General features: G+C 43.3%; 5 protein-coding genes and 1 long non-coding RNA gene across 7 annotated transcripts; 4 read left to right on the top strand and 2 right to left on the bottom strand.

Annotated features, from left to right (window-relative positions):
- Nucleotides 1-21,731: 21,731 nt before the first annotated feature.
- Nucleotides 21,732-25,478, top strand: LOC110509677 (proteinase-activated receptor 1). Its single transcript, XM_021590700.2, has 3 exons — nt 21,732-21,965; nt 22,699-23,592; nt 23,807-25,478. The coding sequence occupies exons 1-3, from the start codon at nt 21,875-21,877 to the stop codon at nt 24,202-24,204; spliced, it is 1,383 nt and encodes a 460-aa protein (XP_021446375.1). The 5' UTR covers nt 21,732-21,874; the 3' UTR covers nt 24,205-25,478.
- A 1,587-nt stretch (nt 25,479-27,065) lies between these two features.
- LOC110509675 (proteinase-activated receptor 2) lies at nt 27,066-31,518 on the top strand. 2 transcript variants are annotated; one of them, XM_021590699.2, is made up of 2 exons: nt 27,066-27,953; nt 30,015-31,518. In XM_021590699.2, exon 2 carries the CDS (start codon nt 30,093-30,095, stop codon nt 31,086-31,088), a length of 996 nt encoding a protein of 331 aa, XP_021446374.1. In that variant the 5' UTR covers nt 27,066-27,953; nt 30,015-30,092; the 3' UTR covers nt 31,089-31,518. The 2 variants fall into 2 exon arrangements, with proteins under 2 accessions (XP_021446374.1, XP_021446373.1); XM_021590698.2 differs by having other exon boundaries at nt 27,427-27,953; nt 30,010-31,518.
- A 275-nt stretch (nt 31,519-31,793) lies between these two features.
- Nucleotides 31,794-33,840, bottom strand: LOC110509676. The gene is made up of 3 exons (XR_005040354.1): nt 33,558-33,840; nt 33,189-33,276; nt 31,794-33,087 (listed from the first exon to the last, which is right to left on the bottom strand). It is a non-coding gene; the product is annotated as an uncharacterized LOC110509676 (long non-coding RNA).
- Nucleotides 33,841-33,928: 88 nt separating this feature from the next.
- On the top strand, nt 33,929-36,716 carry f2rl1.2 (coagulation factor II (thrombin) receptor-like 1, tandem duplicate 2). The gene is made up of 2 exons (XM_021590697.2): nt 33,929-34,233; nt 34,712-36,716. Exons 1-2 carry the CDS (start codon nt 34,164-34,166, stop codon nt 35,800-35,802), a joined length of 1,161 nt encoding a protein of 386 aa, XP_021446372.2. The 5' UTR covers nt 33,929-34,163; the 3' UTR covers nt 35,803-36,716.
- Nucleotides 36,717-48,141: 11,425 nt separating this feature from the next.
- On the bottom strand, nt 48,142-50,441 carry LOC110509673 (cholesterol 25-hydroxylase-like protein 2). The gene has a single exon (XM_021590696.2). It carries the CDS (start codon nt 50,321-50,323, stop codon nt 49,370-49,372), a length of 954 nt encoding a protein of 317 aa, XP_021446371.1. The 5' UTR covers nt 50,324-50,441; the 3' UTR covers nt 48,142-49,369.
- Nucleotides 50,442-51,915: 1,474 nt separating this feature from the next.
- LOC118945261 (protein S100-A1-like) lies at nt 51,916-57,001 on the top strand. The gene is made up of 3 exons (XM_036967239.1): nt 51,916-51,978; nt 53,857-54,006; nt 56,843-57,001. Exons 1-3 carry the CDS (start codon nt 51,916-51,918, stop codon nt 56,999-57,001), a joined length of 372 nt encoding a protein of 123 aa, XP_036823134.1.
- The last annotated feature ends 14,618 nt before the right edge of the window (nt 57,002-71,619 follow it).

Below are 71,619 nucleotides of genomic sequence, written 5' to 3'. Positions count from 1 at the left end.
AAATATAATGTATTTTTAGATTCTTCAAAGTAGCCACCCTTTGCCTTGATGACAGCTTTGCACACGCTTGACATTCTCTCAACCAGCTTCACCTGGAATTATTTTCCAACAGTCTTAAAGGAATTTCTACATATACTGAGAACTTGTTCGCTGCTTTTCCTTCACCCTGCGGTCCAACTCATCCCAAACCATCTCAATTGGGTTGAGGTTGGATGATTGTGGAGGCCAGGTCATCTGATGCAGCACTCCATCACTCTCCTTCTTGGTCAAATAGCCCTTACCCAGCCTGGAGGTGTGTTGGGCCATTGTCCTGTTGAAAAACAAAAGATAGTCTTAATAAGCGCAAACCAGATGGGATGGCGTATCGCTGCAGAATGATGTGGTAGCCATGCTGGTTAAGTGTGCCTTGAATTCTAAATAAATCACAGACAGTGTCACCAGCAAAGCACTCCCACACATCACACCTCCTCCTCCATGCTTCACAGTGTGAACCACACATGCGGAAATCATTCGTTCACCTACTCTGCGTCTCACAAAGACACAGCGATTGGAAGCAGAAATGTCAAATTTGTACTCATCACACCAAAGTACAGATTTCCACCGGTCTAATGTCCATTGCTCTTGTTTCTTGGCACAAGCAAGTCTCTTCTTCTTATTGGTGTCCTTTAGTAGTGGTTTCTTTGCAGCAATTTGACAATGAATGCCCGATTCAGTCTCCTCTGAACAGTTGATGTTGAGATCTGTCTTTTACTTGAACTCTGTGAAGCGTTTATTTGGGCTGCAATTTCTGAGGCTGGTAACTCTAATGAACAAGGCAAATGGTGGCGACGTTGAAGAATCTCAAATATAAAATAGATTTTGATCTGTTTGACACTTTTTTGGTTACTTCATGATTCCATATGTGTTATTTCATAGATTTGATGTCTTCACTATTATTCTACAATGTAGAAAATTGTAAAAAAATTAAGATAAACCCTTGAATGAGTAGGTGTGTCCAAACTTTTGACTGGCACTGTACTTTCGTTGCAGTAGAGTACTTCAAATATCTTTGGGCTATCAAGTTCATGCTACTGCTGCCAGCCTAATTTTCGGCTGCTGAATAACTGGTCTCGCAACGTCCACTATAAGCAAACACCACCCTTTAGTGGTAACCAGTCAATCCCTGTCATGTGTCCTTTAGAAAACATTATTTTGCCTGGAGTTGTGCCAACCCCTCAGTGAAGCTTTATTGATGGGAATGGCGTTTACACCTGCTAAAGGAGCAGAACTATGACACTTTTTTTTAATAGATCAGATAATAAAAAATAAAAAAAGGTCATTAAGAGAACTACTCTATTGGCGTACTGATCAAGTCACTTGAGCTATTTAGTCAAACAGGGGGTAACACTCTAGTAAACTTCCGTTTGATGTATGGTCTTACCTTAGTAACACTACTCCTAATACTGAATCATATACAGTGAAATATATGACGAGGTAAAATGACACACATTTCTGTCCATGTTTCCTGTGTGTCAGTGAGGCCCTTCAGTGACTTTTTCAGCCAGCACATGTGACTGCAGAGCGAGGAAGGAAATGCCTGTCTGAAGCTGATAAGCCAGTCTGAACAAGAGCTGTTCTGCTCATATTTTTACATATCTTTACACGTCATCTTCACATATCTTCTGAGGGAACTGTTGCGTTTAGCCAACAAAAAGCCCCCTGCTCTAACTATAGGAGGCAATTAGACAAAAACAATCATGTTTTTACAGATCACCAAAATAGAAGTCTAGAATAAGCCCGCTGATCTAGAATGTTGTATTTATTATTTTCTTTTGCATTTTTGTTATTTCTCTGTGAGTTTCCATCAGGCCCCAGCAGCTCGCAGGTGTGACCTTGTGGCACGTCTTGTTGTTCCTGTGCCTCTGACCCGCAGGATGCTAGCTGACAGGAAAGAGATGAGTCTATTCTAGTCATGTCTGAATGACCCTACCAGAGAGACCCAAACACCACTGTCCTGTAGACATTTCTGAGACAAATGATTCTCACATGTTTACAGACAGTGAATAAATACAGTATTTTGGGTGAATACTGTAGGACATGGTGGTGTAATTGATATATGACTGGATTGGGTGAATACTGTAGGACATGGTGGTGTAATTGATATATGACTGGATTGGGTGAATACTGTAGGACATGGTGGTGTAATTGATATATGACTGGATTGGGTGAATACTGTAGGACATGGTGGTGTAATTGATATATGACTGGATTGGGTGAATACTGTAGGACATGGTGGTGTAATTGATATATGACTGGATTGGGTGAATACTGTAGGACATGGTGGTGTAATTGATATATGACTGGATTGGGTGAATACTGTAGGACATGGTGGTGTAATTGATATATGACTGGATTGGGTGAATACTGTAGGACATGGTGGTGTAATTGATATATGACTGGATTGGGTGAATACTGTAGGACATGGTGGTGTAATTGATATATGACTGGATTGGGTGAATACTGTACAACATGGTGGTGTAATTGATATATGACTGGATTGGGTGAATACTGTAGGACATGGTGTAATTGATATATGACTGGATTGGGTGAATACTGTAGGACATGGTGGTGTAATTGATATATGACTGGATTGGGTGAATACTGTACAACATGGTGGTGTAATTGATATATGACTGGATTGGGTGAATACTGTACACATGGTGGTGTAATTGATATATGACTGGATTGGGTGAATACTGTACACATGGTGGTGTAATTGATATATGACTGGATTGGGTGAATACTGTACAACATGGTGGTGTAATTGATATATGACTGGATTGGGTGAATACTGTACACATGGTGGTGTAATTGATATATGACTGGATTGGGTGAATACTGTACACATGGTGGTGTAATTGATATATGACTGGATTGGGTGAATACTGTAGGACATGGTGGTGTAATTGATATATGACTGGATTGGGTGAATACTGTAGGACATGGTGGTGTAATTGATATATGACTGGATTGGGTGAATACTGTAGGACATGGTGGTGTAATTGATATATGACTGGATTGGGTGAATACTGTAGGACATGGTGGTGTAATTGATATATGACTGGATTGGGTGAATACTGTAGGACATGGTGGTGTAATTGATATATGACTGGATTGGGTGAATACTGTAGGACATGGTGGTGTAATTGATATATGACTGGATTGGGTGAATACTGTAGGACATGGTGGTGTAATTGATATATGACTGGATTGGGTGAATACTGTACACATGGTGGTGTAATTGATATATGACTGGATTGGGTGAATACTGTAGGACATGGTGGTGTAATTGATATATGACTGGATTGGGTGAATACTGTAGGACATGGTGGTGTAATTGATATATGACTGGATTGGGTGAATACTGTAGGACATGGTGGTGTAATTGATATATGACTGGATTGGGTGAATACTGTAGGACATGGTGTAATTGATATATGACTGGATTGGGTGAATACTGTAGGACATGGTGTAATTGATATATGACTGGATTGGGTGAATACTGTAGGACATGGTGGTGTAATTGATATATGACTGGATTGGGTGAATACTGTAGGACATGGTGTAATTGATATATGACTGGATTGGGTGAATACTGTAGGACATGGTGGTGTAATTGATATATGACTGGATTGGGTGAATACTGTATAACATGGTGGTGTAATTGATATATGACTGGATTGGGTGAATACTGTAGGACATGGTGGAGTAATTGATATATGACTGGATTGGGTGAATACTGTAGGACATGGTGGTGTAATTGATATATGACTGGATTGGGTGAATACTGTAGGACATGGTGGTGTAATTGATATATGACTGGATTGGGTGAATACTGTAGGACATGGTGGTGTAATTGATATATGACTGGATTGGGTGAATACTGTAGGACATGGTGGTGTAATTGATATATGACTGGATTGGGTGAATACTGTAGGACATGGTGGTGTAATTGATATATGACTGGATTGGGTGAATACTGTAGGACATGGTGGTGTAATTGATATATGACTGGATTGGGTGAATACTGTAGGACATGGTGGTGTAATTGATATATGACTGGATTGGGTGAATACTGTAGGACATGGTGGAGTAATTGATATATGACTGGATTGGGTGAATACTGTAGGACATGGTGGTGTAATTGATATATGACTGGATTGGGTGAATACTGTAGGACATGGTGGTGTAATTGATATATGACTGGATTGGGTGAATACTGTAGGACATGGTGGTGTAATTGATATATGACTGGATTGGGTGAATACTGTAGGACATGGTGGTGTAATTGATATATGACTGGATTGGGTGAATACTGTAGGACATGGTGGTGTAATTGATATATGACTGGATTGGGTGAATACTGTAGGACATGGTGGAGTAATTGATATATGACTGGATTGGGTGAATACTGTAGGACAAGGTGGTGTAATTGATATATGACTGGATTTGGTGAATACTGTAGGACATGGTGGTGTAATTGATATATGACTGGATTGGGTGAATACTGTAGGACATGGTGGTGTAATTGATATATGACTGGATTGGGTGAATACTGTAGGACATGGTGGTGTAATTGATATATGACTGGATTGGGTGAATACTGTAGGACATGGTGGTGTAATTGATATATGACTGGATTGGGTGAATACTGTAGGACATGGTGGTGTAATTGATATATGACTGGATTGGGTGAATACTGTACAACATGGTGGTGTAATTGATATATGACTGGATTGGGTGAATACTGTAGGACATGGTGTAATTGATATATGACTGGATTGGGTGAATACTGTAGGACATGGTGGTGTAATTGATATATGACTGGATTGGGTGAATACTGTAGGACATGGTGGTGTAATTGATATATGACTGGATTGGGTGAATACTGTAGGACATGGTGGTGTAATTGATATATGACTGGATTGGGTGAATACTGTAGGACATGGTGGTGTAATTGATATATGACTGGATTGGGTGAATACTGTAGGACATGGTGGTGTAATTGATATATGACTGGATTGGGTGAATACTGTAGGACATGGTGGTGTAATTGATATATGACTGGATTGGGTGAATACTGTAGGACATGGTGGTGTAATTGATATATGACTGGATTTGGTGAATACTGTAGGACATGGTGGTGTAATTGATATATGACTGGATTGGGTGAATACTGTACAACATGGTGGTGTAATTGATATATGACTGGATTGGGTGAATACTGTACAACATGGTGGCGTAATTGATATATGACTGGATTGGGTGAATACTGTAGGACATGGTGGTGTAATTGATATATGACTGGATTGGGTGAATACTGTAGGACATGGTGGTGTAATTGATATATGACTGGATTGGGTGAATACTGTAGGACAAGGTGGTGTAATTGATATATGACTGGATTGGGTGAATACTGTACACATGGTGGTGTAATTGATATATGACTGGATTGGGTGAATACTGTCGGACATGGTGGTGTAATTGATATATGACTGGATTGGGTGAATACTGTAGGACATGGTGGTGTAATTGATATATGACTGGATTGGGTGAATACTGTAGGACATGGTGGTGTAATTGATATATGACTGGATTGGGTGAATACTGTAGGACAAGGTGGTGTAATTGATATATGACTGGATTGGGTGAATACTGTCGGACATGGTGGTGTAATTGATATATGACTGGATTGGGTGAATACTGTAGGACATGGTGGTGTAATTGATATATGACTGGATTGGGTGAATACTGTAGGACATGGTGGTGTAATTGATATATGACTGGATTGGGTGAATACTGTAGGACATGGTGGTGTAATTGATATATGACTGGATTGGGTGAATACTGTAGGACAAGGTGGTGTAATTGATATATGACTGGATTGGGTGAATACTGTAGGACATGGTGGTGTAATTGATATATGACTGGATTGGGTGAATACTGTAGGACATGGTGGTGTAATTGATATATGACTGGATTGGGTGAATACTGTAGGACATGGTGGTGTAATTGATATATGACTGGATTGGGTGAATACTGTAGGACATGGTGGTGTAATTGATATATGACTGGATTGGGTGAATACTGTAGGACATGGTGGTGTAATTGATATATGACTGGATTGGGTGAATACTGTAGGACATGGTGGTGTAATTGATATATGACTGGATTGGGTGAATACTGTAGGACATGGTGGTGTAATTGATATATGACTGGATTGGGTGAATACTGTAGGACATGGTGTAATTGATATATGACTGGATTGGGTGAATACTGTAGGACATGGTGGTGTAATTGATATATGACTGGATTGGGTGAATACTGTAGGACATGGTGGTGTAATTGATATATGACTGGATTGGGTGAATACTGTAGGACATGGTGGTGTAATTGATATATGACTGGATTGGGTGAATACTGTATAACATGGTGGTGTAATTGATATATGACTGGATTGGGTGAATACTGTAGGACATGGTGGTGTAATTGATATATGACTGGATTGGGTGAATACTGTAGGACATGGTGGTGTAATTGATATATGACTGGATTGGGTGAATACTGTATAACATGGTGGTGTAATTGATATATGACTGGATTGGGTGAATACTGTACAACATGGTGGTGTAATTGATATACTGTCTAATTAGAGGACTACAGCGACACTTGGCGTTTCCCTGACAATAGAGGGTGTAGGTAGTGAGTCTCAAAGACCCTCCCCGTTATTGATTAAGGTTCATATGTTCTGCTGCAGATATTGTCTGATTGCTGATATCACCAATAAGCCAAGGATTGACAAGGAACAAGGAACCTACCCCGACAAGGGCTAGTCATTAAAACGCACATGTTTGTAACACCCATGATATTACTATTGACCGGGGAGTTTCGCTATTTACCACTTCGTCAGTTATCTGATGTTGATTTTGGTTTTATTATATTATTACACAACATGGCATGGATTATGTAGATCTTGATTATGTAAATCTTTATATTAATTGGACTGCGTTTCCGTAGAGATATGACTGGGTTTGGCCTGGCTTGATTTTAAGGACACAGCTAAGTATCTCCAACAGAGGGCAGTGTTGCCCAATTGGCTTTTTATTAAGGCTGGCTACAAACTGATAGCTGTTTCAATGATGCGCCATCCATGTTGGTCACCACTGTGTCTCTTTCAGTGGCAGACATAATTGGTCAATTTGGATGTTTTCCCAGTGCTACCCAATTCCTGGTAGTCTAGCTGGTCATTATGTGCCTGTTATATAAACGTATTTAGATCTGGGCTGCGTCTCAAGACAGGAGAGTTATCCCCCAACTAAAGTATGCCAGGGAGCTAAGCCCTCTGGCATACGTGACAGCGTTAGTGCAGGAACAGGTTCTATCACAGCTGTCCAAGTGTCTGAGCTCTGTAGAGGGCAGTGAACAAGGACAGAACCCGAGGGAACTATCTATAGGGAACAGCTTTCTGGAATGGAACGCAACACTGGCCTCGTGCCATAGAGTTAACCCCTGTGCTCTGTGTTGTCGTGGTCAGTTTCCTGCCTTCTCCCTTAGCAAGAATGAGCTGGTGTTAGTGTGGAATCCGTTAGTGGCCTTCTGAGCAATGTGACCCAAACACAGGGTACTGTTTTAAAGTTCTATCTGCACCTTCAGTAGAAAGAACAGAATATGACGTAACACACACATGCAAGCGCCACACACAAACTAAAAACCCATGAACTGAATACATAACATTACTGTGATAAATGCAACACATTTTGGGGACAGTTCCACCTCAATGAAAACCCTAAAGTTTCCCTAATAAGTAAAGCATGAGGCGGTCGAAAGTGAGAGAGTGTGCATTGCTACTGTAGTGTTAATGTGAGTGAGTGTGTGTATGTGTGTGTTCTTGTTTGAACCCGGGGTGTGTGGTTCTGTGTTTTCACTGCCTTCTCACTGTCCCAGGGTAAATGATCCATGCTTTCCCTCTCCCTCCCACACACACTCCTATTCCATCACCCCACACACACACACACACACACACACACACACACACACACACACACACACACATAACCTTTCCCTCAGCCCTCACACAGCACCCCTGAATAGTCCCCCATACAGCCAGGCCTAGCTCAACATGATCTGATAGATGAGGATTACAGGTGCAGGAAACTGCTTCAGCATGTCTCTGTTATTTCAGTTTTTTTAGGAGTTTGTAAAGTGTTAATATTTCAATAATTTCACTGTAAATTGTACAAGGGTTTCTTGAACATACGTCTTTCGAAGAGGGCACAAGGCGAGACCCAGATGCAGACACAGGAGGCAGATGGTTGGAGTCTTAGATGTTTATTCATCCAAAAAGGGGTAGGCAGGAGAATGGTTGTGTACAGGCAAAAAGTCCAAACCAGTTTTGAGTCCAGTAAGTACCGAAGGGCAGGCAGGCAGAAAAGTCAGGCAGGCGGGAATGGAGTCCAGAAAACAGGCAAGGGTCAAAACCTGGGTGGACTGGCAAAAGAGAATAGAAAAAGGAGTACAGGAATAACAAAAAACACGCTGGTTGACTTGATAAACATACAAGACGAACTGCCACAGAGAGACAGGAAACACAGGGATTCATTTCACGGGGGAAAATAAGCGACACCTGGAGGGGGTGGAGACAATAACAAGGACAGGTGAGAGAGATCAGGTTGTGACATTTTCTCTCTCTCTAATTCTGGATAGCCATCTTTGTGAACATCTGCCTTCCTCTATCATTAGAGGAGTGTTCAGGTCAGATTGCTGTAAACCACTCAGGCCCGATGTGGCCCAGGCCCAGTGCAGACAGTAGCTGTTCAGTACTGTAACTTCAGCAAAATGTTAGGATTGGTTGAACTGGCCTTTACACCTAATGTCCTGTCTCTAGCTGAAAAATGTCATGTGATCTCCGGGAAATAGAGGAAACCCAAACCCATGAAACAAAGACACCACCCTAAACGCACGCACGCACGCACGCACGCACGCACGCACACACGCACACACGCACACACACACACACACACACACACACACACACACACACACACACACAGAGAGAAGACAGGCTGTCTGTGCAGAAAGCTCTGTCTGGCCACAATAGCATCATAGTTAATCTGCCTCTCTAGACAGGAAGGACATTAACAGATAACACCAGATGGACCCGGGTGCTGCTGTAGGTCAAAGTTTGACTATCCAGCCTCTTCCGTCAAGAACCATGTTTTTCTTACATGTTTACTTTGTAACTGTCTGTCGCCTAGTAACTTTTCCCAGCAGTAGTGGCAGTTATCATGAAAATGTCCGATCTGAGAATCCTTAACCAAACTGGAAGGCAGAACCCACCTACTGTTACTCAACTATAAGCCATCCCTATGAGTTAATTGCGAACCAGATTCCCGGTAGTGTGTCTAGGGTCACAGTTACATTCTGGTACAGTGACTTTATTGCAAATACTGATAAATAAAATTAAAATAGGACAACTATTTTGTGTATGCCACAGATAATGACTATAAGAAGTCAAATATTTCAACATTGTTGTGCATTTCTGGCCAGTTGCCCTCCTACGGCATTTTTGTCATTTCCTTACTACGCTGAGAAATAATCATTTGCTTACATTCTGTTCAATCCGTCAGACTGAAGTTGAGACTTTCAGTAACTCCACAGCGAAAATAAGATTAGCACGACTTTGTCACACTGAGACAACATGAGACATTCTTATCCAGAGTGCGCACACTGTTATACTGGTCCCCCATGGAAATACGAACCCACAACTCTGGAGTTGCTAGCGCCCTGCTCTACCAACTAAGCCACACGGGAGCCATATGAGACATCTTTGTATATTACGTACAGAAAGGCCAAGGTTAAGGCTTAGCCTTACACAGCTACTTCAGTAGTGGACTCAATCCTTCACGGTCAGACTGTTACGGCAACTTTCCAAATAAAGAAATTAGAAGGAAGGCGAAAGAGAGAGTTGTGGTACTTTGTAATCAAAGGCTTCGTTCCAATGTACTGTACTAGCATACCACTTTAAGGCACCCCCAGTACATCGCTCCATTTTAAGAGCCAGTAGGTCTACTATGGATATTGGAAAATAGCCTTGCCACGCCTCCAAAGCCAAATAGACTTCTGCAAACAACAACAGGGTAACCACTAACCAGTGTCTAAGTAAAAGTCACACAAGCGACTTAGTCACTTATTAACTTTGATGTAATCAATGAAGTCATCTGTGGATGTGGATTAGATGGACTGGATGGAGGGTGGACTCTGACCTGTGGATAGAGCGGAGGCTTATGTTACCCTACAAGGAGAATTTAGTCATATCCAGTGCAGGCTGTGCTGCAGTGCAGTCAGATACAGCATCTCACATAAAAATGTATTCGTCACATACACAGTTTACAGCAGCAGGTAGGCGAGGAAATGCTCTAGCTCCCTCAACAACGCAGTAACAATAATAACCATAACATTGATAAAAAGAGCAAAACATAGCGAGTAATAAGAGCGGTAGTATGCATAATAATGGACTGTATTAGGCAACACTGTATTTACAATATGAAGTGAGAAGTGACCTTGGTCACGCAGTTGAATAAATGGTATATCATAGAACAGCAGCATTCACTGTCTGTGTGTATGTTGTGAAGAATCAACAACAAGTGGGACACAATCATGAAGTGGAACGACATTTATTGGATATTTCAAACTTTTTTAACAAATCAAAAACTGAAAAATTGGGCGTGCAAAATTATTCAGCCCCTTTACTTTCAGTGCAGCAAACTCTCTCCAGAAATTCAGTGAGGATCTCTGAATGATCCAATGTTGACCTAAATGACTAATGATGATAAATACAATCCACCTGTGTGTAATCAAGTCTCCGTATAAATGCACCTGCACTGTGATAGTCTCAGAGGTCCGCTAAAAGCGCAGAGAGCATCATGAAGAACAAGGAACACACCAGGCAGGTCCGAGATACTGTTGTGAAGAAGTTTAAAGCCGGATTTGGATACAAAAAGATTTCCCAAGCTTTAAACATCCCAAGGAGCACTGTGCAAGCGATAATATTGAAATGGAAGGAGTATCAGACCACTGAAAATCTACCAAGACCTGGCCGTCCCTCTAAACTTTCAGCTCATACAAGGAGAAGACTGATCAGAGATGCAGCCAAGAGGCCCATGATCACTCTGGATGAACTGCAGAGATCTACAGCTGAGGTGGGAGACTCTGTCCATAGGACAACAATCAGTCGTATATTGCACAAATCTGGCCTTTATGGAAGAGTGGCAAGAAGAAAGCCATTTCTTAAAGATATCCATAAAAAGTGTTGTTTAAAGTTTGCCGCAAGCCACCTGGGAGACACACCAAACATGTGGAAGAAGGTGCTCTGGTCAGATGAAACCAAAATTGAACTTTTTGGCAACAATGCAAAACGTTATGTTTGGCGTAAAAGCAACACAGCTCATCACCCTGAACACACCATCCCCACTGTCAAACATGGTGGTGGCAGCATCATGGTTTGGGCCTGCTTTTCTTCAGCAGGGACAGGGAAGATGGTTAAAATTGTTGGGAAGATGGATGGAGCCAAATACAGGACCATTCTGGAAGAAAACCTGATGGAGTGTGCAAAAGACCTGAGACTGGGACGGAGATTTGTCTTCCAACAAGACAATGATCCAAAACATAAAGCAAAATCTACAATGGAATGGTTCAAAAATAAACATATCCAGGTGTTAGAATGGCCAAGTCAAAGTCCAGACCTGAATCCAATCGAGAATCTGTGGAAAGAACTGAAAACTGCTGTTCACAAATGCTCTCCATCCAACCTCACTGAGCTTGAGCTGTTTTGCAAGGAGGAATGGGATAAAATTTCAGTCTCTCGATGTGCAAAACTGATAGAGACATACCCCAAGCGATTTACAGCTATAATTGCAGTAAAAGGTGGTGCTACAAAGTATTAACTTAAGGGGGCTGAATAATCTTGCACGGCCAATTTTTCAGTTTTTGATTTGTTAAAAAAGTTTGAAATATCCAATAAATGTCGTTCCACTTCATGATTGTGTCCCACTTGTTGTTGATTCTTCACAAAAAAATACAGTTTTATATCTTTATGTTTGAAGCCTGAAATGTGGCAAAAGGTCGCAAAGTTCAATGGGGCCGAATACTTTCGCAAGGCACTGTAGGTAGAGTTAAAGTGACAATGCATAGATAATAAACAGAGTAGCAGCAGCGTAAAAGAGGGGTCTGGGTAGCCCTTTGATTAGATGTTCAGGAGTCTTACGGCTTGGGGGTAGAATCTGTTAAGAAGCCTTTTGGACCTAGACTTGGTGCTCCAGTACCGCTTGTCGTGCAGTAGCAGAGAGAACAGTCTATGACTAGGTCTTTGAAAATGTTTAGGGCCTTCCTCTGACACCGCCTGGTATACAGGTCCTGGATGGCATGAAGCTTGGCCCCAGTGATGTACTGGGCCGTACGCACTACCCTCTGTAGTGCCTTGTGGTCGGACACCGAGCAGTTTCCATACCAGGCATTGATGCAACCAGTCAGGATGCTCTCGATGGTGCGGCTGTATAACCTTTTGAGGATCTGAGGACCCATGCCAAATATTTTCAGTCTCCTGAGGGGGAATAGGCTTTGTCCTGCCCTCTTCATGACTGTCTTAGGGTGTTTGGACCATGATAGTTTGTTGGTGATGTGGACACCAAGGAACTTGAAGCTCTCCACCTGCTCCACTGCAGCCCCATCGATGAGAATGGGGGCATGCTCGGTTCTCTTTTTCCTGTAGTCCACAATCATCTCCATTGTCTCGATCACCGCTGTTGGTGATGAGACCTACCACTGTTGTGTCATCAGCAAACTTGATGATGGTGTTGTAGTCATGCCTGGCCATGCAGTCATGAGTGAACAAGGAGTACAGGAGGGGACTGAGCACGCACCACTGAGGGGCCCCCTTGTTGAGGTTCAGTGTGGCGGATGTGCTGTTACCTACAGTACTCTTACCACCTGGGGGCGGCCAGTCAGGAAGTCCAGGATCCAGTTGCAGAGGGAGATGTTTAGTCCCAGGGTCCTTAGCTTAGTGATGAGCTTTGAGGGCACTATGGTGTTGAACGCTGAGCTGTAGTCAATGAATAACATTCTCACATAGGCGGTATTGAAATTGGAGTGGGTCTAGGGTTTCTAGGATAATGGTATTGATGTGAGCCATGACCAGCCTTTCAAAGCATTTCATGGCTACATGAAACGTGAGTACGTGAGTGCTACCGGTCAGGAGTCATTTAAGCAGGTTACCTTCTTAGGCACACTATGGTGGTCTGCTTGAAACATGTTGGTATTACAGACTATTACAGACTCAGTCAGGGACAGGTTGAACATGTCAGTGAAGACATTTGCCAGTTGGTCAGCGCATGCTCGGAATACACGCCCCGGTAATCCGTCTGGCACTGCGGCCTTGTGAATGTTGACCTGTTTAAAGGTCTTACTCACATCGGCTATGGAGAGCATGATCACACAGTCTTCCGGAACAGCTGATGCTCTCATGCATGCTTCAATGTTACTTGCCTTCAATGTTACTTGCCTCGTAGTGAGTATAGATGTATAGATGTAATTTAGCTCATCTGGTAGGCTCATGTCACTGGGCAGCTCGTGGCTGTGCTCCCCATTGTAGTCTGTAAAAGTTTGCAAGCCCTGCCACATCTGATGAGCGTCGGAGCCGGTGTAGTACGATTCAATCTTAGTCCTGTATTGATGCTTTTCCTGTTTGATGGTTCGTCGGAGGTCATAGCGGGATTTCTTATTTATTTCTTTCTCTGCTCCTTGAAAGCGGCAGCTCTACCCTTTAGCTCAGTGCAGATGTTACCTGTAATCCATGGCTTCTGGTTGGGGTATGTATGTACGGTCACTGTGGGGACGATGTCATCGATGCACTTACTGATGAAGCCAGTGACTGGTGTGGTGTACTCCTCAATGCTTTCGGAAGAATTCCGGAACATATTCCGATCTGTGCTAGCAAAACAGTCCTGTAGCTTAGTATGTGCTTCATCTGACCACTTTGTTATTGACTGAGTCACTGGTGCTTCCTGCTTAAGTTTTTGCTTGTAAGCAGGAATCAGGAGGATAGAATTATGATCAGATTTGCCAAATGGGAGGCGAGGGAGAGATTTGTACGCATTTCTGTGTGGAGTAAAGTTGGTCTAGAGTTTTTCCCCCTCTTTGTTGCATATTTAACATGTTGGTAGAAATGAGGTAAAAAGGATTTGAGTTTCCCTGCATTAAAGTCCCCGGTCACTAGGAGCGCCGCCTCTGGATGAGCGTTTTCCTGTTTGCTTATGGCCATATACAGCTCATTGAATGCGGTCTTAGTGCCAGCATCGATTTGTGGTGGTAAATAGACAATTACGAAAAATACAGATGAAAACTTTCTAAGTAAATAGTTTTATCTACAGTGAGATACTCTACTTCAGGCGAGCAAAACCTTGAGACTTCCTTAGATTTCATGCACCAGCTGTTGTTTACAAATATACATAGACCATCACCCCTTGTCTTGCCAGAGGCCGCTGTTCTATCCTGCCGAAAAGCTTAAAACCTGCCAGCTGTATGTTATTCATGTCGTCGTTCAGCCACGACTCAGTGAAACATAAGATATTCCCGGTTTTAATGTCCCGTTGGTAGGATATAGGTGATCGTAGTTCGTCTATTTTATTATCGATTGTTTGTACATTGGCTAATAGGACCGATGGTAAAGGTAGATTACCCTCTCTGCGACAGATCCTTACAAGGCACCCGGACCGTCGTCCACGATACCTCCGTCTCTTTCTCCTGTGAATGACGGGGATGAGGGCCTTGTCGGGTGTCTGAAGTAAATCCTTCCCGTCCGTCTCGTTGAAGAAAAAGTATTCCTCCAGGTGAGTAATCACTGTCCTGATATTTAGAAGCTCTTTTTGGTCATAAGACACGGTGCCAGAAACATTATGTACAAAATAAGTTACAAATAAAGCGAGAAAACATACACAATAGCACAATTGGTTACAGGATCGTGAAACGGCAGCCATTTCCTTCTTTATACAGTGAGTATACGAAACATTAAGACCACCTTCTCTATGATATAGACTGACCAGGCGAATCCATGTGAAAGATATGATCCCTTATTGATGCCACTTGTTATATCCACTTCAATCAGTGTAGATGGAGGGGAGGAGACAGGTTAAACAAGGACTTTTAAGCCTTGAGACAGTTGAGACATGGATTGTGTATGTGTGCCATTCAGAGGGTGAATGGGCAAAACAAAATATTCAATTGCCTTTGAACAGGGTACAGTAGTAGGTGCCAGGTGCCACGCTGCTGGGTTTTTCACACTCAACAGTTTCACGTGTGTATCAAGAATGGTACACCACCCAAAGGACAACATGGGCCAACATCCCTGTGGAAAGCTTTCGACGCCTTGTAAAGTCTATGACCCGAAAAAATTGAGGCTGTTCTAAGGGCAAAAGCGGGGAGGGTAAAAGGGGTAAAAGGGGAGTGGGGGAGAAACTAAATATTAAGAGAGTGTTCCTAATGTTTGGTATACTCAGTGTATATCAACTGAAAACTCAATTTCCCCATTTATTTACGAATATCCTATAGCTTTTTGTTGCCTGTTGACTGTCACACCTGTATGGAATTTATCAGCTAACAAACAAGCAACCAACAGGTGTTGCCCCTACCCTGGGGATCCACTCAACCTACTTCCAGTCAAGTCAATGACAACGCAGACATTGGAAAACTAGATTTTAGGAAGTGTAAATGGTATTCATCAAGCTAGCCCACTAGTAAATCATACAAAAAGCAATGTAAAATGATAAACGAAATGTAGCCTCTTTGTCCCATTGACGTAACATGCATGGGTTGCGGTTAGCATGCTAATCGATAAGAATATGCACCACAGTGGATATTTTTGGCAGCTTAACGTGACAAACTGAACACAGTATGTATGTATTAACATATCATTATATAATATAGTAGTGGAGAAACATATGAGACAGGAATGGCCAACATTTCACTCCAACATGGGAGTTGATTTTCTCTTGCTTCAGGTTGCCATGTTTTTCCAAATATGTTGGAACTGCAGCCTGTTCACATGACCAATATCTGTGCTCTGATTGGAGGATTCCTACAAATTTCCCACTAGGTGAAGCTGCCGATCAATATTCCCCAGATAATAAAAAGTTGCTCATTTTGAATAAACGCAACATGTAGTGCTGAATTAAAAGATCCCAGAATTGTTCCATACACACAAAATGCTTATTTCTCTCAAAATGTGTGCACAAATTTGTTTACATCCCTGTTAGTGAAAATTTTTCATTTGCCAAAATAATCCATCCACCTGACAGGAGTGGCATATCAAGAAGCTGATTAAACAGCATTATCATTACACAGGTGCACCTTGTGCTGGGGTCAATAAAAGGTCACTCTAAAATGTGCAGTTTTGTACACTGTAATAAAGCCTTTTTCTAGGGAAAAACTCATTCTGATTGACTGGGCCTAACTCCCCAGTGGGTGGGCCTATGCCCTCCCAGACCCACTCATGGCTGCGCTTCTGCCCAGTCATGTGATATGAATAGATTCTGGCCTAATGAATTTATATCAATTGATGGATTTCTTTATATGAACTGTAACTCAATAAATTATTGAAATTGTTGCATGTTGCGTTAATATTTTTGTTCAGTATAGTAGATAGTCTCTGAGGCCCTATTCCCACTACGAGAGATGAAGGAGAGTCTGAGGAGCGGAGTGCCGAAAGAGATTTCTACTTTTCAATTCACATTAAATCCTTAACTTTTGTTATGGCTGGCAAAGCAACATTCTTGGTCTGCAGCTCAAATTGATGATAACTTTTACAGTAGACCCTACTAGCCAGTAAGCACAAACTATTTAACGATCCAATAAACTTTTATTCTAAAACATATTACAATAATGCAACTTTTTTCTCATCAATTTACATTCAATTAGCTGACAATACACAGCTCCTTAGCTAGCTAGCTAGCTAACAGACAACATGCATCATGATCAAGTGATGTTAGCATATCAATAATTACATTGACCCCTCCCATTCGAATATAAAAGTACAATAATGTTATCATACATTTCCATTCATATTATAATATAGCTAGGCTACACAGCTAACATGATTGGATTTTTCAGTATTAACCCTTCTCTTTTCAACACAAACTGAAGAGAGGAATTCAGAAAATTATTGTAAAGATGAAATAGAAATTCAATTGGACTTCAATTAAAAATATACATGTTCTTAAATCCTTAGGCCTTCTCTGAAGTGTAGTAAGTGTGAAGACTCTAAGGTGCAGGTCTGTGCAGGGAGACAGCTAGGGTTAGCTGTTCAGCAGTCTGATCACATGGGCGGTATTAGCTGTCTCGGATCCTTTTGGAGGAAGCAGAGCATGCAACCCTGGGTGGCCACTGTGTTGAGGATCAGGATGGCAGAGGTGTTTCTGCTTACTGTAAGCTGAGGAGGAGTTTTACACATTAATCACAGATCAAAAGTGCAGAAAATTCCAATCTTGCTTTGTCGTTCAATTTTACACCATGTTTTTCACTAGTTCAATCATCTAGAAACAGTGTTAATCACGAGTGATTGAATCTGAACACGTCCTGAAGCTGGACGGGTAGACAGAACATTCAGGGGACTGTTTCTAAACAGCAAGGTCAGTTTACTTTCCCAGGGAAAAGCAGCCTCTGGGAATAGACAGGAAAACCGAGAGGTTTTTAAATGCTTGAGCGAGGTCAACATCAGTACAAATGCATTCCTCTTACAGGATTCACACCAAGCCGATATCAGACCTCTGGATAAGACCCAGATGCAGACAGTTCAAAGTAACAAAAGTGTATTACAAAAACAGGTGGCAGGCAAATGACAGGTCAAGGACAGGCAGAGGTCAGTATTGAGAGCAGAGTCCGAAAGGTACAGAACGCCAGGCAGAACAGTCAAAACCAGGAAGACTAGCGTAAAAAACAGGAGTACGGTGAAAACTGCTCTGGTAGGCTTGACAAGACAAACAGAAAACACTGGCATAAATGCACAGGGGATAATGGGGAAAACGGGCAACACCTGGAGGGGGGTGGAGAGAAGCACAAGACAGGTGAAACATCAGGGTGTGACAGCCGAGACATTTTGATTGGTAAAAAGTATAGCCGATTATAAATTCCATTATGCAGTACATTATATAATAATGTGTTGTCACACAGTGATTTATTCAGTGTTATACAACGGGTGGGTGAATGCTGATTGGTTAAGACTGCATTCCAGTCCGGGTTTATTCCACAAGTTAACACTGGCTAAATCTTTGACGTTAAAATGCCTATTTACTCTGTTCCATTTGACTGCGCAATCCACTGTCTCATCAGCCCAGCCAGGCAATTTATAAACTTGATATCCACTATAAAAAGCATCTAGACATTATCTCACATTTCTTTTAGACTTACATGTTGTTTTCAACAGTTGAGATTTGTCTAAACCTTGCTCTCTGTATCTCTTACATTTGCAACATTGTTCCGATTTTCAAATTCAATCTCCAGCTGTCCCATCGTAATGAAGATGTCGGGATGAGACAGACAGGCAGTCAACTTTTCTCAGCCAGTCGAAATCATGAGTCAGCATAATGTTTGGGATATATACAAAGAACTATCAATAGAAATAAGGTCAAACGAAACAAGTGCAGCTAGTTTGCTGTCTTTCTAGCTTCAGTTGGAAGTGATTGTGTTAGTTGTGTTGTTGGCTAGCTCCTCTGAATAACAGTGTCCTGACGAGAGAGTTGTTACACTCTCAAACACATAGATCCCCTGAACGCAGCTCACTCTCCAGATCCTAATCATCTGAATTCTCATCACCTGTTCACACACATGTAAGTCATTATCACACCCTATTTAGTTCAGTTCTTTGCACTACCATCACTGTGAGATATTGTTTGTTTTGTGACACACTTATATTCGGAGTGCTGGGTTTCCTGGAATTTGCCCATGGAGCCAGTTACCGATGTGGTCCTTTACAATAAACACCTGATGTGCCCTGAGTTTCAAACCAGCTCTCTGTCTCCCTCTAAGAATAAATTAATCAAAATAATGTTTTTAATTAAAATGTCAATCATTATTTGAGTGTGTTGGTAACCCATTGTATAAAAGTGATCACCACTTTTGATTACCACGGTCCCTCGAAGCCGGTGTTTGGGGCCTAACAACACCCATGCCAATATATCCTCCAAACACCGGCTTCTCTGGCGTTATCACTTAATTATAAATGTGCTCTGTTGTACCACAGAGACTCAGCTGCAACTGTTGTATCTGCTCTTACAGAAAGAGATTCCTTGCCATTCTTACACATCCTCTCTTGCTCACTCTCCCTCTTGACAAATTGGGCAATTCCTGGAAATTCTGATGCCGACCATTATCAAAATCAGATCTGCACAATATAGAGGAAATGCATCTTACAGGGGCACAACTTTCACTGGGGGAAATTGCATTTTTGTCCCCCCCCCAGTTTTATCATTGGAATGTGATACAAACAAGGAAACGGTGTGCTTTAAGACCATGCGGATGCCTCCAAGCAGTCAGGTAGACTGTTTGGAGTGTTTATCTGACATAAATAAATAAATAAATAAACATATATATATATATATATATATAGAAAATAGTAAAATAAAGATAAACCATTGAATGAGTAGGTGAGTCCAAAAATTTGACTGGTACTGTATATATATACTGTATATTACTGTATATTACACATATATATATATATATATATATATATATATATATACAGTACCAGTCAAAATTTTGGACTCACCTACTCATTCAAGGGTTTATCTTTATTTTACTAATTTCTGCATTGTAGAATAATAGTGAAGACATCAACAATATTAAATAACACATATGGAATCATGTAACCAAAAAAGTGTTAAACAGATCAAAATATACTTTATATTTGAGATTCTTCAAAGTATCAACCATTTGCCTTGACAGCTTTGCACACTCTTGGCATTCTCTCAACCAGCTTCATGAAGTAGTCACCTGGAATGCATTTCAATTCACAGGTGTGCCTTGTTAAAAGTTAATTTGTTGAATGTCTTTCCTTAATGCATTTGAGCCAATAATTTGTGTTGTGACAAGGTATACAGAAGATAGGAACTTGGTATTCTACCAAATAGGGCTATTATGGCAAGAACATCTCAAATAAGCAAAGAGAAACAACAGTCCATCATTACTTTAAGACATGAAGGTCAGTCAATCCGGAAAATTTTAAGAACTTTTCAAGTTTCTTTAAGTGGAGTCGAAAAAAACATCAAGTGCTATAATGAAACTGGCTCTCATGAGGACTACCACAGGAAAGGAAGACGCAGAGTTACCTCTGCTGCAGAGGATAAGTGCATTAGAGATACCAGCCTCAGAAATGAACTGCACCTCAGATTGTGCTTCGCAGAGTTCAAGTAACAGACACATCTCAACATCAACTGTTCAGAGGAGACTGCGTGAATCAGGCCTTCGTGGTTAAATCGCTGTAAAGAAACCACTACTAAAGGATACCAATAATAAGAAGAGACTTGCTTGGGCCAGGAAACAAGAGCAATGGACAGTAGAACGGTGGAAATCTGTCCTTTGATGAGTCCAAATTTTAGATTTTTGGTTCCAACCAGCATGTCTTTGTGAGATGCAGAGTAGGTGAATAGATGGCTACCACAGCATTCTGCAGAAATACGCCATCAAATCTGGTTTGCGCTTAGTGGGACTATCATTTGTTTTTCAAAACACACCTCCAGGCTGTGTAAGGGCTATTTGACCAAGAAGAAGAGTGATGGGGTGCTGCATCAGATGACCTGGCCTCTACAATCACCCGACCTCAACCCAATAGAGATGGTTTGGGATGAGTTGGACCGCAGAGTGAAGGAAAAGCAGCCAACAAGTGCTCCGCATATGTGGGAAATCATTCAAGACTGTTGGAAAAGCATTCCAGGTGACTGACTACCTCATGAAGCTGGTTGAGAGAATGCAAAGCTGTCATCAAGGCAAAGGGTGGCTACTTTTAAGAATATAAAATATATTTTGATTTGTTTAACACTTTTTCGGTTACTAGATGATTCCACATGTGTTATTTCATAGTTTTGATGTCTTCATTATTATTCTACAATGTAGAAAATAGTCAAAATAAAAAATACCCCACAGTAGGTGTGTCCAAACTTTTGACTGGTACTGTATGTCCCTCGACTTCTAAATCCAAAGTTCAGCCCCTGCAGCTTTATATTATCAAAAACAAGCACATACATACTGAACTAAAACACATCAAACTGACAAAATAGCCATCTTCACATATGACCTCAGTGTTTGAAATTAATTAAGTTGTTGAAAAATGTTCTTGTCTGCTCTCGTCAAACTTTATGTTGTGGGTCTAGGAAGAAATAACTGGGACTATCAGTGTCAAAAAAGTAACTTTTGTTTTCCAAAAATCCATAGGCTAGGTCTATTTAATAACAATTATCATAACAAGAAAACAGCATCGATCTCCATTCAGTCAAAAATGTCATTTAACATTAAATATCGACCAACGTGAAATGTTTGACATGCAGCTGCATTATTCTTCCGTTCCGATCATTGATCCCAACTGATGACATCAGAAGAAATGAACGCGCGTCCTGCTGAAAAAAAAAGCTATAATATGCGTCATGGTGGGACAGGCGACTATGAACTATCTGAAAGCGACAGTTTAGTACAGTTTTGTACAGCAACAGTGAGGAGACAGACGAAACATATAGATTAAAAAACGTTTCCAGATCTAGCAGAAGCGCTGTAGGCTTTATTAGTAAACCTGTTCATCTTTATGGGACTTAATTGCAGTTCTGGGAGGATGTTGTATAAAACTGTTCTTATCCTGGCAGCCGTGCATGCGGCTTCGTCCGCGGTTTATAACGGTGAGTAGAATTCCCCTTATGTGTGATGAAATGTTTGTTTCCTCATAAAGTGTGTCACTTTTACTTAAAAGTATTTCATACAAACAACGTGTAGGCGACACTTTGTAGACCCTCTTGATACTGTATATAGCCACACATATTATTTTCCAAATGTTCACTCATTCTTCTAGGCTATAACAGGTCGGTGTGGAAGGTGACTTCATTTTTATGCACTGAATTATCACAACATAGGCTTAGATGTAGCCAACAAATTCATGCACGTTTTTTGTTGTTGTAAATCGTCTCCAAACATTTATAGACAGTCAGACATACATATTCCTAAATATAAATGACCAAGTCATGGTATATTTTGAATAGGCCTATAGACTATTGTAACCAAAAAAAAGAAAGGATTATATTCATTCTCTCACACATTGTGTACTTTACTGATATACTTTTCATTCATAGGCTGTGATGGATCAAAACAGCTTGAAATGAATTGCCATGGTCAGGACCCCAAAAGTGTTATTTTTGAACACATTTAAGTAGTTGGCCATTTTATTAACATTGTATCCCCTCATATCAAGACATGCCTCATCCCATTTCAAGGAGATCCTATAAAGAAATCCAAACAGTCTGTTTGAGGCTCTCCACGCCACTGAGTTCTATGACTGTATTACAATGTAGAGTGCAGTGCTCCACACCTATCCTCATGTGTGGCTGACTCACGTCTCTATGTTGTTTTTCTGCTCAGGCAGCGCCATCGTTAGGACCTTTGCCAGGCGATTAGTCACGGAATGGCCCCTGGTCACAGACGAGCCTATAGATCTGGACCTGCTGGACTACTACCCAAACGAAGACAGAAATGGGCCCGGAGGCAGACTCAACCATGGATCCGCACCGGGACAGAGAGTTGGGTTTATTAACGGGTCCAGACTGGGACAGGTGGAACTGGGCTCGGTCAGGAATGTTACAGGAGTCTGGTCTTACGCTATCTCTGTTACGGCCAACGACTTCCTGACAGGCCGTCTGTCCACCATCTTCATCCCGACGCTTTACACCGTCGTCTTCCTCATCAGCGTGCCCCTCAACACTGTCGCCATGGTGACCTTTGCCCGACAGATCCGTCCCATGAAGCCGGCGGTGATCTACATGCTGAACCTGGCGGCCGCTGACCTCCTGTTCGCCCTATTGCTGCCCTTCAAGATCGCCTACCACTACAGTGGCAACGACTGGGGCTTCGGCGAGGGGATGTGCCGCCTGGTCACCGCCGCCTTCTACTGCAACATGTACTCCTCCGTCCTCCTTATGACCTGTATCAGCGTGGACCGCCTGCTGGCCGTGGCCTACCCCATCAACTCCCTGGCCTGGAGGAGTCCACGTAACGCAGCCCTGGCCTGCAGCTCCATGTGGGTCCTGGCTGTGGGCGGCTCGCTGCCCCTGGTCCTCTCACAGCAGACGGTCTACTACGACCCACTGGGCATAACCACCTGCCATGACATCCAGGACCTGAAGCTGTTAGAGGGGCGCTACCTCTTCTTCTTCCCCATTCTTTCCTGCACCCTCTACTTCCTGCCGCTGTTCATCACGGTGACCTGCTACACCCGGGTGGTGCAGGTGCTCAACAGGGCTCCACACGGCGTCATAGGTAAATAGAAACCAGACTTATGCACTTCACAAATTATATGCAGCACAGTGACCACCCACTGTCATCATGCAGTTTTACTAATAGGAGCGGTTTCACAGACCAAGTTTTTGGTCTAAAAAGTTGGCTATTTGTATTGATTCTCTTTTCCATGTCTTCTGCACAACAACCTTCCCCATAAGAGGATAACAACATTTTCTATTGGAATTTGATCTAGGTCGTTCAAGGCAGAAGGCACGGGCAGTGGTGATGGTGGTCATCGTGCTGGTGGTGTTTGTGATCTGTTTCACGCCCACCAACGCCATCCTTCTGGCTCACTACCTCCAGATTGGTGGGCGGGTGACGGGGGAGCCGGACGCCACTCACGTGGCCTACCTGGTGTCTCTGTGTGTGGGGAGCATAAGCTGCTGCCTGGACCCCCTGGTCTACTACTTTGGCTCGTCCCGGTGCCAGAGGCAGCTTGCGGCGGCTCTGGGGTGCCGGGCGGCCACAGAGGGAGGAAAGAATCTGGCCTCATCCTCTGGTTCTTCCAGCACCAGCACCAGCACCAGGATAAGTAAGGTGGATGCCTTCCAGGCCAGCCTCAGCAGCCAGTACAAGAAACTCCTGGTCTGATGGATGGAGACACAGAGAGCTGTTTCTGATTAATTTACTAAAGTGAAGAATATATATTTCATTGACTGAAGTGAAGATTATATATTTAGTATGTACACTGAGTATACCAAACATTCGGGAACACCTTCCTAATATTGAGTTGCAATCCCACCCTCTTGCATTTAGAACAGCCTTAATTCATAGGTTGTCGACTCCAATGCTTCCCACAGTTGTGTCAAGTTGGCTGGATGTCCTTTGGGTGGCGGACCATTCTTGATACACACAGGAAACGGCATGAACAAATATAGCAGCATTGCAGTTGCTAACACAAACCGGTGCGCCTGGCACCTACTACCATACCCTGTTCAAAGGCACTTCAATCGTTTGTCTTGCCCATTCCTCTGAAAGGCACACATACACCATCCATCTTTTAATTGTCTCAAGGCTTTGCCTGTCTCCTCCCCTTCAACTACACTGATCAGTCAATGTCATGGAAAGAGCAGGGGTTCTTAATGTTTTGTACACTCAGTGTATTTCCCCTTTTTCAGACAGTGTATATATGGTCTTAAAGATAGCCATGGAGCAAGCTAGGTTTTTTTCTGAGGAGATGGAATGGATTTGGGTTCGTACGTTGAATTCAGTCAGACGTTCATCTGTAGCCTGTGACTCCTGGGCCTGGTTTAGCTATGCCCAACTATATGAAGAAGATACATTTTTTTAACCGTTTATTTAACTAGGCAAGTCAGTTGAGAACAAATTCTTATTTACAAGGATGGTCTACACTGGCCCAACCAGTGCAAGAAGCTGCTGGTCTGATTGATATGGATCAAAGCTGTTTCTGACCTGAACCCAACCACCAAGAAGGTACATTAGGGTGAGAGAAAAATGAACATTTCCATGTATAAAAATGTAATGCATGATAATGTATACCATCTTTAAATTTGTATCTTAAATATATTTCCCGTTGAAGTTGCTATTCTTGAAGTAGGTTTATGGTCCCCAAAGCAGTGTCTACGAAGTTTGATTGTTTGTGGTAACGGAATTACAAAGGGGTCTTTGTTCAATCGTGTATTGTACCATTTCTTAAAAGAACACTGTGGACAATACAAGGAAATGCTTTTATACGCAGGTTTAGTGAGCTCACGTCCATGCCTGTAGTGTAGGATCTGTTTCTGTTAACATTTACCATTTTTTCTATGTACAAATATTTACTCGGCAATGTGAAATGTATAGCCTATTGTCAGTGTTGCATAGAAATACCATTGCACATATATTAAATTGCTACAATAACTTTAGCTTAGACTCATTATTGCAGTAAATTTCTAATTGTGTGAATATTTAGTGTGTTTGCAGAAATGGGAAAGCTTTGAGGCAACTCCAATACACAGCCTAGGAGGGCTAAGGTAGCGTAAGTAGTGCTGTGAGGCCCCCTATTGGTCTAAATCATACTTACGTCAAGTCAATTTTATTTCACATTACATCCAGCGGGTGGTGCTTCGTAGCTACTTATACTGCACAAAAATCTAAACGTAACATGTAGTTTTGGTCCCAAGTTTCATGAGCTGAAATAAGATCCCAGAAATGTTCCATACGCACAAAAAGCTTATTTCCTTAGAATGTTGTGCACAAATCCCTGTTAGTGAGCATTTCTCCTTTGCCAAGATAATCCATCCATTTGCCAGGTGTGGCATATCAAGAAGCTGATTAAACAGCATGATCATTAAACAGGTGCACCTTGTGCTGGGGACAATAAAAGGCCACTCTAAAAATGTGCCATTTTGTCACAGATGTCAGATGTTTTGAGGGAGCATGCAATTGGCGTGCTGACTGCAGGAATGTCCACCAGAGCTATTGCCAGATAATTGAATGTTAATTTCTATACCATATGCCGCCTCCAACGTCATCTCACAACCACAGACCACGTGTAATCACACCAGCCCAGGATCTCCACATCCGGCTTCTTCACCTGAGGGATTGTCTGAGACCAGCCACCCGGACAACTGATGAAACTGAGGAGTATTTCTGTCTGTAATAAAGCCCTTTTTTGGGGGGAAAAACTCATTCTGATTGGCTGGGCCTGGCTCCCCAGTGGGTGGGCCTATGCCCGTTCATGTGAAATCCATAGATTAGGACCTAATTTATTTATTTCAATTGACTGATTTCCTTATAAGAACCTTAACTCAGTAACATTTTTGAAATTGTTGCATGATGCATATTTTTGTTCAGTATATAGTTCAAACAAGTACTCGGCTTGCTAATAGAACAAATTTGGTTTGAATAAATTAAACATTGCTGAATTTTAATGGTCTTAGGTGCCATAAAGACATTACAAAAAAGCAATGGTAAATATTTATAATAAAGCATCCTTTCAGTTTTAAAAAATGTTTATTAGGATGAAGGATTTCAAATAATGGACGCATTGTGATTTGCTGAAATATTGAGTAATACATTTTAACGCACACACACACACATATACACACACTCAAACATGTCGATAATTTCAGGTAGTTGACCAAATGAGTTCTACAATAAACAATACTTTTTTTTCTATTATGATCTTAAGACAAAAGGTCAGATAACATTGCTACTTCCCGTTCTCTTCTCTGTCCTCACATACCATCCCTCGTCACCACCAATCCTATCCATTCCATTCCTCCTTTCCACCTGAAGAAAGACAAACAGAGCAGGAGAAAAGCACCTGAGAGTCCTCAAGCAACTAGCCTTCTGCATTAAAGGACACATTTTATTGGCCAAACAGAGATGCTAGTGACTAAGTCAAACAAAAATACCAAACCTTTGGAACTTCCACTGCCCTGCCCTGAGGACACTGAACCTTATGCAACACACACCCCTCTCTCTCTCATTCACCTCATAAACCTTTGTTATGTGTTGCAACTGGGAACATAAAGAAGGAGAAGAAAATGGCAGAGGATAATCTATTTCTTATTATTTAACCTTGAGGAAATATTCTTGATGCACTTTTCTTTTCCACTGGAAGGTTAACCCACTATTTACTAGCCTACCTACTAATCTACTGCCGTGCTGTGCTGAGATGTAATTTTCTTTAGGCCTATGCAGGTGGTATTGAAGTTGCCCCTTCGCACAGCTCTAGGATCAGTTTATGCCAAGGTTCCCCAGCTAGTGGCCAGCTGGACAAATTTGGCCCACAGGTGGTTTTATTTGGCCCCCATGTTTTCTGAGCAAAAAATAAAATATTAATTGGCGGACATATTTGTTTATACAAACACCAGAAAATCAGCTCTAAAGTTGTTTTAATTTGAGAATCTGTTACCAAGTATTTCCACGCACAATTGAGAGACGTGGTCTTATACAAACGTCAGCAAGGTTTGAAATTATGTTTTAGTCAAATCTGTTTGGGTTTGGTTAATTTGCAGTCTACAAATTAGTTGTAATTATTTTCCAGCCCCCGACCATCCGCTCAACTTGAAGCCTTTGTGTAAAAACACAAAACTGACCTTAGATCAGTGTCTGAGGGCGAGATCCTACCAGAGCCAGTCAGCCTGAGGAGACAGGTTTTTTTTCTTCCCACCTGTTATGTGATGTGGTACTTCCTCTTTAGTTCACTTTAACGTCGTGCGGACAGAAGGAATCCACAAACAAACGCGCCGTCGGCATTCAACACTCTTCAGACATCACAGATAGATTGCTGCTGGATCCTTTTGTGGAAGTTAACATGAGTTTTAAGCCACATTGTTTGAAACTGATATTTTTATTGGCCTGTGCCGAGCACTGTCTGTCTCAGGAAACTGGTAAGAGCCCTTTCCCCTCGTCTAGTTATTGGTGTGTGTTTTTGTTCGTTGTGATATTCTTTAATGTGTTTATGGTAAAAGTATTGAGTCGGATCCCCTCTCTGATTCCTAAATGAATACGTTTGTGAAATACTCCTTGTTTTAAGGTTTGTAAGAACAACGACATTGATTGCAGGTGATTGCATTCGTTTTGGAACCGGTGTTGTGCCGAAAACGTAATACTTCCAGATGAACTGTAATGTCAATACCATTCTAAAGCACAATTTCTCCCCTTTCCAACAGAATCAATTATATGACCTAAACGCTGCCCGTTTCTGCACGATTCAAGAAGGCAATGAGCCTCGTCGGGTCTTTTTAAAAATGGCGGGTGGGGAAGCGAAACTAATGCGTGATAGTGAGAAGGAGAGATGTCATGTGGGAAAACTGCTTTTTTTTCACTTGATCTGTCCAACTTATCACATTGCCTTAAATGTAAATAAAACACTATAAAGAGTTTATATAATGTGTCATTACATACCTATTTGAAGGTTTGTGTTGAATTTGAATCAGGTTTTTAGGGTGGTGCTAAAGTGATCTTAGAAGTAAACAGCGGCTTTGAGAATGATGTTCGCATGCAATAATGACGCAAAAAATGACTAGGTATCCCCCGTCACTGTCCATTTCTTGTTTTTAAAGGATGAGAGAAGTCCTACACCTGGTGGAGAGAGATTGTAAGACAGAAATAGTTGCTTTATGCGTGCTGTACGTTACGACATGACACGTCAAGATGTAACAGAGGGTCGGTTTTTTTCAACTTTTCTCCAATACTATAGAGCCATTACCATGTCGATCAACGCTTGAATAGAAACCTAGTTCACACCCCCGATTTTGACGTCAACACAGTCGCTACAGTCCCATTAGTTTTCTTTGTAGCCTCATTTGAATGTTGCGGTTGCGCGCATTTGTATGGAATGGGGTGAGTTTACTTTAAAATGTTGGAAAGCAATAAACATTTCAGAACAACTATGGCTGAATTATCCTTACCCTTTCAAAAATACTAGTCGAATAAGACATGCGAATAAGACACGCTCTGTCTAGCGGCGAAGTCGGCTCCAAACAAAAGTGACTTAGGGCCTAATTAAGGAAGGGCGTAGTAACCTAATTTGTAAGATTCTGTTTCCCTATGCAAAAGTGAACGCTTTCTCTGCCTTCCCAATGACAACTAATTAGAAAATTCTAACATTTTATTGAATGGTGAAGAGATGTTGTATCACAGAACAATGAGATATATTTCACTGGATGTAACTTTCACTGTGACTTCTGATTGGCGTTTCCACTCACTACCAAATATGGTGATGAACGGGGTAGCCAGTAGTGGGAGCAGATGGATTTTTTGCTCTGACAACTGCCTTGGAATCCTACTTTTTAAATTTGAGAAGGGCGCTCCTCCCTCCCTGCTTTCGCCCAATGACATGACTGGCCTTTGTCCAGTGTAAAATAAGTCCCTCATCAATTAGTATGGTCACATGGTGCTTTCAAGACAACTGGGAACTTGGGGGGAAAAAACGTGGTCAAAGATGACGTCAGTGATCTTCAAGTCGGAGCTCTAGAAAGATGCCCAAATTTCCCAGTTTCCCAGTTATTTTGAGCGGGGCGGCATTCCCCTGCTCAGACGTTGCATGCGTCAAACAATGGTTGCGTGCCACGTCATCGACTGACATTATAGCCATCTGTATGTGGTTAGCTGATATGTAAAATACTTATCCAGGCGTTGTAAGATCTGGCAAGGGTGAGCAACACCTGGGCAGAGGAACGTGCCCAAAATGTCATCCCACATACTAATGACAGACTTTTGACAGTCAAGATTTAAGAGGAAATGACCACGTCTTATTAGTTGACTTCATATAATTTGTCTTTATGTTGGCTCTATATAATTTCAAGTAATAGTTGAAGCATGAACCTGACGGAGAATTAAATCACATGTCTATTGTATTGAAATGGCATACTTTTTAACCCCATTGTCAGAATTCCTTAATAGCCCTGTTCCTACTCGCCTTGTTCCTCTTCTCTTTCTCAGAGCAGATCGATGCTGATGTTATAAACCGAGGCTTCACGGGGACCGAGTCACCGGAAGGAGTGTGGGTCTCCCAGACGGCCCACATGGTCCTGGACAGTCGTCTGACCACGGTGTTCCTCCCCATCGTCTACATCGTGGTGTTTGCTGTGGGGCTCCCCACCAACGCCATGGCCATCTGGGTCTTCCTGTTCAGGACCAAGAAGAAGCACCCTGCCGCCATCTACATGGCCAACCTGGCTCTGTCCGACCTGCTCTTTGTCATCTGGACTCCCCTGAAGATCGCCTACCACTTCAACGGTAACGACTGGATCTATGGTGAGGGGTTGTGTAAAGTCCTGGTGGGCTTCTTCTACGGGAACATGTACTGCTCCATCCTCTTCATCACCTGTCTGAGTGTCCAGCGCTACTGGGCCATCGTCAAACCACTCTCCCAGAATAGGAGAAACAACGAGGTAGCCATCGGCGTCTCTGTCGCAGTCTGGGTGGGGGTCTGGCTGATGACCACCCCTCTCTACCTCTATAACCAGACGGTCATAGTGACCAACCTCAACATCATCACATGCCACGACGTCACCCGACCCAGCCAGAATAGCATGGCCGCAGGCTACTTCCTGACCATGGGAATCCTGGGATTTGTAGTTCCCACCGTGGTGTGCGTGGTGGCCTACATTCTGATGCTCAAGTCCCTGAGGAACTCCATGACAGATGCCAGCATCACTAAGAATCGGCGCAAGGCGGTGGTGCTAATCATCACGGTGTTGGTCATGTTCCTGGTCTGTTTCACCCCCAGTAACATCATGCTGCTGGTGCACTACTCCCTCCTGCTGGCCGGAGGCGTGAACAACGGCTACGGCTTCTACATCTCTACCCTGTGTCTGGCCGCCCTCAACAGCTGCGTGGATCCTTTCATTTACTACTTCATCTCAGAGGAGTTCAGGCAGCATGTGAAAAACACACTGAGATGCCGCAGTGAGAGGACGGTGGAGAGAATGAGGGTCTCGTTCAACGCTCTGAAGTACTCCAAAAAGAGTAGCACCTACACTTCCGACTCTGGGAAAACACAGAGCAGCTCCTGTTAAGGGGGGGGGGGGGGGTTGTCATGTGGAGAGGTTTCTTTCACCTGACATCTGTTATCATCAGTATCAATGGAGACGAAGCCATTTTAAATGGAGATGCAAACCTAGACTACTTCATATATTATGTTCTTATTACATTGCCTTCTCTCTCCTCATACATTTTTTTTGGTTTTGTGCAGATTTTGTTGGTTTTATGTAGAGGACAAAATTGCTAAGTGTGAAGTGGCATTGTTTTTATTCTGTGTTTCTGATCCATTCCCCACATTTAAATAGTCTGATGTCCATTAAGTTTGTTCCAGCACAGCAGCTCACTGAAACTGTAAACTTAGTTCTCAGTGCCCAATAGCACTGACCCTTCACTTCTGGTAATGTGCACTGTTCTTTATTAAATGAGCCATACTTGACCTAAATCATGAATCAATGATCTTTGTAGCACCTGTGCATCCTTGTAAATGCACATCTGATTGACTCAGGTGACATGTATAAATTGTTTTATTTATTGTTCTTTAAAAAAAATATATATATATAGTGTATACGTTTTCTTTTTCTGCATGTTGCGATGAAGTATGTCATGTCTTTATTTTTTTATTAAAAAATTAAATTCTATGGCCTTGGTTTTCAGTCAGCCGAGTGGCATTTAGCATTGGTTCCTTCTGTGGTGAGATTGCTTGCATGAACAGATAGAAAGGGGAAGTTCTGATCATTATCTTGAATGCACAGCATAGCTGCGAGAAGTGGGATGGGGGGGGTGCTGCGATTTCAATTTTCTTGGAAGGGAGTAGTTTGGGGGTGGGAACTATGTTGCCTGCGTTGCAGACAGCTCTATTGGTCTGTTTAATAAAGGACTTAAAGGTCCAGTGCATTTTTTTTGTGTGATTTTTATTTTTTATTTTTATGATTTGCTGCAGAACCCTCATACCCCTACATCCTGCGGCTATGATGCACGGTATAGTTTTGTCAGTGACTTTAGCCTACACACTAAGATATGACTTTAGCCTACACACTGAGATATGACTTTAGCCTACACACTGAGATATGTTGCAGAAATGGCACTCTTCAACTTGGTTGACTCAAATCCCATTTAATCAGAATAAAGAAATGGTGGAAGGGGTTTACTTCAATGTGGAAAAATTACACATCTAAAAATAATTGCCTCAAGTGACATAGTCCAGGCATACATGAAATAGTGAATACTTAGTTTATGCAGCAATGCCCAAGAGACCCAATACCAGATTAGCATAGTTCTGATTTATATAGAAATGGGTAAGGGAGACCAGGGATGGTTGTAACCCTTCCCTGTTTCTCAGCGATTGTTTATGGGAGTGTATTCAGAACTTGATACAAACAACCAACATCTGTCCTTTACAAATTGGTATGGTCATATATGTAAATCAAACTGCCAATGCATGGTGTCTTAAATACAAGGAGTGAAATGTTACAACTAAACCAGACCATGGGGTGAATTGTAACAGAATTAAAAAGTGCATATCATGACATGCAACTAATTATTGAATGCTTTTGAGACCATGAGAGCAACGTTGCCAAGTTTACCTTTTGTTTGGCAGAAATAATATGTATTATTTCACTCTCCTAAATGGTTCTCAACCAAACAGCAAGACTAAATTAAACACCTGAACGTGTGTGTTTGCGTGCGTGGCTGTGTGTGACAATGTTGGACATGTTCACTTAATCAAGAGTCACAGTTGTGACAGTGGTATGTATGGCTGTCCCGGGGTACAGGCTTGGTGGGCCCATAATTTGATTTCCCAGCAACACCCAGACCTCCTTGGACTCGTGCACAAAATGCAGAAGTGTTCTTCATTGGAAGAATCTGAATTTTCTGGTTCAATCTGCTTTGTTTTGGCTTTTTTCTTAGGCAGGACAGTTTTTTAAATGTGTTTCAGTGTGGTTTGTCTTGGCTTGCTTCTTTCCAGCAGTTTTCCACCATCAAAAGTCACAGTTTTTCTCCTCTTCCTACCCCTTGTTGCAATTTTCTTGGGCCCTGCTTTTGAGAAGGGGTGTAAGATCAACTGGGTTGAAATCAAAATAGTAATCTTTGCAGAATCTGTACAGTAACATATGCTCTACAATTTTGCAACTGACCTGAATGGCCTCCCCCCCCCCACTCTGCTTTTGACGCTTTGTCCAAAGTGTGGAGAGGTCTGTCTTTCTTTTCCATTATCCAGGAATGCTGAAAGTAAAATAAAACATGTACCAAAAACATTCCGTTTTCTCACAAGTTGTTACAACTAACCCTGACCCTTGCAGCCATTAGATAGCTTAATTTTTTTAGCTAAATGTTAACTTTAGCATTGCTAATTTGAATCAAATATCTCTACACAGACTGGTTATAAACCTGATATAAGTTTGGTTAACAGAACTACAAAGCAGTTTATATGCCATCACGAAAACACATTTAGCTCGAAATCAGATTTCTGTCAATACAAACTGCAGTTTATCACAGAGACTTACTTTTTCACATGAGGCGTCAATACTAAACAGCATGTGAACAGTAGGATTCTACCTCGCTCCCGCTTGGAGTAATTGCAAGTGTTACAACCATCCCCGGTCTCCCCTATACATCCCTATTAGATTTACATTGAATAAACTGCGATTAGTCTGCGATCCTTAGATATGACCAAACAGGTAAGAGCCGTGTAAAGTATCGGTCTACTCAGCTACGTGATTACCTTCCCTGTTTAGACTCGAGATGTTGTAAACGCCAAAGGAAACTACTTGTATGCTTAGTGAAGGACTATAGATATGTAAGCAGTATACAAATATGGTGTTTCATACATTGTAATCTTTCCTATTGGTTTATTGATTCCTAATAAAAGCACTATGCTCGAGGCAGGTGGAAACTCACAGACACTCGAAACCATGTGACGTGCGTGCAGAGAGGGGGCGCACGGTGTTTGATTCCGTCAGTCTCTGGTGGTTATTAGGGTGTGTCCTGTTTAGGGCAGAGAGAGAGAGCGAAAGAAAGGTATATTGGACATCGGAGTGAAGTTAACAACCAGTTCGATCGCGGTAGGACTAGATACACAGACCATTCATTCTGTACAAAGTTCACGGAGAATGGCCTCCTCTCGAATACTTTCCTGCTTATTGTTGCTCGGTTGCGCGTGTGCAACAAATCCGTCTCAAGGTAAGATTTACCTTTTGTAAAGTATCTATCTCATGCCTTTTTCAGTAGACCTGTAAAGACCTTGTGTTGAGCTTAGCGTACTCGTCGGTTCCAACCTGTGGTTAACCTCCTTTTTCAGAGTATCATCAGTTCTTTATTCAAATGTTTTCTCGTGTGCCAGGAATCTGTATTGTTTGTTTTTACCCATTTAGTATGGTTCGCCTAGAGATGGAACGACCCTATATATTTGAGATCTTAAGAAGACTGCGAAAATCGACTTATTACCTTATCCTGTTTGACCTTTTTTAAGTATTTTTTTTGTTTGTTGACAATATAGAATCTCTGTCATTCAAATCATTGCGTAACTTAATGATTTGTGTATGTTGTTTAGCCATGTTGTTTTTTCTTACAGTAATGTATGGTATGTTGGGGCTCACCAAAACCGTTCAACATTATAGGTCTTTGTCAGTGATGTTTCTCTCCTGTGCTTCATCAAAAGGTAAAGGACGAGGGTTCATCGGGGTGGTTGACCCTCAGGATGCCGACCTTGTTACAGTGTCCAAGGCGACCGCAGACACGCTACGGAGCAGTCTGACCACGGTGTTTCTCCCCATCGTCTACATCGTGGTGTTTGCTGTGGGGCTCCCCACCAACGCCATGGCCATCTGGGTCTTCCTGTTCAGGACCAAGAAGAAGCACCCTTCCGCCATCTACATGGCCAACCTGGCTCTGTCCGACCTGCTCTTTGTCATCTGGACTCCCCTGAAGATCGCCTACCACCTCAACGGCAACGACTGGATCTATGGAGAGGGGTTGTGTAAAGTCCTGGTGGGCTTCTTCTACGGGAACATGTACTGCTCCATCCTCTTCATCACCTGTCTGAGTGTGCAACGCTACTGGGGTGTGGCCCATCCTCTATCTCAGCAGAGGAAGAACAACAAAGTGGCGGTCGCTGTCTCCGTCTCTATCTGGGCCTTCATCTGGCTCACCACCACCCCTCTGTACCTGTACAACCACACGGCCAAGCTCAAGGACCCGAACATCACCACCTGCCATGACGTCAACATCATCCATGATCTGGAGGACCCCTTCCCTGACGTAGCGCTCCCCTACTTCTACTTCGTCCTCATGGCCGGCATCGTGTTCCTGGTCCCCTCGCTGGTCATCATCCTGGCCTACATCCTCCTCCTGAGTGCTCTCGGGAACGCCATGACGGACGGGAGCGCCGGGAAGAACCGCCGGAAAGCCGTGGTGCTGATCGTGACCGTGCTGGTCACCTTCCTGGTGTGTTTCATCCCCAGTAACATCATGCTGGTCGTCCACTACTCCCTCCTCAAAGACGGGGTGGTCAACAACGGCTACGGCTTCTACATCACCACTCTGTGTCTGGCCAGCCTCAACAGCTGTCTGGATCCCTTTATCTACTACTTTGTGTCGGAGGACTTCAGGGACCATGTGAAGAACACTCTGCTTTGTAGGAGCAGCAGGACGGTGGAGAGGATGAGGGTCTCCTTCAGCTCCATGAAGTACTCCAGGAAGAGCAAGGCCTACGTGTCTGAGTCTGGGAACACACAGAGCAGTACCTGCTAGTAATGGATGACTTGGGACAGACACTGGCAGAGGGTCGTTGAAAAGACGATTCCTCTCTTGTATGAATGTGGACTGTGATGCACTGGAACTGACTGTACGCGCCTTGTAAAAATGTAGAGACCTAAAAAGGGTCTCTCCTGTAACTGTTGTGAAATAGAGTAATTTACAAGAAAGGGATCATGATGGTGTGTTATTGTGTGGGACAGACGCACAACCTGACTTCTCACAGGACCAGGACATGGAGTCCAGAAGAGGAGAAAATGGGTCTCGTCACAGTAAGCGAACCACCGAAAAGAGGAACTATATTACTTATCCGTCTAACAGTGTGTCTGGAGGAGTTTTAGTAAGTTTTAAGTTAGGACTTTGGCCAACGCTGAGTCACCTTACAGACTACTAGTGAAAATGGCTGAATATATGCATATATAGCCTGGACTTGTTACTCCTTTTGTGATTTTCATATGAATGACGTTAGAGGGCAAATGTGAAATATGTAAATATCTAGTTAGATATTGTCTTAATGTGACGATCAAGAGGTCAAACAACGATGCATATCGGACATGTTATTGCCTAGCACATGGGGAAACAACATGTCTAATGAAATCCCCAGTTAGAGACTTTTACATTGTGCTAAAGTTAAATGTCAAATGTCATGCAGTTAGGTGTAAAGTATTGAGTACTATGGTGGTAAGGTACCCATATTTTAGAGGGGCAGTGGTGGGGCCAAACTGGCTTTAAGTCTATAATCTACATGTCTTCTGTGTTCTATGCCTTTTATACTGTGTATTTGCCTCAATGAGATCATATAGGCTGTAGGCCAGACATATTAACACGGTGCATTTTTACTTTTGTGCCATTGTTTTAAGCCATTCAAAGTTGTTTTAAGTTTCTTAAATAAACGTATGACCTACATTAAACTTATGGTGTTAGCTGGTTTCTATAGTTCTTGTTCTTTTAATGTGTAACTTTGCCTCTGTTGCGTAATCCTTACCACATTCCATTGCCCTGGTGCTCATGAAAGTAGGTAGACTGACTCACTCCTCTCACATGGTGGAAAATGACTTTACAACGAGTCATTGTCTGTGATTCTGGTCTTCTTCATTCACAGGTTGGAATTTGTGAAATGTGTCCTGGTGACTTTGTCTGACTATTTGAGGACAGATGTTTCTGCGGACCAGTTAACAGCCCCCCCCCCCTCCCCCCATGAAGGTCAATGTATCAGCACAACTGTGAAACTACAGGGATTTTTCAGGTTCTCATCTATTACAAAGACTTTCTGTCTCAGTCATTCAGAGGTTGTCTAGGCTGGGGAGGGTTTCAGAGCGAGATGGGACATGCTTCCATGGTGTCAGCGATTTTATTTATTTATTTTTTCCCACAGATAACTGGTCTCGAGGAGCCTCTTGAGAGCAGGCAGGAACAACCTCTGATTACTGGTTCCTCACTTCCCCTTAATAGGTAGATATATTTTCTGAGTGTTGGAGAGAGAGAGGAGCATTTTGATGGAGGATGTTTCAATATAGAGTAAGCTGTGCAACGTTGCGCTGTGGAAACCGGTCTTGCACTGTAGAGTTTGCATAAAACTAAATGTAGTTGACTGGAAAGTATAAGGAGCCAGGGAGATTACCATGTTCAGCCCACCCAGTTCACTCCCTAGCTCTGTGTTTATACAGACACCCTAATCTGTCCTGGTATAACTAGACACTACAATATACACTCTTCATAGCTTAAATTCTTTAGGGATCTGTGTGTCAGAATGCTGCGTGATATTGCGGACTACGAGGAGCAGAAGGTACAGAATTGGCACTTCCCCCACGAGCATGCTGGAATGGTGAACACCAGCCCAGCCGTAATCCTAAAGGGCCGCTAGTGTGGCGATCAACCAACTCCCTCACATCTGACTCCAGTGACCAATCCGGAGCCGGAGCGTCTTGTCATGTCCACCCTCCCACCCTGCATCCCGAAGGAAATGCAGGAGAGGACTACGTAGGAAGACGGCAACACCCGAAGTCCCCGCAACATACGCGGAGCAAGAATCGGTAATTAACTTGTCCACTGCCACATGTGCATCTGCCCTAGGTAAGGGACTATCATTTGTCTGAACATCACAGGCCAATGACTTTGATACAGTTGTAGACGTTTAAAAGTTTTCCCACCGTTTTTGAGATTGACCTAGTTTTTTTGTAATGGGGTTTCTCCCTATGCACCTGCCAATGTTAATCCATTGCACTATAAAAGTAACCAGACAGGATATAGTGCTAATGTTTTTCCCATTGATAAGCTGAATGACAAAATGTGACTCTCGCCCTGAGGACATGGCAAGGGAAAAGACCCACCTTAAGAGGAAAAGCAGATTTTTACCAAAAAGAACAAGGTATTCTACAATATGTCCAAAGCAGAGAATGAATCTCTTGTGGAACTCATAAATGACCAGTATCATTATCAAACCTGCCGACGAAGGAGGTGCGGTGGGGATACAAAATGCAGCAGACCATGAAAAGGTCATTCTGAGACAACTCAGTGATGATGAATTTGACTAAAGACTCTCTAAGGACCCTACGAATCAATTCAAGTCTCTGATCCATGGTCAATTGTCTGCATTTTTTGGGGAATGAAGTGGAAACGACAAAGACAGAATATGAAAGTTGACTGCCCAACCACACCTGTCATATACGCTCTCTCCAAAATTCACAACAGCATGACACCACCTATACCAGGCAGGCCCATTGTGAGTAGTAACGGATCTCTGACAGACAATATCTCTACCTTTTGTAGACCATCTTGTGAAACCCTGGGGCCATCTCCCTCCCCACGTATACTAGAGACTTGATTTGATTCATCTTTTGAAATCTGTGGACCGTATAGCTGAAAATTATATTCTGTGTACTTTTGATGTTACCGGTCTATATACTAACATCGCCCATCAGGGCGGCCTAGAGGCCCTCATGTTCTACCTCATTGAACGTCCCCTAATGCTCATCCCAGCACCAACTGTATTGTGGACTTGGGTGAACTGGTACTAACCTCCAACTAGTTTCTCTTCAGAGGAGACTTCTTCCTCCAGACAAAAGGGACAGCGATGGGGAGCACTATGGCTCCTAATTATGCTAACCTATATCTAGGAATTTTTGAAAAACAAGCCGTGCTGAATCTAGACCTTAACCCTTTTCTCTCCAATATTCTCCTAATTCTGAGATATTTGGATGCCATTTTCGTGTTCTATACAGGGACCCAGGGAGAACTTTTGGAATTCCATGCCTATCTAAACACTAGGAATGAACACCTTTGTTTCACCATTAACTATGACCTATCACAAAACAGTTGTCTTGATGTGATGGTTATGGAGGATAAAACCTCCCTCTCTTACAGATCTCTATCGGAAACCTACGGACAGGAATACCCTCCTTAGAGGTGACAGCTTTCATCCACGTCCACTTATTAAAAGTTTCTAAGTCAATTCAGTTGCATCAGAAGAATATGCAGCTCTGATGCTTCTTACCAAGTGCAACAGCTTCAACGTGTAAATCAGCTAGGAAGATGTCGGCATCGAGTAATTGTCTCTGGTCTCACAACTCAATCGCTGGTTGAAAACTGTTTTCTGCCCCTCCCAAAAGATAGAATTTGTAGATAATTGGCCCTCCTTCTGGGACTCACCCACAAACAGGACCAAGCCTGGTCTGCTGAGGAGTGACGGACTCCATCCTAGCTGGAGGGGTGCTCTCATCTTATCTACCAACATAGACAGGGCTCTAACTCCTCTAGCTCCACAATGAAATAGGGTGCAGGCCAGACAGCAGGCTGCCAGTTTAGTGGAGTCTGCCACTAGCACAGCCAGTGTAGTCAGCTCAGCTATCACCATTGGGACCGTGTCTGTGCCTCGACCTAGGTTGGGCAAAACTAAACATGGCGGTGTTCGCCTTAGCAATCTCACTAGGATAAAGACCTCCTCCGTTCCTGTCATTATTGAAAGAGATCGTGATACCTCACATCTCAAAATAGGGCTACTTAATGTTAGATCCCTTACTTCAAATGCAATTATAGTCAATGAACTAATCACTGATCATAATCTTGATGTGATTGGCCTGACTGAAACATGGCTTAAGCCTGATGAATTTACTGTGTTAAATGAGGCCTCACCTCCTGGTTACACTAGTGACCATATCCCCCATGCATCCCGCAAAGGCGGAGGTGCTGCTAACATTTACGATAGCATATTTCAATTTAAAATAAAAAAATAACGTTTTTGTCTTTTGAGCTTCTAGTCATGAAATCTATGCAGCCTACTCAATCACTTTTTAAAGCTACTGTTTACAGGCCTCCTGGGCCATATACAGTGTTCCTCATTGAGTTCCCTGAATTCCTATTGGACCTTGTAGTCATGGCAGATAATATTCAAATTTTTGGTGACTTTAATATTCACATGGAAAAGTCCACAGACCCACTCCAAAAGGCTTTCGGAGCCATCATCGACTCAGTGGGTTTTGTTCAACATGTCTCTGGACCTACTCACTGTCACAGTCATACTCTGGACCTAGTTTTGTCCCATGGAATAAATGTTGTGGATCTTAATGTTTTTCCTCATAATCCTGGACTATCGGACCACCATTTTATTATGTTTGCAATTGCAACAAATAATCTGCTCAGACCCCAACCAAGGAGCATCAAAAGTCGTGCTATAAATTCACAGACAACACAAAGATTCCTTGATGCCCTTCCAGACTCCCTCTGCCTACCCAAGGACGTCAGAGGACAAAAATCAGTTAACCACCTAACTGAGGAACTCAATTTAACCTTGCGCAATACCCTAGATGCAGTTGCACCCCTAAAACAAAAAACATTTCTCATAAGAAACTAGCTCCCTGGTATACAGAAAATACCCGAGCTCTGAAAATTCCAGAAAATTGGAACGGAAATGGCGCCACACCAAACTGGAAGTCTTCCGACTAGCTTGGAAAGACAGTACTGTGCAGTACCGAAGAGCCCTTACTGCTGCTCGATCATCCTATTTTTCCAACTTAATTGAGGAAAATAAGAACAATCCAACATTTATTTTTGATACTGTCGCAAAGCTAACTAAAAAGCAGTATTCCCCAAGTGAGGATGGCTTTCACTTCAGCAGTAATAAATTCATGATCTTCGTTGAGGAAAAGATCATGATTATAAGAAAGCAAATTACGGACTCCTCTTTAAATCTGCGTATTCCTTCAACGCTCAGTTGTCCTGAGTCTGCACAACTCTGCCAGGACCTAGGATCAAGAGAGACACAAGTGTTTTAGTACTATATCTCTTGACACAATGATGAAAATAATCACTGCCTCTCAACCTTCAAGCTGCATACTGGACCCTATTCCAACTAAACTACTGAAAGAGCTGCTTCCTGTGCTTGGCCCTCCTATGTTGAACATAATAAACGGTTCTCTATCCTCCGGATGTGTACCAAACTCACTAAAAATGGCAGTAATAAAGCCTCTCTTGAAAAAGCCAAACCTTGACCCAGAAAACATAAACTATCAGCCTATATCGAATCTTCCATACCTCTCAAAAATTTTAGATAAGGCTGTTGGGCAGCAACTCACTGCCTTCCTGAAGACAAACAATGTATACGAAATGCTTCAGTCTGGTTTTAGACCCCATCATAGCACTGAGACTGCACTTGTGAAGGTGGTAAATGACCTTTTAATGGCATCAGACCGAGGCTCTGCATCTGTTCTCGTGCTCCTAGACCTTAGTGCTGCTTTTGATACCATCGATCACCACATTCTTTTGGAGAGAAATTGGTCTACACGGACAAGTTCTGGCCTGGTTTAGATCTTATCTGTCGGAAAGATATCAGTTTGTCTCTGTGAATGGCTTGTCCTCTGACAAATCAACTGTAAATGTTGGTGGTTCCATTTTAGGACCACTATTGTTTTCACTATATATTTTACCACTTGGGGATGTCATTTGAAAATGTAATGTTCACTTTCACTGCTATGCGGATGACACATTTACAGTACATAGAATTTCTAAGCAAACAGCTGGAGGCAGGGCTTTCTCCTATAGAGCTCCATTTTTATGGAATGGTCTGCCTACCCATGTGAGAGACGCAAACTCGGTCTCAACCTTTAAGTCTTTACTGAAGACTCATCTCTTCAGTGGGTCATATGATTGAGTGTAGTCTGGCCCAGGAGTGTGAAGGTGAACGGAAAGGCTCTGGAGCAACTAACCTCCCTTGCTGTCTCTGCCTGGCCGGTGGTTCCCCTCTTTCCACTGGGATTCTCTGCCTCTAACCCTATTACAGGGGCTGAGTCACTGGCTTACTGGTGCTCTTTCATGTCGTCCCTAGGAGGGGTGCGTCACTTGAGTGGGTTGAGTCACTGATGTGATCTTCCTGTCTGGGTTGACGCCCCCCCCCCCCCCTTGGGTTGTGCCGTGGCGGAGATCTTTGTGGGCTATACTCAGCCTTGTCTCAGGATGGTAAGTTGATGGTTGAAGATATCCCTCTAGTGGTGTGGGGGCTGTGCGTTGGCAAAGTGGGTGGGGTTATATCCTTCCTGTTTGGCCCTGTCCGGGGGTATCATCGGATGGGGCCACAATGTCTCCTGACCCCTCCTGTCTCAGCCTCAAGTATTTATGCTGCAGTAGTTTGTGTCGGGGGGCTAGGATCAGTTTGCTAAATCTAGAGTACTTCTCCTGTCTTATCCGGTGTCCTGTGTGAATTTAAGTATGCTCTCTCTAATTCTCTCTTTCTCTCTTTCTTTCTCTCTCTCTCGGAGGACCTGAGCCCTAGGACCATGCCTCAGGACTACCTGGCATGATGACTCCTTGCTGTCCTGTTTGGGGTCTTAGGCTGAGTTTCTGTACAGCACTTTAAGATATCAGCTGATGTACGAAGGGCTAGAAAAGAAATATGATTTGATTTGATCTTACCAGAAACAGACCACAGACCTCACACAAAGGTTTAAGGAAAGGGGGTACAAAGACAATTGGGTAAAACATGCCAATCATCGTTTTGAAGGACTAACACAGTTGGAAGGCCTTCAACCAAAAGTTAAAGAAAAAGCAGAACATGTCCCCAGTTGGGGAAGGCATTTAAGGAAGCACTGGTACAATATTGATAATGACCTACAATTGAAACTCGTCTTTTTTTTTGTATTTTCACCCAACCAAACACAACCCAACCAAGCCGCACTGCTTCTTGACACAATGCCCATCCAACCCGGAAGCCACCTGCACCAATGTGTCGGAGGAAACTCCGTACATCTGGCGACCGTGTCAGCGTGCACTGCGCCCAGCACACCACAGGAGTCGCTAATGTGCGATGAGACAAGGATAACCCTGCCGGGCCAAACTCTCCCCTAACCTGGACGACACTGGGCCAATTGTGCGCAGCCTGTACTTGAACCCAGAATCTCTAGTGGCACAGCTAGAGATTGCTCCACTCGGGAGGCAATGAAACCCATCTTTAAATATCCCCCACGTATGGTCTTGAAAAGACCCCCAAACATGAGAGACATTGTGGTTACATCTGATTATTCACTAGAGAAAAGGGAAATTTTCTTAGACAAAGTTAGGGAGGTTAATTACAAATGGGGCTCAATGCAGCTTCACATACAAATGTAACTAATTTACCGGATAAAGATTTAAGATCTGATTACCTGCATTTCCACCAATATTATTTACATGTTAATGTCCTTGTCTGTCTCACATAGGGAAAACCCGTAGAAGCCTTAAGACACGGATCAGTGAGCACCGCAGCAACATACGGACAGGTGAGTCAAAACCCTGTTGCTGTTCCATTTGTACAAGCTGGACATCCTATTAGCTCTCTGAGATACATTGGAATAGAAATGGTCAAGATGTCCCACAGGGGAGGGGACATTGAGAGGAAACTTCTTCAAATGGAATCTTTCTGGTTCCACAGGCTCAACACACTGTCTCCTCTTGGCCTTAATGAGGAGTTTGACTTGAAACCGTTTTTTATAGTTTAAAAATGTCAAAATAGTTTTGTTTTTTAAATACTCATTTGAATATTGTACGTGTGTATATGTTACTGTAAATATTGATCACATTCCTTGTGTATGATCATATATTTAGACACGTTGAATGTTAATATTGTGAACCTATGTTATACATTTTTTTACTTCCTGTTTCAGGAAGTGATGTCACCGAGTAATGCCTATGTATATTAGGACCTTCCACCCCCACCTGGGATATGGATGCCTGATGAAGACCTAAGGGTCGAAATGTTGTTATAAATAAATATCACCTGGGAGTATGAGCAGCATTTTCCTTCCTGTTTTTCTTAGAATGCTGCCCTCCCTTAACTATCCACTGTCTTGCATAATACTATTCTGCATCTTACATTTATGACCATATATGAAAAGTGCTATTTCCTGCTGATATTTCAATTATAAAGTTAAAATGTTACAATGGAGAGTGATAGAAGATAAGGAGGATTGTTTGGTGACAAGACTGGATCCTGTCTTTTATCTGTAGATAATGACTAGACAAGGTGAACCCATTCATGTCCTGTAGTCCAATACAATGACCTAAGTGTTACCATTGTGCTATAGAGCCCCACAGTGGAGGTGTCATAATACCCATAAAACCTAGCGGTCAAACAGGGAAGTGGTTCCAATTTTTTGTTTTACCCCATTAATTTTTTAGAACCACTTGAAATATGGGCTGTGTTTCCTGTAGGCTCAACCTGGCATGACGTTTTGATAACCATGGAGATATCTCTCTGACAAAGTGACTTTATATTTTTGTTCAGTGCATGTTCAATATACCAGGAACAGTGTTATTTGGGTTGTTAATCGGATTCGTTCCGCCATTTCTTGATTTTTATTTTTTTTAAAGTATTTGTACGTTTTTTGGGGGTATTATTTGTGTGCTGTTTGACATTAAACTGCGTTGTTATGAGCTAGTGACATAAGCGTTTCGCTGCGCCAACCAATGAATACATCAGAAATGAAATCAATGTTAATATTGATTTCATTTCTGATGTATTCATTGTTTGGTTAAGAGAAAGGCTGTACACAGCAAGCTTTGGTGTAAGAGCAGAGCCTGAGCAGAGCATTGTGTTTTCAGGGAGGATAGATTACTCCAGGTTCTTTCAGAGATGATATATTGCTGTGGGGTGTCACCTTCCCCCAGCCTATTGCCACTATTCTCTGTAAGTAAAACATCTGCTTCACACAACTAGTCTACCACAGACAGGAGCACTTCCTGACTAAATTTCCTTCACACAAACAGGCAGGGCCCCTTTTAAAAAAGCCAGTCATTATATGCACATAGTATAGTCACAGAGGCCCCTACGAAACCTGATTGAAGAGAGTAGTGAGGGTGGCTAGTACAGAGGTAACATAGGAGTACGGTACACACACGCGCTATTACTCTAAATGAGACCTCCTTTCCTTTGAAACACAAGGTGGCTTTTATGTAGATCTGTGTCTGCCGATGACTGATTAGCCCAGGTTGTCCATTGTAGAGCATGAATATGGCAGAAGACTAACTCGGGTAAAAGTCTCAGTGAGCCTTGCATGTACACAACTCTCTACAAAGGTAGCATGTCAATGAGACATGCTAGGTATGACAGGAATGGGAGAGGATGTAAGTACAGTGGAAGAAAAAACACCCAATTGTCCTACTTTAGTAAAAGGAAAGATTCCTTAATAGAAGAAAAGTCACACGGTGAAATACAGCTTGAGAAACAGTCGAGGTTTTTGGTTTTAAATACACTTAAGTATCACAATTAAATGTAATTGCTAAAATATACTTAAGTATCAAAAGTAAGTGTAAGCCATTTCAAATTCCTTACGTTAAGCAACCCAGACAGCACATTTATGGCTAGCCAGGGGCAGACTCCAACAGCATTTGTGTTTAGTGAGGCAGATCAGAGGCAGTAGAGATGACCAGGGATGTTCTCTTGATAAGTGTGTGAATTGTACAATTTTGCTGTCCTGCTAAGCATTGAAAATGTAACAAGTACTTTTGGGTGTCAGAGAAAATGTATGGAGTAAAAAGTACTTTATTTTCTTTAGGAATGTAGTGAAGTAAAAGTAAAGTAAAGTACAGATACCCCCCAAAAACGACTTATGTAGTACTTTAAAGTATTTTAACTTAAGTACTTTACACCACTAGGTTACATAGTTAGTACAACCAGCAGATTCTGAAGATCTGTAAAACACCATGAGAAAAGAGAGTAACCATACAGCCAGTTCTGTTTTAGCAGCATTTTGACCACTGTTGTGATATAATAACTCTAAGGATGTTGATTTGTTAAATCAGGTTTGTTATGGTAGGGCTGCAGGAAAATCCCGCCTCTTCAGTAGATCTCCAGGGAGACGGTTGGGTGTTATTCTGTGTATCAGTCAAATGATCAGTGTGCTGAAACCCTTTGTGTTTACATGTTAGACCACTGGATTTGCATCACCAGAGGGGGGGAGAGGGAGGATTGTTTTACAAGTCACACAGTATCCTCCCAATGATCATGAAATGATTCATTTCCATTTATTGGCAGGTTATGGAACAGTTTGGGACAAGAAGATAGGGATATTTTATGACAGGTGGTTTAACAGAGGGGAGGGGGAAGGTAGGGGACAAGAAAGAAAGAGCAGAAAAAAAGAGAGAGAGAGGGGGAGGGGGCAGGGCAGTAAAATGGTGACTGACAGGTTTTTGCGTCATCCAGATCACGCTGATATCATAAACTTTGTGGATGAGAGCAGGAAGGGGCCGTCCTGTCCTGAAGGTGACCAGGGGAGATACTACCACATAGTTCTATCAGTAACACTTATGACTCACCTATGTGGTTTCGCTTAACCCGATCGCACACTGAGTCTCTGTTTCAGCCAGTCCCTCAAGGGCCGCATTTCTAAAATAGGCACCTTGTGTTGCAACGCTTGAGTTCCGCTCCATGCCTCGACACACCAAACCTGTTTGCCAAGTACCGTCCCTCTATGAATAACAACATGGAAAGGCACGGTGTGTCGTGACATGTCGTGACATGTTTAAACCACAATTACTATTTGACCTCTCTGCCTACAACAACGGAGATCCTGTGGTAGCACCATAGGTTGATTCATAGTGATTGAATGTCATGTCCAGTGTGTGTGTTGAATTATTCAACCGTATCTATTACATTACATGACATAAATATTTGTTGACTATTGAACTTCATGACTGACACTCCAAAGGGCAGATGTTCCACTGAGGGGAAGTAACTGTGGTCTGCTTCAGGTTACAGGAATAAACTATACATGTTAGAAAATGCATTATTGTCTGACCATTTCCTTTTTATGGAAGTCCAGGTGTGTCTGTGTCTAATTCATACTGTACTTCTCATTTCTTAACCAGGGTATGACGTCTCAAGTAGTACTTTATGCTTAGCGGGACCTCTGGTGGACTGTTTGTGAAACTGCATGCGGACACTTAGCCCAAGATGTACTGAAGGAGTGTAGGCTAGCTAGCCTACTCTTTTAGGGTCAATCAGCAGTTGCCACATCCATCTTGGGACTCATAAATGAATGATATGTACCCATTGATTCTTGAAGAATATAATGTATAAGTGCCTCATCATGAGCTTAGTTCAACTGTCATACCCCACCAGAACCTCAAATATAAGCTTGTTTGTAACCAATGTAAACATGGTTACAACTATAATTTCGATATCATGGATGGAAATGCAAAGATACACTTGGCCTACTGTACTCTGTTATTACCTGGGGGGCAACTTTCACTGGGGACATGCCCCCCCCCCCACAGTCTGAAATATAATTTTTGTCCACCCCAGTTTTATCATTGGAATGTGATACCAAACGGGGCAACGGTGTGCTTTAGGACCATGCGGACGCCTCCGAGGGGTCGCCCCCCCCCCACTAAAACCAAAGTTGCGCCCCTGGTTTTTCCACAGTTGCAGCCAACAGTATTTTTCAGTCACAACACTTTACTGAAATTCTGTTTCTGTTACACACAGGTGTTCGACACGAGATTGCTAATTAAAACAGGTTGGCTTCTCTCTCTTCTGTAAACAAGCTGTAACATACGGCCTTGTTGGAATCGTGTTTTAAAAAGTTTATAGTAATTGTACCTTTTTTGTTTTTAGAAAATCATTTCTCGACGATATGAAAGTTAAGTTCAAAGGGTTTCAAAACTGTGACACAAGCGAGGATTAGTAACGTGTAGATAGAGCACACATCGGCTGTGCCGTCGTCAATTAATGGGATGAAAATCCAAGAGGGGGCCCTTTCGGGTGAACGATGGTTAGTGCACACAGAACGAATGATCATTGGAAACGTAGGCACATTTACAGCACTATAAGGATTCCATCTCACAGCGGATGATGACTTTTAAATGACAATCAACATTCATATTTCTTTAATATTTCCAAAATTGTAGACCCTTTCCCAACAATAGTTTGACAATCTGATTAAAACACGGCTGACATTTCACTCTGCTCTCTAACTCTTCACCGACCCTCTGCTCCAATCATCATCAACAGTACAAATATTCTGCAGTTTCCCATATTAATAATCTATTAGAACACAAGCACACTCTCTAGGAATACCAAGTATACTTGATGCTCGGCCAATGACATGCTTGAAAAGAGAAATAGTTGTGTTTGGTTTTTGTTTGTGTTTAGGCCCCAGGCTGAAGATCATGGATCACAATGAAGGTGTTTTGTCGTGGGAGGGTCAGTGTAGAGGTCTCTGCCAAAGAGATTATAGACAGTGTCTGAAAGAGAGGATGATAAATTAGTATTGGCCCCACGCATCGCTCTGGCGGCCCACTGGACACCGCTAAAAGACTGCCATTCAGCTTTCTGGTTTGTGTGTGTGTGTGTGTGTGTGTGTGTGTGTGTGTGTGTGTGTGTGTGTGTGTGTGTGTGTGTGTGTGTGTGTGTGTGTGTGTGTGTGTGTGCGCGCGCGCGCGGATTTCCCTTGTGTTACCCTGCTTGAATTGCTGTGCTGCAATCCTTCAACTGTGTTATTTTCAACAAAACACACATTTTCCAAAAATACTACATGAGTTATTAAAATACCTATAAAACATCTGTGCAGTCTTATGTTTACATGTCTCTCATCTACCAACAGTTATACTACATCAGGTTATCCAGTCATAGGATTTACCCCCAAAGAAATTATTCAAAAAGAGTTCAAAACAGAGAAACATAGGAAAATGTCAATAGCAAAAAAACGTAGCAAAAATGTACAACTCCAGTCAGCATGGATTATTAGCGGTATTAGTAAAACACACACATTTCAAATGCAGGGAAGTCTGACCTGAGAATGCCATGGAAACCAATGAAAAAAACCCACAGAGCAACCCCAAACAAATCAATATCGTACAAAACCAGAGATCTGACAGAGAGCTACAGAGCGCAGTTAGTGTAAAGTCATTACATTTCATGAACACAAAGAAAGATGGAAAAGGTGAAGAGCGAGAGAGAGAGAGAGAGAGAGAGAGAGAGAGAGAGAGGTGTGGACAGAGAGAAAGACAGAAGAGATAGAGTAAGGAAGGGAGAGAGATTGGATGAAATACACACAAAAAGCGGTCAAGGGAGAGGGAGGAGAGAGAAAAAAAGCAACACTCAAGCTCCTTTATCCTTCCTCCCTTTCAGACCTTCCTCAACATATCTATCTTTGGAGGGGGTGGGCACCATGTTAGTCCCCCCCAGCCAGTCCCAGTGGGAGAAGAACGGGGCAAAGTTTGTCCCGGGCATCCGGTGGTGAGCGTCGTGTTTGGGGGGTCCGCCCCACAGGCCGAAGGGCACCAGGCGGTGCAGCGACCAGGGGAAGTCGTAGCCACAGTGGTCCTCAGTGGACACACAGATGGTGAACACCATGAAGCCCCAAGCGGTCAGGCAGTGGCACTGCAGCAGGAGGGGGTCCACAGTGGTCCAGAAGCCCGAGCTGATCAGCTCCCAGGCGGACACGTACTGGGTAACCAGGCTAAAGGGCTGAAGGTACTGGTGGTGCATGGCGTGGAAGGTGCGGTACAGCCATGGGACTCTGTGGTGTAGAAGATGCCAAAGATAGAACTGGAAGTCAAAGACCACCATGCACCCCAGGATGCCCAGGAGGAAGCTCATTAGAGTGGGTGCGTCACGGGGGAGCGGGATAGGAGGCCTCCACAGCCACTGGCCCACAGCAGCAGGGAAGATATAGACCAGGTGGTTGTAGGCTGTGAGATACAGGGTGGTCCAGATGTTGTCCCAGGTGACGGGTCTGTCTGGGTGGAGCTTGTAGCTGTTGAGGGCTGGCCAGCTGGGGGCCAGGAGGTCTAGCAGGGTGTAGAGGGTCACCAGGAGAAGGTAGGTAGAGACAGAGATGACCACAGGGAACAAAGGGCTCCGCAGCTCAGCCTGGTGGTGCTGCAGGAGGTAGTCCCACGCCGGCTGAAGGACGGACTGCTCCGGGAGCCCCAGACCCAGGGTCAGGTTAGCCACGGTCAGGTGAGACATCCAGGGGAGAGACACACCGCTGAACAAACCGCCTGCACTCACTGTGTCCCAACTAAAGTCTAATAGTCTCAGAGGATTCATTTATTATCTGGGTTGGTTGCAACAGACTCCACAAGAATGGCAAAGATACTTCCAGCTGTAATGTTTGTTTTTCTGCAAAAGGCAAATAATCTGGTGCCGTAGTGCCAAATTAGGTTGGCGGTCGATCTTAGCCTCTTATGTAGATCGAGGCGCCACCTCCTCCTCCCCCCCCCTCCCCCTCCCCCTCCCACATTTCTGACCCAGATCTGAGAGAGCTGCCTCCCGCTGATCAGAAGTGACAAAGACAAAGTCAAGTGTGTTTTCTTTACTCGCATTGAGGAGAAGCAATACACTGTGGTCAAAGCCAAACTTTGGTGCTCATGTATTAATGCAGAAACTAGTGAACTGTCAAATTTGATCATTTTGGTTAAATCAGTTGATTATTAATGAAAAACAACTTTAAAAAATATATGTTTTCCTCTTTTTCTTTTTTTCTTTCTTTCTCTCTCCCTCTCCTCTTCCTCTCCCTCTTCCCCTCTCCTTCTCTCCTCTCTTCCTCTCTCCCTCTCCTCTCTTCCTCTCTCTCTCTCCTCTCTTTCTCTTATGGACTTGTTGTTGGAGGTCAACAGTAATAAATCATAGAAAGCTGTCAAAAGTGACTTTTGAGTTCAAAGGCTCCACATTATTCATGTTGAATTACACTTGTGTTTTTGTGTTGGTTCGTCTTGCATCATGCTGGTTAGAATAAGGTCTGATGGTTAGAAGTGAAAAGAGGCAAGTGGAGCGGACCACAGAGATGGTTTCTATGGTGGAGCTCAAGTAACCACTCTCTAACTCAAAGGAGGCTTTATATTATTTATTATATTATCTAAATTAACCAAATAAGGCAATGAATTCTGATCCAGTGTTTTGCGATCATCATGGAACATTAAAGCATCATGAAACACATGTTGACTGCACAGGCTCCCTGAGACCGCTAGAGGGCAGTCAAGTATCATTGGAAGACAGGCGGTTCTGCTCTGGAACAGAGATGGTAGTTTCTGAAGTTTTACACTTACTTTATTGGAATGTTGATTCTAAAACTTTTCGTTTTGTGGACACAAACTCCCTTCTGAGGGCCGCAACGGAAAATCTCCCTAGTGCATAGTTTTTCATGAACACCTGAAACTGCGTCTGAAGTTCATTCATCTTAGTTTTTCTATCTAATATTATAACAAGTTGAGGTGCGGAGCATATTGTTGGGAAATCAAATTCAGTGTGAAGTGATGTTACTGTAAACTGTTGCCTTGCCGTTAGCTGTTCGAAAGACATCTTAGGGACAAAAATCGAACAACAACAAAACCGTATGCCATGTAATCTAATTCTCCAATTAACAGAATATCGTCATTTAAATTGTGGCGGTGACTCATTCGTCTCGATCCAATGCGAGAGTAATTCGGTTAGGTTTACATATATCCTTTAATTATGACATCTTAGAGTATTGATGTATACACTGTCTAGGTGGCTGAGTGACAATTAGAACTTCTCCAAACCAAAATCCGTGAATAGATGGAAGCATTTGCACAAAACTGAAAGTGTGAATGGATGACGCAATCGCCATCGCACTGCACACTGCCCTATCCCATCTGGACAAGAGGAATACCTATGTAAGAATGCTACTCATCGACTTCAGCTCAGCCTTCACCTCCAAGCTCATCCTTAGCTCGGAGCCCTGGGTCTGAACCCCGCCCTGTGCAACTAGGTCCTGGACTTCCTGATGGGCCGACCCCAGGTGGTGAAGGTAGGCAACAACACCTCCGCTACGCTGATCCTCAACATGGGGGCCCCACAAGGGTGTGTGCTTAGCCCTTTTTGGTGCTGTTGGCGGTAGGTGCACTTGAATCAGAAGCCCTACGCTCAGGGTAGGCAAAGCGTTCCCGTTTTGAACCTCTTCGGCAGACCGGGAGATCTGCGGCTAAATCGAGTGCGCCTACTACGCTGGCCAATCGGATAGCTCAAATAACCGTGCCTACAGCTTCCACAACCCCAGCCACAGCAAAGTTTGATTTCAACCTACATGAGATTTCATAACTTTTAAAACCTTGACCAGAGATTTTTCCAAACAACTGGAAACTCGGAACTCGGAAATCTCAGACTTCCAACTTCAGCGCGTTTAAGACACCTGGGTACTCGGGGGAAAAAAAGAGATCCAACTAGGATTTTTTTTTAAATGGAATTCCAAATCGGAATCCCAGGAGGCTGAAGAAATTTGGCTTGGCCCCTAAGATTTTGTTCAAATAAGAATTTGTTCTTAACTGACTTGACTAGTTAGATAAAATAAATAACAAAAGACCCTGACAAACTTCTACAGAGCGCATCCTGTCGGGCTGTATCACCTCCTGGTACGGTAATTTCCCCCATCCTCATCTGCAGGGCTCTCCAGAGGGTGGTGCAGGCAGCCCAATGCATCACCGGGAGCACACTGGGCATCTACAGCAGCAGGTGTCACAGGGAGGCCAAGAAGACCATCAAGGACCTCAGCCACCCGACTCTTGGCCTGTTCACCCCGCTACCTTCTAGAAGGTGGAGACAGTACAGGTGCATCAAAGCTGGGACAGAGAGACTGTTAAATAGTCACCACCAGCCAGCCTCCACACAGTACCCTGCCCTGAACTTAGTCATTGTTACTAGCCGGTACTCTACCCTGAACCTTAGAGACTGCTGCCCTATATACATAGTCATTGAACACTGGTCACTTTAATAATGTTTACATACTGTCTTACCCACTTAATATGTACGCTGAGTGTACAGAACTCTTTCCATGACATAGACTGGCCCGGGGACTCCAGGTGAAAGCTATGATCCCTTATTGATGTCATTTGTTGAATTAACTTCAATCAGTGTAGATGAAGGGGAGGAGACAGGTTAAAGAAGGATGTTAAAGCCTTGAGACAATTCAGACATGGATTATATACAGTATGTGTGCCATTCAGAGGGTGAATGGGCCAGACAAGATATTTAAGTGCCCTTGAAAAAAGGTTGGTATGATAGTAGGTGCCTGGCTCACCGGTTTGATTGTGTCAAGAACTGCACCGCTGCTGGGTTTTTCATGCTCAACAGTTTCCCGTGTGTATCAAGAATGGTCCGCCACCCAAAGGACATCCAACCAACTTGACACAACTGTGGAAAGCATTGGAGTCAACACGGGCCAGTATCCCTGTGGAACGATTTGGACACCTTGTAGAGTCCCATGCCCCAAAGAATTGTGGCTGTTCTGAAGGCAAAAGGGGTTGCGACTCAATATTATGAAGGTGTTCCTAATGTTTTGTACACTCAGTGTAAATACTGTAGTCTAGTCAATGCTCATCCTATGTAACTAATGCTGTACACACCTTTTCTATTCATATACTGTCTATACTCTCTATAAACACCATCATATATAGAGTATTATTGCCACTGACACAAGACAGTAGTTTTGGAATTGTTAGTTAGATTACTTGTTGGTTATTACTGCATTGTCGGAACTAGAAGCACAAGCATTTCGCTACACTCGCATTAACATTTGCTAACCATGTGTATGTGACAAATAAAATTTGATTTGATTTGATTTACAGTGGTGTAAAGAACTTATCAACATCATGCCAAGCCGACTTGAAGGTGCTGCTTACAGTAGAACAGTTTTCGACAACTACTCCGGGAGCGACGGAGACAAACACAAGCTCAACAAGGGAGAGCTGAAACAACTATTGAACAGTGAACTCCCTGTGAAGATGTGAAGAAGATGTCTAAAAATCCATAATTTATCATTTTCAATATAGTTTTACAGTATTTTGATGTTCTCTTCACTTGGCCAGGTACAACAGTTGAAAGGCCCACAATCGGTATATTTCGGGAGGGCCTGACATGAACGGGCCTGGGAAAAAATGTTTGACCTCTTAAGACACTATTTCGCTGTTGTTTTTGGGAAACTGTAAAACGTGAATAGGAAAAAGAAAAACGAGTGTATCAAGTTCTATTCGTGTTAAGCTGTTTTTACTTGGCAGCTCATAGTAAAACGTGTCACAAGGTATTGCCCTCTCCTCCTCAAACGGAGACATGTTTTTGAATAGATGTAGCACATTAGCTGTGCGCTGAACCTCAAGTAATGCGTTGTCTTGAATTAGAGACATCCTTGTGACAGTTGGAGTAGTGGAGCCCGCGTGTTTCGATGAAATCGTAACAGCACATCACGTCTGGCTGTCGTTACCGTCGACAACATGTTCATTATTGGAAATGCTTTGGTTTAGTGGAGCGTGACCTTTTCAACTTGTTTTCTTTCCTTCCGTTGATTTCATGGTGATCAACAGTGAGGATGATGCAGACTCGTGGATATGTTCCGGGGGCTTCTTAATCCTACTTGATTACCCATTGAGACTTGAAAGATGAACAAGACAACTAAGTGCGTATTGAATTTGCAAATGTCCAGTGTTTCAAAAAAAAACTCGCTGTTGTACAAATTCATGTTGTCTGTTATGTTAATTTGGTTCTAATTATAGACCTAGGCCTACAACACACAATTTACATGATTCTCAAAGATGTGAAGAGTGGCAATTTCGCTTTTCTGTTCTTCAATATACCTCAGTGGCTACAATTTGATCACTCTTTTGTCGCCGAGAATTTTCCTGCACTGCAGGAAATGCAAACTCGTAGTGTATTCAAGGTTTAAAGAGGTTTCTAAAGTTAGTCATTTCCACTTTAAAATGTCAGACTTGAGTTGCCCTCATGAAAAATGTATCAACCCCTACAAAATGTGTCCATGAATTATAATCCACATAATAATTGACATTTTCTGTTGCTGCAGGAATATTTTCCTGTTGTAGAAAACTGGCTTGTATTAAGATCCTAGTCTTACATCTACAGAACGCATACAACGAGAACCCGGTTGATTAAGAGAATGGTAGAGTTATCCGCTTGTCCAAAAAGGAAAGCAAGAAAGAAACACTAATGCAAAGGGCAATTATTTGATATTCTCCTCCTACATTATGCTGGATTAGTTTCCTTGCTGTGAAGTTTTGAGTTCTAGTTAAATTGAGTATAACTCCATTATTTTGTTACTCTCCACTGCCCTCTGTGAGTGACGGATTAAAGAGACAAATCTCTTTTCCTCTCCCCCTCTATTCCCTCGGGTTTTCTCCACCCTCACTCTGATGGAAGGAAGCCTCAGGTGTCTACGCATCATCAGCAGTGGCCCACATCACCTTCAAATCTAGACTTAGACTACTCCCTTCTGATGTCACTAATATCCATCCACTGACGTACCTCTGACAGGTATAGAGACGGTGTCCTGGTACCAGTCTTGCACACATTTAGTCCCTATAAACTACTTGTCAAAAGTAATCCTAGTCCCTATAAACTACTTGTCAAAAGTAATCCTATTCCCGATAAACTCCTTGTCACAAGTAATGCACTATGTAGTGAATACGTGGCCATGTGGGATGCAGACTCATACTGTAGCTTCATGTCCTAGGGTCAACATTGAGCTAATTAGTGATTAAAACATTTAAAATTCATAATCTATCACTGAGTAATTCTGTCATTGATCAATCACACTGTATGCTGAGGCGATAGATACTGCTTACTGTTGATTTAGATACAACGTTGTTACCTTGGGCCAAATAGTAACTTTTCAAGTCAATGTCAATGAAGATTTGCACATATCCAGTCAAACTATCAAATCAGGATATGGCCCCCTGAGCTGTGTGTTTGTGTGTGTGTGTTTGTGTGTTACATACCTCCATTAGCTCCGTATCACCAGAGCCTGAAGTCACCACAGGGCTCTGTATCCCAAACTGGCTTGGCTTGACTGAAAGAAGCCATCCAACGGTCACCATCTTACACACACGGGCACACACACACATACACACCTCTGATAGGTCTCAGCTCATGTGTCATTGATTATTGCCACTGACACACTAGCTTCCAGTGGACATTGGCTGTGTGGTGAGGTGCTGTGCTGTGCCCAGTCAGTGCCTTAGGTGGTCTAATATCCTGGATAGGGCTTCAGCACCATGAATCCAATGACTCAGAGCCTGAGGCGTCTCTCCTCAGATCTCCATCTCAGATCTCAGGCTGGGAGATTGACACAGGGCCTAATTGCAGTCTGTTGTCCCGAGGGAACTTATTTATTGGCCAGGCAGCTGAATCCAGACCGGTCAATAGGCGACATCAGACCTATCAGGATTCAGGACGGTCCATTTCCTGGTAGTGCTGTGTGGATGAGTAGAGTAAGTCAGAGGCCTGTGCGTGTCCTGACGTCAACTGGAATAAGCCCAGGGGAACAGAACACGGGAGTTACAGTCTGGAAGATTTGCAGCTGTTCAATGGTTGTTTCATTTATGAGATATGCCTACATCTTTGTAAAGATTTTATAGACCCAAAACGATGTTGATCTCATTGACTTTCAACCCTCGCATAATAGCTGTGCCTATGAATTTGAGCGCGGTTCCATTCTCCCAACTCCATCCCTTAAATGATCAAATGTACTTAATCAGGGTTTGAAACTACTGATTAGTGGATAGATCTTTGATAGATTGATTAATTGTTCTTTCTTTTCATTTCCAGTTTCAGAAAGACCCCATGCTACTGGAGAAGATCATGAAAGTTCTGGACTCCAACAAAGACAACGAGGTGGACTTCAATGAGTATGTGGTTCTGGTGGCGACCCTGACCGTAGCCTGCAACGACTTCTTCCAGGAGCAGCAGAAAAAGAAAGCCAACTAACGGTTGAGTCCTAAATGGCTTTCTATTGCTTATATATGCACTATTATTTGCCAAACCCTCATAGTGCTATGACCGGTCTTGTAATGGTTCCAATTGTTGGATCTCCTCATTCTGTCTGGATTCCAATAGGAATTACATGTCACTTTGCAAGCCAGCATTATGTGATTTGCAAGCATGATGTGACCTGTAACCGCGGAGTTTCAGACCACTGTGTTAGTGTGTATTTGCTATGTATTGTTTAAAGAGTTTAATTGAAGATGAAATATTCACTTAGACACTTACTTGGTGAAGGCTACAGGACTGAAAGCCATTGAATACAACAACCATGTCTCTGTCACTAACAAATACAGCCATTGGTGGTAACTACACTTCACACAAAAGGCACACTGGGAAATATGCAAAAAGATAGACTACATTCTCAAATTGAATTGTATGTTCCCTCAACCTCAAAAAGTTGAGTGGACATATGTAATAAGGTTGAATTGTATTTTGGTTCAGCCAGTGGTGGAAAAAGTACCCAATTGTAATACTTGAGTAAAAGTAAAGATACTTTAATCGAAAATGACTCAAGTAAAAGTGAAAGTCACCCAGTAAAATACTACTTGAGTAAAAGTATTTGGTGTTAAATATAATAATTTCACATTTCTTATGTAAAGCAAACCAGACGGCATAATTGTCTTGTTTTTTTGTATTTGCGAATAGCCAGGGGCACGCTCCAACACTCAGACTTCATTAACAAACAAAGCATGTGTTTAGTGAGTCCGCCGGATCAGAGGCAGTAGAAATGACCAGGGATGTTCTCTTGATAAGTGTGTGATTAGACAATTTTCCTGTCCTGCTAAGCATTCAAAATGTAACAAGTACTTTTGGGTGTCAGGGAAAATGTATGGAGTAAAATTGACATTATTTTCTTTAGGAATGTAGTGAAGTAAAAGTTGTCAAAAATATAAATAGTAAAGTACAGATATCCCAAAAAACCTACTAGTACTTTCAAGTATTTATACGTAATTACACTACTGGGTTCAGCTATATGCCCAAATGTTGAGCAACTCACAATCCAATTGCAGCTGGTTACCTTGCAATTGTACGTTGAATCAACATATTTTTTCTACAGCGTCTGTGTGTGCCTGCCCTGTGTGTCCCTCCCCATTACTCCTCTTGGAGGGTTCAGACCATTTCTCAAGGAGAGGTTGCGCTGTGCTTTTGGGAGGTCTCTATATAACGCGCCTGGTGATGCACTCGATGATGCATGATGATGACGATCCACATTAACCAGCTGGTCCCTCCACCGCCTGTCAATCAAAGTGTCACATGACATCCCTCCTTCAGCAGCAATCAGTGGCGGTTTCCCCTTGAGATTCATAAAGTACGCCCATGCTAGACAGGGCAGAAGAACAAAATGTTTAATTTACAAATGTGATTTTAACCCCTAACCTAAACCTTATGGGAAAAAAAGGGCCATGATTTCACATGTGAAGTTTTCACACATTTTTCAAACATTTCCAAACACTTCACATGGATTTTCATGTGGTTTTGGAACACTTCCCATGTGATGACATTTCACATAAAGTTTCACATGTGCATTCACATTTTTACATGATGCCCCCAAACAAAAATGAGTCATTAGGATGAAATAAGTGAATAGAATCAATGATAAACTGGTAACTAAAATGGCACTGGTTATGAGTTCAAACCCCAGGTGGGGTCATATTGAAAAGTCTGTACTAAATGAAAATGTAAAATGTAATCATATCGTCATTGATTAAATATTTGTACACAACTTTTTCTGAACAGCATGCCACTTACCGTAAAACCCCCCACACCATTTCATTACTTCCCTTACAAAAACAGAACACGTGAAATGTATAAAAGCTTTCACATCTGAAAACAAGAGCCACGTGTGGTCAGTTGTTCACATGTGAAACCACACGTTCGCATGAATTCAATACAGAGTTCACATGTTAACACCACTTTTTCACGTGTGAAGAGAATAACATGTTTATACCTTGCATGTGAATTGCAGATTCACATGTTGAATTTACAGTTTCACATGTGAAAAACTTCCACGTGAAAATCGAATTTTCACATGTGGAATTGCATTTTCACGAGTGAAAAACTAATTTGCACTGTCACGTGAAAAACACTCAACTGCTGTCACATGTGTAGTTGTGCATCCCCATATCACGTTTATTTCACATGTGTGGTTTCATATTATCACGCTGGTTTTACACAGGGGTGCAACTTTCACTGGGGACATGGTACCCCCCAACATTCTGAAATTGCATTTCCCCCCCCCCCCCCAAGTTTGATCATTGGAATGTGACACAACCTTAACTTATACACTAACCTCACATCCAACCGCTGACCCATTACAACCGACAAAGCATCTTTGGGTTTTAGAAAAGCACCATATAAGACCTGTTTTGTTGACAACAGCAACATATACAGTATCTCATGAATTCTCTACATGTCAAACAATATCACCAATTAGTAGTAGTCTTAATGTTATTTTTGCAGACCCACATCCACCTCTCTCTACTTTGACACAGACACATCTTTGTGAGGATCCTGAAGCAAACAGATTAACGAGCCATCATCTACGTACGCACTAATTCACACAGACACACACACACACACACACACACACACACACACACACACACACACACCACACACACACGAACACACACGCACGCGCACACACAAAGGTCATTTCTCATTTCGGTGTGATTGGTTGTAATTGAGCAAGATAATGAGTCTGTCTGGAGGGAAATTATGTGATGATTATCTTTTTGTGTGACATTTCACAATAGCTGTAATCATAGAGGACCTCTCATCGATTTAGAAACCGTACTTATTTTCCCAAGAATTATAGATTCTCCCTTTGTTAGAGAACTTGTACTTGGCGTGACCCTCTTATCTTTTGCTATCCCTCTCCCTTGGAGTGATGTCATTTTTTACAGCTCAAGTTGGCTGTTGTGTCATTTTGTTCCGGTGGAAGCATACCTCACGAATGCATTCCGTAGCTTGTAAAGTCTCTTCACTTAATATTTGTGTACTGTAAGTGACATGATAAGAACAGTCATTTTTATATCATGGCTTCCATGAACGAGCCTAGAGTTGGCATTGTGTTTCAGTTGGCCTCGTTTGTAACACACACACACACACAGACGTGTGCACAAAGCACACGCATGCACGCACCTTCCCCATCACAGCCCCATCTGAAGTCCGATCCCTCTCCTTGTCTCAGTATCCTGAGATACTGAGACGTAGCTGAAGCCATGTCTGAGTTGGAAACATGAAGAAACACTGAGAGAGACACAGAGTCTATTCCCATACACGTCAAGTCCAATTGGTTTACGGAACTGTGAACGCCATTATCCATGCCCCGCGTCACACACACAACGGCCTGGAAAGAAACGGAGAGAACCACACGACACAGAGCCTACTGGAGGAAATATATGGAATACTTACTGCAGTCCCCAAGCAACAACATGTTTAATAGACGCACGCACAGCTATGTACTGAACTTGAACGAAGTGTTGTCATGTGTAACGCAACTAAAGACCTGGAGGAAAGACCACACCTACGTCTCTTACCCTTTCAACAATCAAACCATTTACAACACCTCCCCTCCTGCTTATCAAACCATTTTCTACTCCCCCCTTCGCCAATCATTGGCTGTGTATCTACTCACCCAATCCAGTCCCTGTTATTGTACTGTTTTCGGTCAAAACACCTGATCCCGTTGTGTCTTGCTCACAAACCTCTACTACGCCGTTCGCCTCTTTACCTCGCTGTTGAAATCAGTTGGTTCTTGGTGTTTCATGCTTCAGAGCTGGGCTCTCCAACCCTGTTCCTGAAGCGCTACCCTCCTGCAGGTTTTCAATCCCTGTAACTAACCTGATTCAGTTTACCAACCAGCTAATTCTTAGAATCAGGTGCGCTAGATTAGGGTTGGTGGGAAAACTTACAGGGCGGTAGCTCTCCGGGAACTGGGTTGGAGAGCTTTAGTTTTATGTTCAGTCCGTTGCTGCCTTTGGGTTGTTTAACCTCGTTCCTCTCGTATCACGGACCAGCAAGCTACCTGCCTACCCAATGTCTCCTCTCCACCATGCCATAGTCCACATATGGGCAGGTCACACATAGGCAGGCAGCCCACTTCTGATTTCTGCTAAATTAGCGGGAAAAGACCTGATCTGATTGGTCAAAAAAAATATGTGGCAAAATAATCAGAATTGGGCTGCCTGTGTAAACACAGATGTTGCATCATGCTAATGCTAACCTTTTATTGGCCACCATACTATTTAGACTCACACAATCTAGGAATGCCTATCGCTATGTAATGGCATGGAGATCCATCCTGCCATGATTCATTTCTCTCTTATCTTGCTCCCTTCTCACTTTTCTTCCACTAAACTACAGTACTCCGGTTGGTCGCCTAAAGCTGCCACTCCTCCCTGGGGCTACAACCACATCCACCTCCACCCATGTTCCCCGCCTCCTGATAATACCATGCTCCCAATAATGGTCTGGGGCTGTTTTTCATAGTTCGGGCTAGGCCCCTTAGTTCCAGTGAAGGGGAATCTTAACACTACAGCATACCATCACATTCTAGACGATGCTGTGCTTCAAACATTGTGGCAATAGTTTGGGGAAGGCCCTTTCCTGTTTCAGCTTGACAACACCCCTATGCACAAAGCGAGGTCCATACAGAAATGGTTTGTCGAGATCGGCGTGGAAGAACTTGACTGGCCTGTACAGAGCCCTGACCGCAACCCCATCAAACACCTTTGGTATAAATTGGAACGTCGACAGCGAGCCAGGCCTAATCGCCCAACATCAGTGCCGACCTCACTAATGCTCTTGTGGCTGAATGGAAGCAAGTCCCTGCAGCAATGTTCCAACATCTAGTGGAAAGCCTTCACAGACGAGTGGAGGCTGTTATATCAGCAAAGAGGGGACCAACTCCATATTAATGCCCATGACTTTGGAATGAGATGTTTGAGGGGCAAGTGTCCACAGTACCTTTGTACTTCTCAGGCTCTCCGGGTTGGTCGCCTAAGGCTGCCACTCCTCCCTGGGGCTCAACCACATCCACCTCCACCCATGTTGCCCACCAACTGATAATACCATGCTCCCAAGGTCCACCATGATGACATCCCCTACGGCCTCCACTGCCGTATTCCACCACCATAAACTAGGTCCAAACCAGCTCCAGACCTGGATTCTCACACAGCTTCCACAGACTACGACCTGCAATCAACGAAGCCTTCCGCTTTCACGTCCCTGCGGCTACAGCTCCCCCTGACGGCCCAGCAGGTTCCAGCAGGACGGCTCCCCCTGCCAGCTGGCCACACTCTCTCCCTCTTCCCGCTCTCTCTTTTTACCTAAACACAGGTACTCTTCCCTCTCCACTATCTCCCCCCTTTCTCTTACGCACCCGAACAAAGATGACGACCCAGCATCTGACACAGCCTCAACAGCTCCCCCTGCTGGCCCAGCGATGCCCATTCCTACTGCATCTTCCAGCGCTGCTCCCCTGCAGGCCCGGAGGTTGCAGCCATCTTGCCCTCATGCCACAGACCACAATCCCATCCCTCCCCACCCCAAGCGCAACGTGCAGCATCCCCCTTCCCTATCCTGACCATCTCCAGGCTTGCCTGCACCTCAGCGGCAGATCATATAGGATTCCTTGCCTATGCAAGCTATCCGGCATCTTCCCCATCGAGTCTAGTTCCTCAAGGTTTCTTCCTTCTAGGGAGTTTTCCTTTCTTATGCTAGCTTTCAGTGTCAACAGAATCGCTTCTTAACTTTAACGTCAATCTGATCCTGTCCGCAATCAACCATAAGACCCTCTACACATCAAGTTATGGCTGCCTGCGACTTCAAGATCATGACTAGAAGCTATCATACAACCACTATAGACTTCCTTTTCCACACGTGAACAATGCTATGCTAAGAACCATTCTTCCTAAGTAATTCTTCAAACTACAACATCCAAGCTCAAGATTGCCCCATCTTCACCACCAAATGCAGTAAGAGGACTTCATTACCTCCTTCCGCGTCACCTCAGTTCCCATCTCAACTCATACATTTCCCATCCACATCATCTGTCCCCTGGTCCCTGGACTCTCAGGCCATTAGAACTATGATCATTCCAACCACCAAACCCTCTGACATGTTCATGCTGTTTTGTTCACAGACGTCTTGGGGAGTCCTGAACCTTCCTTTTTGGGGATGAACTCTGCACCGAGAAGCAAAGACCACCAGTACTCCCACCCCAAAACTCAGTCTTCATCTCCCCTTCCCTATCCTGTGACGACCAAGCAACTATCCTCCCGAACCATTAAGGTCCACCAACCGTAAGAACCCTCAAGCTCCTCCAACCATCCTGAACCATCAAGCTCCACCAACCATCTGAACCATCAAGCTCCACCAACCACCCTGAACCATCCAGCTCCACCAACCATCTGAACCATCAAGCTCCACCAACCATCCCGAACCATCAAGCTCCTCCAATCATCCTGGACCATCAAGCTCCTCCAACCATCCCGAACAGTCACGCTCCCTTCAATCATCCAGTGTCTTCCTCTCAAATCCCGCCTACAAAGACGTTTCCATTCCTCAACCACCTATCATCAAACCTCACTCCAAGCTCAAGCTCATTTCAGCATGACATCATTCTCTAGTCATGCCTTGCAACCTTTCCTGCATTAAGCTATCTCAAACGTGCATAGCTATATGTTGAACGTGTGGTCTGTACCTAGTGAATACAAGTTAGAACACCAAAAGAGCTGTGTATTCCATGGAAAACCTACTGGTCTTCACTACTAGAAGCACGTCGTTGTCACAGTAGATAATCCTGAAGAGTCCCCCGTCGAGTTGAGTTTAAACTGGTCCGTCAAAGAAACCCCTTCTATTGAACTTCCACGTCTCTCCAAGAAAGTCTGAACACAGTATCTGTGGTGGATCAAGTTTTGCAATTATATGCAGCAGAGAGGAAAGTCAGCCGTGTGTGCGTGAGTGTGTTACAGTAGGACGTTATTGGGGCCCGCTACCCCTCCAGATAGCAGGACAGGTACGAGAGCACGCTCTATTGAAACCACAGGAGGTTGGTGGCACCTTAATTGGGGAGGACAGCTCATGGTAATGGCTGTAATGGAATACATGTTATGGTCATCGAACTCATCAAACACCTTGTTGGTTTCCATGTGTTTTGTTGCCATTCCAGACATTATTCTGAGCCGTACCTCTCCTCAGCAGGCTCCTCTGATGGACACTATGAATATAACTCAGAACAACTATTACCTGTCCCTTAAGATGGTCTCCTTATATGGCTGCCCTGCAGCACACAAACACACACACCGTTCCTTTTGACCGCTGTCTCTCCCCATCACACAGACACAGCCCTCCCTATCTCTGTCAGAAAGCCTCATTTATTTCCTTGGTGGCCACATTTATCTCCTTCTCCTCTTGCCAAACCCTGAGCGGTCCCCATCAGCCTCTGACGTCTACAGAACTGATGATGAAGGGCTTGTTTTGCCATTTGAGCGTAAACTGCTACCATCGATCACTCCCCCTCACGTCATGCTATGTTTGGGATAGGAAGATGGAGGGTTGTGATGGTAGATTTTTCAGCCCATTTTTTAACACTAGAATAACTTCAGATGGTCCCTTGGTGTCGGTCTCTGTGTCTGTCTCCGTGTCTTTCACATAACAATGGGGCTTCAAATTGAAAGGATCGGCTCTCGCTGGTGCCTGTTATCTGTAGTAGATCTGTGGTCCTTCGCTCTCTAATTCATTTCCTGAATGCAACAGGAAGTCAACAAAGCCTGACAGGACTGACTGACTGTATGTCAGCGATAACCACAACCAAGGTCTATCTACACTCCAATGGCCAGGGATCAGCCATCAGTAGGCTGATGCAGGGAAACGTTTCCTCCACTGGGGACGGAAGACTGTATTGTTCAGAGGCATATCAGCCTACTAGAAAAATACACTCAAACCACTACATCCAAGGTTGTCCTTTACGCTCTCTCTGTATGCCCCCAAAATAACGTAAAGAGGGAAAGAGAGAGAATAATAGAGAGAGAGAGAGAACAAGAGAAAGAAAGAGAGGGACGAGAGTGAGAAAACGAGAGAAGGAAAGGGATAGAGGGAGAAAGAGAAAGAATAAGTGTGAGATTTTTCTCTCCCGGGGGGTGGGAGGGGTGGGAAGGGGGGTTAGATGGAAAGAGACAGAGAGACGGATCGTTCAGACGTTTTCACACCGTGGTGCTCTCCTTCAGTGACAGATGGAAGCTCATGCTAACAAACAACACTTGAGGCCCAGCCTCCAGGACAGTTTTCCAGGACAGGTCAGTTTGTTCTGCCAAACAGCATTGGTCATCCCCTGGGGCCTAACGACAGACAGAGTGAACGAGAGGTGGAGAGAGTTGCCATCATAGAAGTACAATGAACTAGATTCCTAGAAAGAGAATCCCATTCAAATCTATGCTCTGTGGTCATCACTATCTGACCATTCTATGTAACGTACAAACGCAAGCGCACACACACACACACACATACACACACATACATACACACACATACATACACACACACACACACCACACACAGCATGCCCCCCTCCTACCCTATGGGTTTCAGTATTGAGTGGGATAATCTTCATGTCAGGAACCAATACACACAGTCAGTCAGGAAAGCTAAAGCCAACTTCTTCAGGCAGAAGTTTGCATCCTGTAGCTCCAACTCCAAAAAGTTCTGGGACACTGTGAAGTCCATGGAGAACAAGAGCACCAGAGAGTAAGACAAGAGTAACACGGTCACCACCGATAAATCCATGATTTTCGAAAACTTCAACAAGCATTTCTCAACGGCTGGCCATGCCTTCCGCCTGGCTACTCCAACCTCGGCCAACAGCCCCCCCCCCCCGCAGCTACTCGCCCAAGCCTCTCCAGGTTCTCCTTTACCCAAATCCAGATAGCAGATGTTCTGAAAGAGCTGCAAAACCTGGACCCGTACAAATCAGCTGGGCTTGACAATCTGGACCCTCTATTCCTGAAACTATCCGCCGCCATTGTCGCAACCCCTATTACCAGCCTGTTCAACCTCTCTTTCATATCGTCTGAGATCCCCAAGGATTGGAAAGCTGCCGCAGTCATCCCCCTCTTCAAAGGGGGCGACACCCTGGACCCAAACTGCAACAGACCTATATCCACCCTGCCCTGCCTATCTAAGGTCTTCGAAAGCCAAGTCAACAAACAGGTCACTGACCATCTCGAATCCCACCGTACCTTCTCCGCTGTGCAATCTGGTTTCCGAGCCGGTCACGGGTGTACCTCAGCCACGCTCAAGGTACTAAACGATATCATAACCGCCATCGATAAAAGACAGTACTGTGCAGCCGTCTTCATAGACCTTGCCAAGGCTTTCGACTCTGTCAATCACCGTATTCTTATCGGCAGACTCAGTAGCCTCGGTTTCTCGGATGACTGCCTTGCCTGGTTCACCAATTACTTTGCAGACAGAGTTCAGTGTGTCAAATCGGAGGGCATGCTGTCCGGTCCTCTGGCAGTCTCTATGGGGGTGCCACAGGGTTCAATTCTCGGGCCGACTCTTTTCTCTGTATATATCAATGATGTTTCTCATGCTGCGGGCGATTCCCTGATCCACCTCTACGCAGACGACACCATTCTATATACTTCCGGCCCGTCCTTGGACACTGTGCTATCTAACCTCCAAACGAGCTTCAATGCCATACAGCACTCCTTCCGTGGCCTCCAACTGCTCTTAAACGCTAGTAAAACCAAATGCATGCTTTTCAACCGTTCGCTGCCTGCACCCGCACGCCTGACCAGCATCACCACCCTGGATGGTTCCGACCTTGAATATGTGGACATCTATAAGTACCTAGGTGTCTGGCTAGACTCTAAACTCTCCTTCCAGACCCATATCAAACATCTCCAATCGAAAATCAAATCAAGAGTCGGCTTTCTATTCCGCAACAAAGCCTCCTTCACTCACGCCGCCAAACTTACCCTAGTAAAACTGACTATCCTACCGATCCTCGACTTCGGCGATGTCATCTACAAAATTGCTTCCAACACTCTACTCAGCAAACTGGATGCAGTTTATCACAGTGCCATCCGTTTTGTCACTAAAGCACCTTATACCACCCACCACTGCGACTTGTATGCTCTAGTCGGCTGGCCCTCGCTACATATTCGTCGCCAGACCCACTGGCTCCAGGTCATCTACAAGTCCATGCTAGGTAAAGCTCCGCCTTATCTCAGTTCACTGGTTACGATGGCAACACCCATCCGTAGCACGCGCTCCAGCAGGTGTATCTCACTGATCATCCCTAAAACCAACACCTCATTTGGCCGCCTTTCGTTCCAGTTCTCTGCTGCCTGTGACTGGAACGAATTGCAAAAATCGCTGAAGTTGGAGACTTTTATCTCCCTCACCAACTTCAAACATCTGCTATCTGACCAGCTAACCGATCGCTGCAGCTGTACATAGTCTATTGGTAAATAGCCCACCCATTTTTCACCTACCTCATCCCCATACTGTTTTTATTTATTTATTTTTCTGCTCTTTTGCACACCAATATCTCTACCTGTACATAACCATCTGATCATTTATCACTCCAGTGTTAATCTGCATAATTGTAATTATTCGCCTACCTTTTCATGCCTTTTGCACACAATGTATATAGACTCCCCTTTTTTCCTACTGTGTTATTGACTTGTTAATTGTTTACTCCATGTGTAACTCTGTGTTGTCTGTTCACACTGCTATGCCTTATCTTGGCCAGGTCGCAGTTGTAAATGAGAACTTGTTCTCAACTAGCCTACCTGGTTAAATAAAGGTGAAATAAAAAAATTTAAAAAAATGTTTCAGTGTAATTAAAGGGTTTGCATGGTCTTTGCGTCAGTTGGTGGAAACTTTCCGTGGGAATATATGGGAATTAACGGGAATATATGGGAATTAATGGAAATATTAGCCATTTAAATGTAGACGTTTTTTGCATTGGATATATTTATATTTATACTTGGGGTCCATATATGGGCATCAGGCAGAAGTCTTCACGCTTTTTGATGCATTTCAGAACTGCATTTTCCTCTGCTTGGAGCAACAGTGAAGTGGGCAGGGATTTCTTCTCTTACATCTGCAAGCAGAGTCTGAACATCAGACAGGATGGTATTATCTCCCTCAATCTGTGCAATGACTACTGCTATAGGCTTCAGGAGTTTCAGGCTGCTTCCCACTCTCTCCCAAAATACATAATCTAGGAGGATCCTCTTGATGGGGCTGTCCATATCAGCAGACTGTGATATGGCTATTTCTTGGAGAGACATTCGACCACACATCAGAGATGATTTCAATACAGTCTGCCTTCTGTATGATTTGCTTGACCTTCACTTGAACTCTGTTGAACTCTGCATCCAGCAAATGAGTAGATAAAGCATGTCTGGTTGGAGGGGTGTATGCTGGGTAAAGAACATTCAGAAATCTCTTCCAACACACATTGCCTGTGGGCATCAGAGGTGAACCAGTTGCATACACAGCTCGAGCAAGACATTCATCAGCATTTCTCTGACTACGTTCCTCCATTGAGTCAAAAAACCTTCTGATTCCAGGAGGACCATGAGCTGTTGCTATCGATAAGGTGTTTGATTCCAGGAGGACCATGAGCTGTTGCTATCGATAAGGTGTCTGATTCCAGGAGGACCATGAGCTGTTGCTATCGATAAGGTGTCTGATTCCAGGAGGGCCATGAGCTGTTGCTATCAATAAGGTGTCTGATTCCAGGAGGACCATGAGCTGTTGCTATCGATAAGGTGTCTGATTCCAGGAGGGCCATGAGCTGTTGCTATCAATAAGGTGTCTGATTCCAGGAGGACCATGAGCTGTTGCTATCGATAAGGTGTCTGATTCCAGGAGGACCATGAGCTGTTGCTATCGATAAGGTGTCTGATTCCAGGAGGGCCATGAGCTGTTGCTATCAATAAGGTGTCTGATTCCAGGAGGACCATGAGCTGTTGCTATCGATAAGGTGTCTGATTCCAGGAGGGCCATGAGCTGTTGCTATCAATAAGGTGTCTGATTCCAGAAGGACCATGAGCTGTTGCTATCGATAAGGTGTCTGATTCCAGGAGGACCATGAGCTGTTGCTATCGATAAGGTGTCTGATTCCAGGAGGACCATGAGCTGTTGCTATCGATAAGGTGTTTGATTCCAGGAGGACCATGAGCTGTTGCTATCGATAAGGTGTTTGATTCCAGGAGGACCATGAGCTGTTGCTATCAATAAGGTGTTTGATTCCAGGAGGACCATGAGCTGTTGCTATCGATAAGGTGTCTGATTGAACATTTTCACCTCGAATAGATGTAGAGGGACTTTTGTCAGAGGTTGCTTGCTGTGAACGCTGAGGGAAATTTATGCACTTGGCCAGATGATTCTGCATCTTTGTTGCATTCTTCACATTTGATTTGGCACAGTATTTGCAAATGTACACAGCTTTTCCTTCTACATTAGCTGCAGTGAAATGTCTCCACACATCAGATAGTGCCTGTGGCATTTTCCTGTAAAGATTAGATTATTTTTTTTTTAAATTAAACCAAATACAATTCCATGTACAGATAAATAGTTAAGCAGTTAGATTAAACAACTCCTTGTAAGATAAATGTTTGAAAATGAAACATGTATGGAAACAGGTGAATTTACACTCCTCAGTTAGCAGGCTCAAGCAAGCTAAAACCCACATGGTAGCAAAAACTAACTAGAAATTGTTAACAAGTTAGAAATTATTTAAACACTTTGCTGTAGGCTACTATTGACTAGTTAACAAAAAATTATGTATGTCATATAAAATATATTCACCCCACCCAGTATTGTAATCAAAACTTACCAGAAAGCATGTAGTCCTTGGCTCAGACAGTGTAGTAGTGTGGGCTCAATACAATCTCATTAGTGTGAAAGATCTTGAGAATCAGCTGTACATGTGATGGAAGACTGCACTGTGCATGCAGAGGGTTGCAATTCCATTGAATTGGGGATAGTTTAACCAAAATATGCCACAAGACCTATAATGTCCTTATGTGTATCCCACAAAAAAAAGGTTCACTGTTATAAGCTAACTTTCTTGATGAATTTAAGCAAAACTCCCCAAATCCCGGGGCTTAACTTCCCATGGAACATTTCTGACCCTTTGCAACTCTATCTATGGCGTCCCTTGTAATTCCTGTTTTACTGTATGCCTTTCACTTCTTATGACTTCCTTGCTGCAGGAGAAATGGGACAGTTTCCATTGAGAGGGAATGTGGTGACTGACATGACTGCTGCAGTAATTTTACCTGCGCTAAAAGGTCAACGTCATCATGGGAGAATCAAGGAACACGAAGAACTATAGAGAGAAAATGTGTATTAGGCAGTAAACTGTATATTTACAAAAGAAAAATAATAGAATAGAAAGAAATAGAAGAACGCTATCGCCCTTCAACAATGTCAACAGGAATCATTCCTGTCCTGAGAGGGGATCAGTGAGGCAGAAAGCACCATGGAAGCAGGGCCCAGGGTAAGGACATGTATAAGGTTACACTGTTATCTGGAGACAAAGCTCCAGGAGGCCCCTTCCGTGTCACTCTCCCTGCCGATCAGAGTCACTCTGTCAGGTGGTGGGACACTGGTATGTGGGGGTGGAGATAAGACAAGGGGTCACTGTCAGGGTGGAGGAGAGTTAGCGATACAGCATAGGAGAGGGGAGGGGATCCAATCAAATACGTCAGAGAAAAGAGGAGAGGGGAGGGGATCCAATCAAATACGTCAGAGAAGAGAGGAGAGGGGAGGGGATCCAATCAAATACGTCAGAGAAGAGAGGAGAGGGGAGGGGATCCAATCAAATACGTCAGAGAAGAGAGGAGATGAGAAAAGCTGTAATGGCTCCTGCTGATACCAGGCGATACCTGAGAGGAAGAGAGGAGGAGGAGGAGGAGGAGGAGGAGGAGGAGGAGAAGCACAACCCAGTGGAGGAAGAGAGTGTAGGTCTTAAACAGGCAGGGAGAAAATGGATGAAGAGAAATGAGATATGGTCGGCTCTAACTGCACATTGGTTCAGTCCTGCAGAGCTGTATAACCCTGGGCGCTGAATGATTTTCTGACCCCCTAAAAACCTTTTTGTTTTATTATTAATATTTCTTCAGAGCTTCAGGGCATTATTTCAATTTGGTTGATTTGTCAGTCCCCCTCTCTCACTCTTTCTCTTCTCTCTCTATTTCTCTCTCTCTCTTTCTTTCTTTCTTTCTATCTTTCTATCTCTCTATTTATCTCTTTCTCTCTCATTTTCTCTCCCTCTCTCTTTCCTCTGTCTCTCTTCTCTCTTTTTTTTCAAATTCCCCCTCTCTCTCTCTCTCTCTTTCTCTCTCTCTCTCTCTCCCTCCTCTCTCTCTCTCTCTCTCTTTCTCTCTCGTTTTCTCTCCCTCTCTCTTTCCTATGTCTCTTTTCTCTCTCTTTTTTTCAAATTCCCCCCCCCCCTCTCTCTCTCCCTCCTTCTCTCTCTCTCTCTCTCTATCTCTCTCTTTCTCTCTCGTTTTCTCTCCCTCTCTCTTTCC

Source organism: Oncorhynchus mykiss, chromosome Y (assembly GCF_013265735.2).
Source record: "Oncorhynchus mykiss isolate Arlee chromosome Y, USDA_OmykA_1.1, whole genome shotgun sequence".
NCBI classification, from domain to species: domain Eukaryota; kingdom Metazoa; phylum Chordata; class Actinopteri; order Salmoniformes; family Salmonidae; genus Oncorhynchus; species Oncorhynchus mykiss.
This window is presented reverse-complemented; position numbering and strand designations above follow the sequence as displayed.

Excerpts from the sequence above, each read along its gene's own strand:
- LOC110509677 (XM_021590700.2), top strand. The coding sequence starts at position 21,875 with ATGGGACTTAATTGCAGTTCTGGGAGGATGTTGTATAAAACTGTTCTT. Across the intron at positions 21,966-22,698 it reads TTCGTCCGCGGTTTATAACG|GCAGCGCCATCGTTAGGACC; the intron begins GTGAGTAGAATT and ends TTTTCTGCTCAG. Across the intron at positions 23,593-23,806 it reads GGCTCCACACGGCGTCATAG|GTCGTTCAAGGCAGAAGGCA; the intron begins GTAAATAGAAAC and ends AATTTGATCTAG.
- LOC110509675 (XM_021590698.2), top strand. The coding sequence starts at position 27,878 with ATGAGTTTTAAGCCACATTGTTTGAAACTGATATTTTTATTGGCCTGT. Across the intron at positions 27,954-30,009 it reads CTGTCTGTCTCAGGAAACTG|AGCAGATCGATGCTGATGTT; the intron begins GTAAGAGCCCTT and ends TCTCTTTCTCAG.
- f2rl1.2 (XM_021590697.2), top strand. The coding sequence starts at position 34,164 with ATGGCCTCCTCTCGAATACTTTCCTGCTTATTGTTGCTCGGTTGCGCG. Across the intron at positions 34,234-34,711 it reads TGCAACAAATCCGTCTCAAG|GTAAAGGACGAGGGTTCATC; the intron begins GTAAGATTTACC and ends CTTCATCAAAAG.
- LOC110509673 (XM_021590696.2), bottom strand. The coding sequence starts at position 50,323 with ATGAATCCTCTGAGACTATTAGACTTTAGTTGGGACACAGTGAGTGCA.
- LOC118945261 (XM_036967239.1), top strand. The coding sequence starts at position 51,916 with ATGCTACTCATCGACTTCAGCTCAGCCTTCACCTCCAAGCTCATCCTT. Across the intron at positions 51,979-53,856 it reads TCCTTAGCTCGGAGCCCTGG|TGGTGTAAAGAACTTATCAA; the intron begins GTCTGAACCCCG and ends TTTGATTTACAG. Across the intron at positions 54,007-56,842 it reads TATTGAACAGTGAACTCCCT|TTTCAGAAAGACCCCATGCT; the intron begins GTGAAGATGTGA and ends TTTCATTTCCAG.